Source organism: Hibiscus syriacus, unplaced genomic scaffold (genome assembly GCF_006381635.1).
Source record: "Hibiscus syriacus cultivar Baekdansim isolate YM2019G1 unplaced genomic scaffold, ASM638163v2 tig00001478_pilon, whole genome shotgun sequence".
Taxonomy (NCBI): Eukaryota; Viridiplantae; Streptophyta; class Magnoliopsida; order Malvales; family Malvaceae; genus Hibiscus; species Hibiscus syriacus.
Genome location: NW_024061874.1, coordinates 5,031,204 through 5,103,292, shown reverse-complemented (window position 1 = coordinate 5,103,292; position 72,089 = coordinate 5,031,204). Strand labels below are relative to the sequence as shown.

The window sequence follows — 72,089 nt, the reverse complement described above, 5'->3', positions numbered from 1 at the left end:
ATCTTTGCATAAATCGAGATGGAGCGGGGATAAAGATGAATGGGTTTTTTCGACTCCGAAAACATCGGGTCCTAGCTCTTCACGAGATGCTCCGGCATCGGCTACTGATGATCCAGAACTTAAAGATCTTCTTCAGGATTTCGATGATCCCGTTAACCTAGTCGAGGATGAGCCGGTCCAGTAAGAGAGTCAGATGCCTCCATATTTTTGATCGTTCATGGAGACATTTGACATGAGGTTTGCATCTATAGAGTCCCACTTAAATGCTATGGGGGCTCAACAATTGGAGAATCAATATGAGATGCGAGCTAATTGCGAAGCAATGGATCAATGATTCAATTCTATGGACGAAAGGCTCAATGCACTTACACTCGATATGGCTTCTATACGAGCACATTTTCCTCCTTCCGACCCACCGATGGATGACTAAACTTTTTCTTGCTTGTTTTCATAGGTTGAAGATGAACTTATAACAATTGTTAAAACATTTTTAATGATTTGGATGGTTAGATAAATATTTGATTTGAATTTTTATGTGTTTGGATTTATTTGTTTGATTTTTAGGTTTGTTTGAATGATAATTAGTTTTTGAACTTAAATTGAACTTTCATCTTATAATATGGATCATTTACATCTTAGAACAATTATGACCAATTCCCAATTTACATAGTGTTTATGAATATTGATTATGGTCTAATGGCTATCATTTCTCTTGACTGTGATCTTAGCAGTTAAATCACTATAATTATATTGGTTATTTTCCTTAAAAACTTGTTTAAAATGTTTTTTTCATAGAGCCTTTTCGATTTAACAAAAAAGGGGAGAATAATATAGTAAGGTGAAATAATATAGTACGGGGAGTAATTTTTTCAAAATTGATTTTCAAAAAAAAAATCTTAAAATTACTAAAATGTTTTGTTATATCAAAAAGGGGGAGATTGTTGAAAACAATTTGATGTTTCGATATAACAAATAAAGTGTTAATGAATTTTAAGATTTTATATTCGATTATTCGATTAAATTTTTCAAATATTAAAAAATTACTCTTATTTTTTCAAATGTCAATTTTACTCCTTAGTTAAGTGTAAAATTGTGTTTCAATCTTAAAATATTTTTGAAACAATTTTTACAAAGTATTTCGAACCATAATCGAGCCAAAAATGAGTTTTTAGTATGGAGGTACTGATACACTCTTCGGATGTACCGATACCCCTCAATTTCTAATGAAATAAAGGTGCCGATACATAGCCGAATGTACTGATACCCCTCATGTCAAAATTGGCTCCGAGAAACATCGAATGCCATATGTGTACCGATACCCCTAGGAGGTACTGATACCCCTGGTCAAATAACAGTCGAAATATTTGAATTTTACACGGGAGGTACTGATACCCTTTGAAGATGTATCGATACCCCTACGCTCCCAACATATTTTTTGAATGGAAAACATACAACAACAGCTCTAATTACTTCACCAATGATTCCCACCGTTCAGAATTGATCCAAGGAGTATTTAAACAAGTTCTGAAGCCTATAATCAATAAGAATAGAGAAAGTATCAAACATCAAGTTTGTGAAATTCAAGCCAATTTTCATTCAATATTCATTTTTCTTTCAAGAACACATTTTGTGCTCAATTGTATTAATTCTTGAGTGTTCTTTTCTTGTTCTAGAATTGTGCAAACAATCTACCTAGTAAGGTTTTTCTGTAAAGTTTGTGAATTTGTAATTTTCTCTTTGGGAGAGAGTGTTCTCAAGAATTTGGGGTAAAATTATTGAGGGAGCTGTAATATTACTCTTTGTCCTCAAAAGAAAGACAAATTAGTGAATTTGTGGAAAATCCTTAGTGTGGATAGCTAAGGTAGTGGACGTAGACTTTGGTTGAGAAAGTCGAACCACTCTAAATTGTTGTGCAAATATTTTAAATTTTCAGCAAAAGCTTCCACCAAAATTTTAATTGCCAATTCACCCCCTATTGGCCTATTCATCTGATCGATTAACTCAACAGATGAGCATGATGGGGAGCTTTCATTTTTCTTGGGGCTCCAAATCAAGCAAAGGAAAGATGACATCTTTATCAATCAAGCAAATTACGTTCAAGATATGCTCAAAAAGTTTGGATTGGAGATTGTGAAACCCCAAGCCACTCCTATGAGTTCATCTACAAAGCTTGAGAAAGATGAAGCAGGTAAATGTGTTGATGTTTAACTTTATAGGTCAATGACTGGTTCTTTGCTTTATCTAACCACAAGTAGACTGGACATTAAGTTTAGTGTTTGCTTGTGTGCTAGATTTCAATCATGCCCTAAGGAATCACATCTACAAGCCATTAAGAGAATCATTAGATACCTTAAGGACACTCCTAATATAGGACTTTGGTATCCTAGAGACTCTAGCTTTAGCTTGCATGCTTTCTCGGATGCGGATTATGGAGGATGCAAAATATATAGGAAAAGCACATCCGATACTTGTCAATTCCTATGAAATATGTTGATTTCTTGGTTTTCAAAGAAACAAAATAGTGTTGCGTTATCTACCACTGAAGTGAAATACATTTCATCTGGTAGTTGTTGTGCATAAGTTTTATGGATGAAACAACAACTTTTAGAGATTATGGAATTGAAGTAGGTACCATTCCTATCAAGTATGACAATACTAGTGCTATTTGTCTCACTAAAAATCCAATCCAACACTTTAGAACTAAGCACATTGAAATTAGACATCATTTCATTCGAGATCATGTCACAAAGGGAGATGTAGTTCTATAATTTTTAGATACTTTGCATCAATTAGTAGATATTTTTAGAAAGCCCTTGGATAAAGAAAGATTTGGACACTTAGGAGAGAATTAAGTCTAACAAACCTACCTTGATTTTGTGTTTTAAAATAATTTTAGCACTTTTAATGATTAAGGAAAAATGTATGTAAAAATAACATTTTTGAATGTCTTCTATGCTAATAGTTAGGGGGAGTTTATGATCTTTAGTGAAAATTAATAATATGTTCAAATTAGGCTTGAGTTTTAATTTAATTAATTAAATATAGTTAATTTTCATAATATGAGTTTCCAATACCACTAGGGTTGATTAATTTTGCATGCAAAGTGTTTGAATGCATATTTTTGACCATTTTGTGCATTTGGTATCGATACTGGTCACCCAGTACTGATACTCCTCTTACTAGGTATCGATACTACTAGCATAGTATTGATACTTCTTTAATAGGTATCGATATTGTTCTTAACAGTACCGATACTCCTTGAATGTGTATCGATACCCAAGTATCGATACTACTCGAAAAATGCCTTGAAGTATTGATACCACCCGAGGGGTACCGATACCACCTACCGGTTTAGGCCTTAAAATTCTTAAAATTTCATTATTTTGCCAAAACCCCAAATTTCACTCATACTCGTCGTTCTTACACTCAAAGCACTCAATCTCCATATTTCTCAAAATCCAACGTTTCAAGTCGAAAATCATTCATTCTTAAACTCCTAATCCAACTAAGATCATTAAATTCGTGCAAACAACACTATAACCCACTCAATCTCGAATTTTTCAAGGTAATTTTTCTAAACCACTATTTTATTGATTTTTGAATATAGAACTAGTTCTAGTTAGTTTTAGTTCAAATTAGTGATCAGGCATTTCATAGATTATAGTTTTACACTAGAATCTACAAGTAATTTTATCAAAAAACACATTTTTCTTGAAATTTTCAGAAATTTAGAAATAATAATAAAATGTTTTTGTTTTAGGTAGTGTTTTTTATTTAATTATATTATTTTCATGAAAACTATACATATTATTATTTTTCAATCTTATTTTTCAAAATAGTTTTCAAATTTGCCTATTAGACACTAGTACTAGTGAACCTTGAATATTGAGGACTCATATTGAGTTTTTGGATTAATTGTGTTGCACACATATGTTGTTTAATTGCAGGTATTCCATCCTATTCCAATTTCTTAAATCATGTCTAAATGCCCTAGGTCATCAACTAGTCGATCAAACCAACCACAAAATCCACCTCCTATTCCACCTCAAAATCCAATCCCTAATGAACCCAAAATGACCATCCTTAACTCTTACTTTAACGAACCTAACCTTAGGGGTCTCTACTCTAGGTACGTTAACCATTTCGAGTCATACAATATTAGGTAAGAGCGTATCCCGTCTATTCAAGCCATGGTAGAGATGAACTTCAAATACCTCCCTACTCTCAAATCCTGGAAATTTGATAACCTTTATAAGGTAAAACCAGTTGTTTATCAGCAACTTGTTCGTATTTTCTATTCCAATGCCATGTGTGTACAAAATGAGTCTCAAACCACGATCAAAAGTATTCGCTCCTATCTCTTGGGGTAATACATTAATATAGACTCGGACTATATAACTAGTGAATTTGGACTAGATAACCGAGGGTTAGATAATGAGAGAGATTTAGTATCGTCTCCTTATGAAGTCAAGTCGAGTGCGAGTGTTTTAGAGTATCAAGAATGTTTTCTTCGTATTATTATCTCTTGGTGGTTTAGACAATCCGGAGGAAAATACTTCACGTTTAGAGCACTTGACTTATGGTGGATACATTGTATCTAACATAATAAGAAAATAAATCTCCCTCAAATTATCTTTGGGGAACTTGTAGAAACCGTAAAAAATATTCCTTCAAAACTAGTTGAAACCTTAGTTTATGGTTGTCTACTAAGCAACATGTTCATCAAAGAAGGTCTTAAGGTAGACATTGATGTAGCCATCTCTCTAACCATCAAAATTAACTTCACATATCTTTAAAAATCGGGATGGACTGGAAGAAAAAATCAATGGGTTCGTTCAACGAAGAAAACCCCCGGTGCTAGCTCCTCATAATCTGCTCCTACTCTGACTCCAGCTCCGGTTCAAGAGCTTGAAGACCTCTTACGGGATGTCGACGATCCCATAAACCAGATCGACAACGAGCCAGCCAAACAAGAGAGTCCGATGCCTTCATATTTTTGATCATTCATGGAGACATTCGACTTGAGGTTTGTATCCCTAGAGTCCCAATTCACTGCTATGCATATAGAGAAACAACGGGAAAATCAAGCACTCAATGCTAGGATCGATGATCTTGCACGAGATGTGGCTGCAATACGAGCACATCTATCTCCTCTCGATCCTCTGATGGATGACTGACCTTTTCTTGCAAGTTTTCTTAGGTTGAACTATATTTATGAACATATGCATTGTTTTAAACATTTTGATGGATTTATGTGTTTTGGATATTTGGTTGTTTTGGATATTTGTGTGTTTTGGATGTTTGATTTTGAATGATTAGTATTTTTGAACTTATTTGAATGTTTATTTCATTAGTTCATGCACTTATACATATTAGAAATATTATGACCAATCCCTATTGCATATTGTTTATGAATATTGATTTTATGGACTAATGGCTAATGTTTCTCTTGGCTTGATCTTAGCAGCTATATATATATATCAATTGGCTATCTTGTTTAAAACTTTTTAGAGTCTTTTTGATTTAACAAAAAGGGGGAGAAATCTTATAATAATGGGGAGTAATTTTTCAAAGTGATTTTTCAAAAGAAAATCTTAAAATTTCTAAAATGTTTTGTTATATAAAAATGGGGGAGATTATTGAAAACATTTTGATATTTCGATATATGAAATAAAGTGTTAATTAATTTTAAGATTTTATATTCGATTCAAATTTTATATTTGATTTCAATTATTCAAATATTACAAATATTACTCCAAGTTTTCAAATATCAATTTTTACTCCTTACTAAATGAAAATTTGTGATTTATACTTTAAATATATTTGAAACAAATTTTACAAAGTATTTCGAACCACAATCGAGTCAAAATTGAGATTTCATAAGGGTAGTATCGATGTTGTCTTAACAGTATCGATACCCCCAAACATCGAAGCCAATTTGGGTACCGATACCCTACACGGTACCGATACCCTTATATATAGTAGTACCGATACCATAGCCAATGGTACCGATACTACCCCCTTTGTTTTTTACTACGAGAAATAAAAGAATACAAATTGGGTATCGATACCATGACCAGTATCGATACCACTTTACATAGTAGTATCGATACCACCTGGCCAGTATCGATACCGTTGGTTTACAACGGTCAAAATATTTTAATTTTATAGAGGTAGTATCTATACCCCTATAAAGGAGTATCGATACCCACACGCTCCCAGTATACTTTTTAAGTGGATTTCACACTACAACGACTCTATTAACTCCACTATGATTCCCAACGTTCAGAACTCATCCAAGGAGTATTTAAACAAGTTCTTGAAGCCATTGGTGATTAAGAGAAGCTAGAAAAAAAGTGAAAGCCTTAAACAACAAGTTTAAACAATTCAAGCCAACATCCATTCAATATTCATTTTGTTTTCAAGAACACAATTTGTACTCAATTGTATTCATTTTTAGTTTTCTTTCTTTGTTCAAGTATTGTGCAAACATCTTACATTGTGAGATTTTTCTGTAAGTTTGCAAGTTTGTAATTTTCTCTTTGAGAAGAGAATGTCTCAAGAATTTGGGGCATAATTCTTGAGGGAGTTGTAAGGTTACTCTTTCTCCTAAAAGAAAGGAAAATTAGTGAATTAGTGATAAATCCTTAGTTTGGATAGCTAAGGTAGTGGACGTAGACTTTAGTTGAGAAAGTCGAACCACTCTAAATCGCTATGCAAATCTTTTCAATTTTTTGTCAAAGCTTCCACTAAAATTTTAATTGCCAATTCACCCCCTCTTGGCTAATTCATTCGATCGATTAACTCAACATTCTTTATTTGCCTTATGTACGTTAAATGAGAAAGTAATGTGCATTTATTACACTAAAGTGCCAAATGGTATCTTATCTTTTATAATAAGCATGAATGACACCTTATATATTGTTAATACACCGTTATGTATTTTCATTTGTGACATCCTTTAATGCCAATTAGGCACTGTTATACATTTTCATTTATGGCATCCTTTCATGCCAATTATGCATTGTTATACATTTAGTCCTTCATCCAGAGCATTTAATCTTTCAACTAACTAGCATGATTGACACCTTTCTGCCAAATGCACAACTAGGCTTTTAGTCTTTTACTCAAAGGCATTTATTTCATATCGATCAAATACTAATTCATTACTTTCAAGTCATTATCATTTCATTGAGATGCACACGTAGTGCCAATACGGTCATTCATAAACTTATTATGAATTTTGTGGGTTGCACATATAGTGCCTAAACGGTTGTTCATCAACATATGATGAATTCTGTGGGTTGCACACATAGTGCCTAAACGGTTGTTCATCAACATATGATGAATTCTGTGGGTTGTACACATAGTGCCTAAACGGTTGTTCATCAACATATGATGAATTCTGTGGGTTGCACACATAGAGCCTGAATGACTATTCATCAACATATGATGAATTATGTAGGTTGCACACATAGTGCCTGAACGACTATTCATTAACATATGATGAGTTCCGTGGGTTGCACACATAGTGCCTGAACGGTTTTTCATCAACATATGATGAATTTCGTGGGTTGCACACATAGTGCCTATAGTACACATAGTACTAATATACAATTGTAACGTATACTTTTAACAACACATATTTATAACTCTTACTGTACCTAATAAATGCACTCACCTGGTATGCCTCATTCGTATGCTTTAAGGATGTCCAATAATTTAGCAACTTTTCTTTGCCCTTATTATGGCTTGACTCTGGAGCTTGGTTACGATCTTTTGCTATGGAGGAGAGCCTTACACGGGAAAGAACAAGAAGAAGAGATAATTTAGTGTTTTCCACTTTCTTCCTATTTCCTATACTTTAATACCCCACTACCAATTAGTTTTAAATTCATTTCCCTTAAAGAACCAAAATGCCCTCTTTAATCATCTATTGTTACAAATTAGCTAAAACACTATTCCAAATTATTTTCTCGTCTTTCATAATTTATTCAAATAAATCCTCAAATTTTAAATTTTTCCACTAAGGTCACTGACCTGATATTTTAGGTATTACAATTCTCCCCATAAGAAAATTCATCCTCGAATTTAAATACTTTATTCTTTTACCACAACACTTCAACTAGAGGAATATTTTTGTTACACGATGTCTTGATTTCTCGATTCCTTATCCGTATTGGTTCTTTTTCATAATTCAAATCTGATCGATAATTAATAAACAACAACACATGAAAACATTATAGGTCTTGTCCGTTTTGGGAGGCAAAAGCTAATAGATAAAATTTCATAAGGTTAAAAAAATCTCGGACTCAGTCCAAACCACAATATTTCATTCCAAGGCAATACTTTTAGAAAAACTTTATCACCTTCTTGTTATTCAATCTCTTTTCTCTTAAATAAAGCTTCGTATACAATCATCTTGATGTTCGATTAATAACTGTTATTGCAAGTAAATTATTCTAAAAGAAAATATTTTTCCCATGATCCCTTTTTCATTCATGAATCGAGATTGATTAAAATAATCTAGAAAATACTCGATGTTCAACTTTTCCTCTAATAGTACGTCATATATTTTGCCAAAATTTTTGTGATGGCTATTTTCAAACCAGGCCACCCAATCGACTCTTTAAATCTTGGTACCTCTTGTTCCACCAGAATGCATAATCAAAGGACTTAATGCCTCAAAAAGAATATCCTTCTAAATTCTTAATCATTGGGAATACAAAGTCTCCCACGATAATACGAACATCCATCGAACCTGACCTCAAAAGTCCTTAATCTCTTCATTTCTACTTATAAAATTCTTATCAAGAAATTTTCATCTTTCCTTTATAATTCTCTTATTAGATCTAATAAAAACATTGATTTCATCTTTAATTTATCCCACAGTGCTATTTTCATTCAACACTAATTGCACATCCATGGCTCGTAAAACTAAAAAAGGTTTCTGACCAAGTACCTCTGCAACAATATTGGCCTTTCGTGGAAGATAATCAATAATCACATCATAATTCTTTAAAGGTTATGTCCATCTTTTTTGTCTCAGGTTCAACTCTCTTTAATTCCCAAATACTTTAAGCTTTTGTAATTAGCACAACTATAGCACCGCTCACTATATATATAATGATGTTAAATCTTTTAAGGAAAACTCGACTATTGTCGACTCTAAATCATGCGTAAGGTAATTGCTTTTATGTGTCTTTAACTTTATCGAGGTATATGCTACAACCTTACCTTTTTGCATAAGCACACTTCTTAAGCCGTTGGGATATGCCTCAGTAAAAACCACATAATCCTTATCTTACTCAAGTTGTATAAACATTGGTGTCTCTATTAAAATCCTCTTTAGCATTTCAAAACTCTCTTGACCCTTCTCCTTCTACAAAAGACACATCTTTCTTTAAAAACTTGGTTAGCAGCAAAACTAACGTCGTAAAGTTCTTTACTAACCTTCGATAGTAACCACCAAGCCCCAAAGAAATCCAAACTTCAGGATCATTCTTTGGAAGTTTCCAATTTTCTATAACATGAGTTTCTCTTAGGATCTACTCTTATATTTTATGCCGAAACAACCTCACAAAGAAAGCCATCTTTGTTAACCAGAATTTTATTGGAATAGTTTGGCATATAAGTTTTTCTCTTGAAGTCTCTTATTTAACTGTCCAAATCTATGCATAACCACATAAATTTATTTTTCTTTTCTCTAATAATACAATTACTTCCCAAGATGAAATACTCAGACTGATAAAACTTTGATCAATCAACTCTTATAATTGAGCCCCTTTTTCTCTTGACTCACTTAAATCATTTGATACTAAATCATAGAAACATGTTCAATACCTTAATAAGCATCAACCTTGAATTCCACCTTTTGATCTGGAGGTAACTCAATAATTTTACCTGAAAAGACATCTATAAAATTCCCAATTTTGTGAAATTATAAAATAATTCTACTTTAATTTTTTGAGTATTTATCACATTAGCCATAAAAGCTATATATATATATATATATATATTTCTGACATCATTTTCGTCACAATCAGTATCGATACCACCTTGAGCAATGATTTTACTTTCCCTCCAAAAACTATAATTTACATACCCTCTGCATCTTTCTGAACTAATCGTCTCTGGAGACAAACAACCTATACCCAATATGATCTTAACTCATCAAATGATAATTCCATCAAATTCACCAGGAACATAGCCCCTGAAATCTTTATTAAATGTTTACTACTTGTCCAACTCACACTTGTACCATGACCCACTAGGGTTTACCGCTATCATCTCATTCAAGATTAAGTTGAATATAATACTTTTATTTTAAAATATTTCATTTCCTTCTTGAGGTAATCCATGTAACTTTTCTAGATCCATTTAAAATATTCTCTAGCATTTGAAACATTTTCTATCTCAACTATGAAAGTCTAATTATCTAAATCCTTTAATAATAAGACTTGACAACTTTGTAGCAATATCCTCATAGAAGTTAATGCTAAAATTACAATAGTAACCAAATTTACTCTTTTTCCTTTCATTACAAACTTGACACTCTTCCAAGTTCTCGAGAATTAATCTCGATTTTAAATAATAATTCATTGAAGTATGAAATGGGTAGAAAATCCATTTTCACAAATTACCTTCTATAAGTAACTCTATTAGATCTATAAAACTTAACATTTATTCTTAAACAAACTCATAATCAGTTGATCCACTAATAACTCATCTTTCTATAAACTTTTACGGTGAATGCATTTACTGTTTACTCATTTCCTCTTACTCAAATTAACAATACTTTAAACAATTTAATGCTTCACTTAAATATTTCTCAATTATTTAAGCTTACCTGAAGAAACCTCGAAATCATCACTAAATTCAAAAATCCCCTCTGGATCTTTATCCGATTCAACTTATCTTGGGTCGATTTTGATTTCAACCTTCTTTTCAATATTATCTACTTTCTTACCTTTGTCCTTAGTTTCCAACATCTATTAGGACATAAACAATAATAACATTCAAGTTAATAAGGAGTGACATCAATCACACTCTAATTGACACCATATAAGTAACTTTGACAATCTTAATGGCTTGTAATCCTTTTTCTCAATTCAATTTAAACCCGGTTTCGACTGAGAATCGACTAAACCTATAGTTCTAATACCAATAAATGTATCACCCACTTCCAGTATACATTTCCATATCCAAGTCATAGGTGTCACGTGACTTTTAAGAACATTCACCCATTTGTAAAACCCATAAAATTTTGTTTCGAAATTTAAAACCAAGACATTTTGGTACAATAATAAAACAGTCGTTGAAACATAGTACCCAAGTTATCGCTTTAAATACATTCCAAAGCATTTTTATTAATTTTGATTACATGCCAACAAATTTTCAAAATAAACATGATTATCCTACTATTACTGATGAGAGTCAACCTTAGATTGATGATAGTTGCTACTGCACCCTGTACCCAACTAGTCTTTGCTTTTACCTATGCGTGAAATCAACACACTTTAAGTATTTACATAGTGAGACATAATATTGTAAGGAACTGCAATTTATACATAAGTATCTCCTGACTATTTAATGTTGAATTAAATCTCATACTCCATAAATATCATATAAATCCTTCTTAGTTAAACTAGATTTTTTTTGTACAATCATCGAAATTATTCTTAGTAAGCCCAGCATACATATCATTCTGTATATTTTTCCCAATTATTCTTTATTTGCCCTATGTACGTTAAATGAGAAAGTAATGTACATGTATTATACCAAAGTGCCAAATGGTCCTTTATCTTTTATAATCAGCATGAGTGGCACCTTATATACTGTTAATACATCGTTATGTATTTTTATTTGTGACATCCTTTAATGCCAATTATGCACTGTTATACATTTTCATTTATGACATACTTTCATGCCAATTATGCATTATTATACATTTAGTCCTTCATCCAGAGCATTTAACCTTTCATCTAACTGACATGATTGGCACATTTCTGCCAAATGCACATCTAGGCTTTTAGTCTTGTACTCAAAGGCATTTATTTCATATCAATCAAATACTAATTCACTACTTTCAAGTCACTATCATTTCGTTGAGATGCACATGTAGTGCCAATATGTTCATTCATAAAAATATTATGAATTCCGTGGTTGCACACCTAGTGCCCAAACGGTTGTTCATCACCATATGATGAATTTCGTGGGTTGCAAACAGAGTGCCTAAATGGTTGTTCATCAACATATGATGAATTTCGTGGGTTGTACACATAGTGCCTGAACGGCTATTCATCAATATATGATTAATTTCGTGGGTTGTACACATAGTGATGAACGATTATTCATCAATATATGATGAATTTTGTGGGTTGCACACATAGTTCCTGAATGGTTGCTCATCAACATATGATGAATTCTGTGGGTTACACACATATTGTCTATAGTACACATAGTACTGATATACAATTGTAACATATACTTTTAACAAAACACATTTATAACTCTTACTATACAAAATAAATGCACTCACCTAGTATGCATCGTTCGTATGCTTTAAGGATGTCCATCTATTTAGCAACTTTGTCTTTGCCCTTTTCTGGCTTGACTCTAGAGCTTGGTTACGATCTTTGGCTATGGAGAAGAGCCTTACACAGGAAAGAAGAAGAAAAAGAGATAATTTAGTGTTTTCCCACTTTCCTCCTTTTTCCTATACTTTAATACCCCACTACTAATGAATTTTAAATTCATTTCCCCTTAAAGGACCAAAATGCCCTCTTTAATCATCTATTGTTACAAATTAGTCTAAAATACTATTCCAAATTATTTTATCATCTTTTATAATTTATTCAAATAAATCCTCAAATTTTAAATCTTTCCACTAAGGTCACTGACCTGATATTTGGGGTATTACATGTCTTCTTAGCCATATCTTTCTCATAGTCGGTATCAATGTCACTCTAGAACCCTATATTCCTTTATCCTCCTACATTGATCTTAAATATCTTCATAAATCAGGATGCGAAAAGTTTGGGACGACGTGGATAAGAAAAGGGAAGAAATCCATAGGCTCTACTTTTGCTGCACCTCAACCTCAAGATGATGATCCGACATGAGATGTCAATGATCCGGTGAACTGCGTTCTTATCGATCCCCCTCAAGTCAATGGTAAGGATGTGAGTGTGATTTCGCCTTACTTTCAGAAGTTAATGGAGACAAAGGACATGAGGTTTTCTATCATTAAGTCTCACTTCACAGTTTTGGGGACTAAATTTTATGAGATTGGTGCTAGATAATTTTCTTTAGAGGCGATGTGTGTAGACTCCTGATACGATATTCATGCTAGATTCGACACGGTGATGAATAAGGTCGACGCCATTTCTTGTGACTTTGCTTCCTTCTGTGCTCCTTTTGCAAATCATGATCCTCCTCCATAGGATGCTTGATCGCTTTTCCTTGATTGACTGTTTGTTATTTGCTCATGTTCGATATCGCATTTAGACTTTGTTGGATATTTTTATCTTTCGGTTGTGGATGTTAGTTTTCATGCATTTGTTATGGCTTTGGATTTTTATGCACATGGATGTTTTTATTTGATATGATATTTGGATGCTTGTTATGATTTATAATATTTGATATTGAGACACGATTTTCTTTATGACCATGTTTATTGCTTAAGAATATTATTTATGTTGATTAACCTCTTTTGGAAAATTTGTTCTTCACAACTTGTATTTATATCTTGTTTATACCTTTTGATTTAACAAAAAGAGGATAAATCTTAGTATAAGGGGGTAGTTATTTTCAAGAAAATCTTGAAAATTTTCAAATGTTTTGTTATATCAAAAAGGGAGAGATTTTTGAACAATGCTTTCAGATTTTGATATATCAAAAGTAAATAAGTTTAAATAAATTCTATGATTATTTTTAATTCAGTTTTCAAGCTTATATTCGATTCAACAATTTGAATATAAAAATTCTTTTTAAAGTAAAAAACTCCATCTTTACTCCTTATTCTTTTGAAAATTCAAGTCATATACTAGAAATAATTTTCAAACATTTTTACAAAGGGTTTTGGATCTTAATCAAGTCAAAAATCAAATTTTAACACTAAAGTACCGATATTGCAAGAACAATACTAATATTGTTCATGTGGTATCGATACTAATGTGTAAAAATACATTGTAGTATCGATACTGGTATCAATATTCCCTTTAAGTTTTTGACAAACATCGATTCATTATACTATTTTCGTACCGATACTTTCTAAGTATTGATACTGGTATCGATACTCTAAGTGGAGTATCGATACTCCCCTCTCACCAACGGCTTGATTTTTGTATTTAATGCATGTATTACCGATATTCCAAGCCCAAATACTGGTACTCAAGGTGATTGGACAGCATTTATTGCGGGAAATTTCATCCCAACGGCTCTATTAACTTTCACAACAACCCAAACGACTAGAATTGAATGAAGGGGGTATAAAAACAAGAATCCAAGAAATCATAGAGAAAGCAAAACAATCACATTGAGCCAAAATCAAGTCAACATTCTTTAATATTCTTTTTTATTTCAAAAAACACTTTTGTACTCATTTGTTTCATTTTTAAGTGTTCTTATTTGTTCTTGAATTGTGCAAACACATTCATAGTGAGGTTTTCTAAGTTTGCTATTTATAATTTCTTCTTAGGAATAGTTGTACACTTGAGACTTTGGGGTATACGTCTAAGTGTGTTGTAAGGTTACACATTGTCCTAAAAGGTTTGAACAAATTAGTGAATTTTTTACCCCAAAATTTCAGCAAGTGACCAAAATGTAAAATTTGAAAGTTTAGTGGCTAAAGTAGAAATTTAGGGAAAGTTCAAGGATCGAAGTGGTAATTTTCTCAATAAAAAATTTTATTCCATAAATAAATAGCTCATTCCTAAGAATAGATTCTCTATGAAATTCAAATTTTGATCTAGAAATAGTGTAAAGAGCTATTAAGTGATAAAGTTTGATAGAGTATTTGAATAACCATATCAAATCAAAAGTTTACAAAAATTTGAAGGATGGTAGTATGAAGTTAGTAATATTATTCTGATATTTTTTTATCTCTAGAATTTAACATGGATCAGTGGAATTAAGTATGTTTTTCCATGTTAAAGTGGAATTGTGAATTTAAGTGATTAAATTGAAATTTTGAAAAATTAAAAGGGTAAAGATGAAATTAGTAAATGTGATTTTTTTTATTTATTTAATGTTATTAAAATGGAGAAAAGGGATGGGATGGGGTAAATACTAGGATTCGTAAATTGCAAATTGGACTTTTTGAGCAAATTGAATTTTAAATTCATTTTTGTGGCTTTTAAAGGAGATATTTTGGGATAAATTTCATGAAAAAACTTCTCTTCTTCCTCCATCAGTCGTGTACTCCATAGCCAAAGGTGGGCAAACTTTGTTTTTAATTTTTGAGTTATTATAATTAGAATTAGGACTAAAGCGTGAAATAAGAAATTATTCTTCACTAAATTCTCTTTCTTTTGGTATGAGTTTTTCATGATTTCATGCTTAAAGAGTGAAATGAGTTTTTATGGTGGATGAAGGGGAAGTGACAAATCAATCAAATAAAGTCAGATTTTGATCTTAGGAGTGGAGTAAAAATTATAGGGGGCTTTATTGAATATGTTCGACCATGTAGGATTCTTATGGAAATTTTTTTAATTTAATTTTTAAAATAGAAATGATTATAAATGAAGGGAAATGTGGCATGGATGATTAAATTAAGCTTGAATCAAAGTTTGAGACAATTAGGGGGAATATCAAAAGTTTTGGCCATGAAGAAAAAATTAGGAAAAAATGTCTAAAATTTGTTTTGGGTTTAGATTAGATAGATGGATGATTTCATAAGGTTTGAATTAAGTTTTGGATCAATATTAAGTTTATAGGACCTTTTTGTAAGTTATTAGAAATTAAAGGATTGATAAGTAAATGTTGAAATATTAAGGTACTATGCTAGAAATTATAGTTGAAATGATGTAATGTTGAATTGGGTTGATTTGGAAAGTTGAATAATTCCTAGGGATTAAATTGCAAGTTTTTAGGAAAATTGGCTGTGAAATTGCAAAAGTGTAATATTAATGTACTAATTTGGAAGTATGGAGAATTGGTTGAGTATGATGATTCTTAGGGATTAATGTGAATAGTATGGACCAATTTGAAAAGTTTCAAAATATGGAGATTTAAATAAATAAATGCGTAATTGTGGGTTAAATGTTAAATTGTAAAAAGTTAAGTGATATAAGGTAGAGAATTATTATTTTCAAGGACTATGAAGGTTATTTTGCAAGAGTTGAAAAGAATTGATTAAGTTATAGGAATTAGTATCGAATATTTAATTACCATATTTTTTAGATTGTATACGAATACATGTTTAATAATTTAGTTAGATACTAACATATATTCGAAATTGTTATGTTGGGTAATTATTTTCCGAGTAGATTGTGATCAATATCGAGATCAAAATGAGCTTAAAGGAAAGGAAAAAGTTCGAAAGTAACTTTTGTAAGTACAGTAAGGCAAGCTAGTGAGGCAACAGGAGAGTACAACTTAATTTTTTATTAAAGATAATACAAGGACAACTTGTGATAAGTCAACCTCAACCGATTTTTATGGAAAATATTTTAAAATAGTATTTTGAAATATAAATTTTTATTAATTTATTTTATTCATTGTTTTGGGTACGAACTGTCAAATATAGTATTTATGAGATTTTATTCGAATGTATGATTACTTTATATGCAAAATAACAAATGATTTGGAATAGGCCCATTGTATGAAATTTGAGGGTTAGTGGTACAATTGACATGCCTAGAGGTTGAGTGTTATTGATCGATCACACAGAGGTAGATTTATGTACAACATAGTTACCAGATACATTTATGTATTTGGGATTCATAGGTACAATATTGTTGTGTTCTATAGTACGTGTACATTCACAGGGCACCTATGGTGCAACACAGACACATGCAGTTGTACTACACATAGCATAGAACACTCAATCATGGGCTCGCTTACCATATATTCTAATGATAGTATAGTGGGCAACGATACGAACCGAAATAGAATAGTACAAATTTGATACGTTTTAAAGTAAAGAATTTTGATATTTGTTTAATTTTATGCATAATTTATTTTAGTAATATTTTTATATAATATGGTTTATTTTATATGTTATTTTAATTTATTATTATGTTATCTCACTAAGTGAAAACTTAGCTTGTGAGTGTTTCACGCGTAGGTACAATCGAGCAAATAAAGTAGATAGCACATCAGCATCATTTTCGGGAAGTCAGATCTGTTACCAAAAACAGTAAAGACATCCTATTTTGTTTTTTTTTAAATAGTTAGTGGCATGTATATTAAATCCGTTTTAGTTGCTCTGATATACATATATATATATAGTGATGTTTTAAAATAAATAATATTAAGTATTATTAGTAATATAAATGAATAATATAATATTAAAATATGTTTTAATGTTAATCGGTTGATTTTTTAAAGGGTAAACTATACGAGTGACCACTAAACTATGGTAAAAAAATCATTTTGACCACCGATGTTTCAATTTGATCAAACAAACCATCCAACAATTTGATCAAACAAACCATCCAACTATCTAAATACTTCAATCATGCCACCCACCGTTAAAAATTAACAGAACAAGTGACGTTGAAGTTAAAAACATTTTTGTATAATTACACAATTGGTGAATGTTACTTATATATATTCTTTCAATTTGGTCCTCATTTTAATAAATTAAAATAATAACACTTGTCACCCTCTGATTGGAGGAAAAAAATAAACCAACACTAAAAGAGACTAGAGGGATTTAAACAAAAGACCCCTAGGTTGGAGTAGCAAGCACTAAACGATTAGGCCAAGTCATCCACTTGGTTACTTTTGTACAACAAATAATATATGTTTTGCATCTTAGTAATTTTTCTTTATACAAAAAATAATATAAGTAATATATAAAAATGAAGAATATTTTTTACATTAATAAAAAATACAAATATATAAAACATATTAATAATTTTTGTTAATATTTAATATTATATATATTTATTAATATAATAAAAATATATAATATAAAATATTATATTCATATATTTATTAATATAATACGAATAGTAAATTTTTGTAATATAAAATTTTATTTTTATATTTGTATTTTTTATTTATGTAAAAATATTCTTAATTTTTATTTATTAATTATATTAGTTGTTGTACAAAGAAAAAATTACTAAGATACAAAATATATATTATTTGTTGTACAAAGGTAACTAAGTGCCAATGGTTTGGTACTTGCTACCCCAACCAAGGGGTCTTTGGTTTTAAATCCCTCTAGCTCCCTTTTAGTGTTGGTTTATTTTCTTTGAACCAGAGGGTGACATATGTCATCCTCTGATTGGAGGAAAGTAAATCTATTAAATTTTTAAAAAAATTAGTCCTCTAATTGAATGATGACAGGTGTCATTATTTTAATTTATTAAAATGATGACTAAATTAAAAGAATATGAAAGTAACATGTACCAATTGTGTAATTATACCAAAATATTTTTAACTGTCATGGCACATGTTTCGTTAACTGTTAACGGTGGGTGACTTGATTGAAGCATTTAGATAGTTGGATGGTCTATTTGATCAAATCGAAACATCGGTGGTCAAAATGATTTTTTATCATAGTTTAGTGATCACCCGTGTAGTTTACCCATTTTTAAATTAAGTAGTTTTTAGCCTGCTTTATTTATTATATTAAACATCATTGAACTATCTAGTTGCTTCTTGAAATTATTTTTGAATTGGAAGCCAAAATATTACATTATGATTTTGTACTAAAGGTTAAATTTAGAAATTTTAAAGAAATATTTTTTTACTGAGTTTTGAATAGTAGATGTTTTATATAAACTCATAATTAATTACGTATACGAGTTAAGGGTGTTACACTTATTGGTATCAGATCTACAGGTTTAGTCGATCCTCAGCCTAAACCGAAGTTAAAAAGTTTGTACATGCCACTAGGATGTCCATATTACTAATCTGGTATGATTAAGTGATTTGATGATTGACGTTGATTTATACTAACATAAAATAATCTATGTTTAAATTAGATTACAGAAGCAGAAGGATCATCTCAAACGATCAATTTTGAGCTTCAATATGAAGCTAAGAGTAAGGATAAGAAAGTTGATAATGTTAAAAAGAAGATTGAGATTGTAATCGAACCAAATATACCAAAGAAGACTTTAGTCTATCGGCCTAGAAAAATTAGCGCTGTAAGAGATTTTTCTCATTTTTGCGGGAGGAATGCCCCGCCTCTTAATGAAGAAGAAGCTGAGATATGGTCACAATTTACTAGATTAAAGAATGATTCAGAGCAATTTGCTAGTATGTTTGAATGATATGCAAGCGAATTTGAGATTGAAGATGACCCAGAGATCGTTGAATTTGTTTATGATTCTGAGGTTTTTACAGGTGTATATTTTTTAATTTTTTGATAAATATGTATATAAGTTAAGTATTAAATTGACTAGAAAGAGATATCCGATTAAAAGTAACGTATGAGTTGTCCATTACGAATTTAGAATAATTTGGGTGTAGATTAGTTTTTTTTTTTTTTTGTCAAGCTCTATTATATTGTTGCTTAAAGTTTTTGATTCGGAAAGACTCAAAAGATTTTGAGATTTTAGCAGTTGGGAAAAAGAATAAAGAAACAAGAAATTTTATAGGAATCAATCATAAATGACAAGGTAGCGATTAATCTCTAAGGTTAGAGTGTGAGGGCGAGTCGTATGGGTAAAGACTACTCGATAAAGATCGATGAATTCTTTAATTAAAAGTACATTGGTATTTTCTTAAGTTAATCTTCGATTAAACATTAAGATCCAAGGTGATTAATACGAGTATGTGGAAATTCCCCTCGAGTGGAACATAACTCTGATAATATTTAAGGATTAGAAAAACTGAATTTTACAGTCATACGAGTCATTAGTAACTGTAATCGGTCTAGTTAAAGATGGAGGAAGAGCATGAAGCGTATTTTTGTGTAATGTTTATGACTCTCTGAGAGGAAACAAGGGTAGATTATCAGAAAGTATATGTACAAACTGTGGTTGAGTAGAAACTTTGAAGAATTGTTCTGAATTTAGAATTTCTTAGAACTCATTAGTTATTTGGAATATTCGTAACGAACTTCTTAAAGATTCCCTCCCCACTTACTGAGATATTGGAAAAGATGTATTGTTTATTTAGACTGACAAGTGGCCAGAAAGTGTAAAGATGTGAAATAATGGAATCAGCTAAATTTTATAATCTTGAAGGTAAGTTCGGATAGCCGTTATAAGTTCTATAGAGGGTATTATAAAATGATTTTTATATTGTTGGGTTGATTAGTTAATTTAGTCTCATGTGAAATAAACAGAAACTGATTTCGATGTGTATACGAAGAGATATAACTATTTTCCAATGACAGATCAGAAATTGAGAACAACAAAGTTCTGCTCAAAGCAGGTTCTAAAGGCTAGGTTAGGAAATTTTGCTAGAAATGGTACAAGTGGAAATAGAAAAAAAACGCCTTCTATGATTAGATTTGTATTCAGATTTAATTTTGATGGAAAAAGTTTTAAGAGTGTAGATTAATGTAGGACATTACTTCTTTACAAGCAGCGTAGACTGCCTAAGTGAGAAAAGTGTGATATGTTCTACAATCTACAAGGGTTAAATGTATAATAATTGCACATCTCATGCCGGTATGAGAGGTGTATTGGTGCAAGAAGAAAAAAAAAGGACTTATGTTTCAATGAAGGCTTCAGATTTATAAAGGAAATTTGTTTTATTTATGATTGAAAGCTAACAACCATTGTGCTTATTTGAAGATAGTGGCGCAGTGGAAGTGTAGTAAACGATGATTCAATTACATTGATCATAAAGGAAATGAAAAATTGAAGTGTTGGTCTAATTAAGAAATTAGAATTGAGGCAAAGGAAGTGAATAGGACTTCTTAAGGATTATAAGTGAATTATTAATTATGGTCCTAGAAGGCTAACGTGGAGGCTGACACGTTATGCTGAAAATCTTTTTTTGCATTGAAAATTTATTGATGCTTGATTAGTAACGAAAGTAGATGGCGTGTTAAACACAGACTAGGTCAGAGGTTATTCTGTTAAAGCAAAGGAATAATAAGAAGTACATGTGAAGGATGAAGCAAGGAGACAGCTGAAATTAAACATTTCAAAATGTACATGAGATATTAAGGAATTAAAGAAAGATCTCCTCTCGAGAGGGAAAATTTAAACGCGAAGGGATTTAAGGAATCAGTTTAAATGATCAAATACAACAAAGGATATAACTAAGTTGATTTTATAAGCTTGACATGAAAATAAATTAAAGTATTGAGTGTCTTCGAGACTATGATAATTGATTCTCATTTCTTGATACAAATGGAAGAGGATTCGGATTAGCATTGCCATTAGATTCCCTTGAACATTCAACAAGGATTCAACTTAAGTGATGATGGTTAAGTAAGTTTATATACTTCATCTTAGTTTGAATTGAATTCTTTAAGAATAAGTTCAATAAAAGGCATGATAAGATTGTTTCTTTATATAAAGTACTTATCTCGATAGCATCTGATAAGAGCCAAATATTGCTTAAGGAATTTTCGAAATCATTGTGTTAAGATTTGGAAATTAAATCTTAAGTTAGCATTTTTTGTCATTCTTAAATGGAAGGACAATTTGGATAAAATAGCAGATTTCAGAGAAAGTACATGGTATACGAAGTTGAATTCAAAGTATATGGTGAAAAGTAATAATTTTCAGAGAAGTTTGCATGAAATAATAGTTATTAGACAAATTTGTAAAGTTTCATGTGGGAATAAATGAAAAATGATATGAATTGTCAAGAATTCAAATGTTGAAATATGAGATTTCTGAAATATAAAGGGAAACTGAGAATAAAGTGGAGATTATCTTGAACAGTCATAAGATAGTTACTGATCTATAGAGGTTTTTAGTCAGGCTTGAAAAGGAAAAAGAGATTAAGTATTAAAATAAGAATAATATGTTATTAAAGGATTTGATCTAGTAGCTTATTGATCAACTTTGTCTCTGGACAGGAATAAGATTAGCAAGGTATTATATATATATATTGAAAATTCGAGTGATGCCAGTGGTTAAAGTTTCTTGAAGAAAAAGAAACATAGAGTTAAGAAAGTTACATAGGAGTATGAAGGATATCTGAAAGATGGTACTTTAATATGATGAATTAAGTATATGTTGAAAATTCAAGGACAAATTTTTTTAGGAGAGGGGGAATTTTAATACTCAAAATATTAGCAAGTGACCAAAATGTAAAATTTGAAAGTTTGGTGGCTAAATAAAAATTTAGGAAAAGTTCAAGGACGAAAGTGGTAATTTTCCCAAGCAGATTTTTTTATTCTATAAATAAATAGTTCATCTCTAAGAATGTATTCTCTATGGAATTCAAATTTTGATCCGAAAATATTGTAAAGAGCTATTAAGTGATAAAGTTTAGTAGAGTATTCGAATAGTTGAATCAAATCGAACGTTTACGAAAATTTTAAGGATGAAAGTATGTAGTTAGTAATATTATTATGATATTTTTAATCTAAATAATTTATCATAGATCAGTGGAATAGTGAGTTTAAGTGATTAAATTAAAATTTTGAAAAAAAGGGGAAATATGGAAATTAGTAAATGTGATTTTTTATTTATTTAATGTTATTAAAATGGAGATAAAATGATGGAATGGGGGTAAATACTAGGATTCATTAATGGCAAATTGGACTTTTGGAACAAATTGAATTTTAAATTTATTTTTGTGGCTTTTTAAGGAGATATTTTGGGAGAAATTTCAAGAAAACTCATCTTCTTCCTCCATTAGTTGTGTACTCCATAGAAAAAGGTGAGCAAGCTTTGTTTTCAATTTTTGAGTCGTTTTAATTAGAATAGGACTAATGTGTGAAATAAGAAATTATCTCCTACTAATTTTTCTTTCTTTTGGTATGAGTTTTTCATGATTTCATGCTTAAAGAGTGAAATGGGTGTGGATGAAGGGGAAGTGATAAATCAATGAAATAAAGTTAGGTTTTAATCTTAGGAGTGTTATGGAATCATAAACAAGCTTAAAAGTGGAGTAAAAATCACAGGGGGACTTTATTGAATATGTTCAACCATGTAGGATTCTTATGGAAATTTGTTTAATTTGATTTTTTTTATATAGAAATGATTAGAAATGAATGGAAATGTATCGTAGATGATTAAATTAAGCTTGAATCAAAGTTAGAGACCATTAGGGGAGAATATCAAAAGTTTTGGCCATGAAGGAAAAAAATTAGGAAAAATGTATAAAAATTTCTTTTGGGTTTGGATTAGAAATAAGGATGATTTCATAAGGTTTGAATTAGGTTTTGGATCAATTTGGATCAATGTTAAGCTTAGAGGACCTTTTTGTAAGTTTTGAGAAATTGAAGGATTGTTAAGTAAATGTTGAAAAATTAAGTTACTATGCTGGAAATTATAGTTGAAATGATTAAATGTTGAATTGGGTTGATTTGGAAAGTTGAAAAATTCATTGGGATTAAATTGCAAGCTTTTGGGAAAGTTAGTGGTGAAATTGCAAAAGTACAATATTAACATACTAATTTGGAAGTATGGTGGAATTGATTGAGTATGATGATTGTTAGGGATTAAAGTGAATAGAAGGGACCAATTTGATAAGTTTCAAAATATGGAGGTTTAAATTGAATAAATGCATAATTGAGGATTAAATGTTAAATTGTGAAAAATTAAGTGATTTATGGTTGATAATTATTAGTTTCAAGGACTAGGAAGGTTATTTTTGCAAGAGTTGAATAGAATTGATTAAGTTATAGAAATTAGTATCGAATATTTAATATCGTATTTTTTAGATTGTATACGAATACATGTTTAATAAGTTAGTTAGATACTAACATATGTTCGAAATTGTAATGTCGGGTAATTATTTTTCGAGTAGATTATGGTCATTATCGAGATCAAAACGAGCTTAAAGGAAAGGACAATGTTTGAAAGTGACTTCAGTGAGTACAATAAGGCAAGCTAGTGAGGCAACATGTGAGTGCAACTAAACTTTTTATCAAAGATAATATGATGAAGACTTGCGACCTTGATAAATTTTTATAGAAAAGATTTTAAAATATTTTTTGAAATGTTTTTTTATTAATTTATTTTATTCCATAGCATGTGATTATTTTAGGTACGAATTGCCCAATACATTATTTATGAGATTTTATTCGAATGTATGGTTACTTTATATGTAAAATAGTAAATGATTTTAAATAAGCCCATTGTATGAAACTTGAGAGTTAGTGGTACAATTGACATGCTAAGAGGTAGAGTGTTATTGATCGATCACACAAAGGTACATTTATGTACAACATAGTTACCAAATACATTTATGTATTCGAAATTCATAGATATAGTGTTGTTTTGTTCTACAATACCTGTACATTCACATGGCACCTATTGTGCAATTACAGATACTAAATTTACAACACAGACACAGGCATTTATACTACACTTAGCATAGAATACTCAATCATAGACTTATGTACCATATATTTTCATGATAATACAGTGAGCAATGATACAAATTGAAATAGAACAATACAAATTTGATACATTTTAAAGTAAAGAATTTTGATATTTGTTTTAATTTTATGCATGATTTATTTTAGTAATATTTTTATATAATATGGTTTATTTTATATGTTATTTTAATTTATTATTATGTTGCCTTACCAAGTGAAAACTTAACGTGTAAGTGTTTCACACGTAGGTACAAACGAGTGAACAAAGTAGATAGCGCATCAACATCATTTCAGGGAAGTCATATCCGTTACCAGAAACAGTAAGGATATCTTGTTTTGTTTTAAAAAAAATATAGTTAGTGGCATGTATATTAAATGGTTTTTAGCTGCTCTGATATATATATGTGTGTGTTATAGAATGGATTGTAATATAAAACCTAGTGTTGCTTTAAAATAAATAATATTAAGTAATATTAGTAATATAAATGAATATTATAATATTAAATTATGTTTTAAGTTGATTTTTAAAATAGGCTGTTTTTTAGGCAGCTTTGTTTATTATATTAAAAAACATTGACCTGCTTAGTTGTTTCCTGGAATTAGATTTTAATTGGAAGTCGAAATATTAAGTTGTGATTTTATGCGATTAAGTTATTTTGTACTAAAGGTTAAATTTATAAATTTTAATGAAACAAATTTTTATTGAGTTTTTGAATAGTATATGTTTTATATGATTGATGTGACATCTTTAACTCGTAATAAAGTATATATACAAGATAAGGGTGTTACAGTAGACTCCATTGAAGGAGTTGAACCACTCTAAAATTGTTTGTGTCAAAATTTTCAATTTCTAGCAAAAGACTTCCATCATTCTTTTAATTGCCTATTCAACCCTTCTTGACTATTTCATTGGTTCGATTGACTCAAAAAACTTAGATAACTAAGTTGGGTATCCACCATGAATTCATCAACCAATGGGATTTAAACCCATCCCCCTCGATGAATCTAGAACCAATTTTTGAATGAACCCTTTGGTAAGTGGATCAGCTCGGTTCCTCTCCGACTTCATATACTCTAAAGAGAGTACTCCATTCCTTATTAATTGTCTCACTGAGTCATGTATGAAGCGGATTTGTCTCTTCTTACCATTGTATGCTTGGTTTTGAATCACACATATCACAGCTTGTGAATCATACAACAAAGACACCGGAGGAGTCGATTTTCCCCATAAGGTTTTTTTGACAAGTTTCTAAGCCACTTATATTCTTGCCCAGCTAAGTCGAGAGCAATGAACTTTGACTCCATTGTAGAGCAAGCGATACAAGTCTACTTAGCAGACTTCCACGAGATCACTACGCCACTTAAGGTTAAAAATACCCACTCATAGAGCTCGCTTCATCATTATCAGTAACCCAATTAGCGTCACAATACCCTTCTAATACTGAATGGTAGCCAACAAAGTTGAGTTTCCAACCCATAGTACCTTTAAGATGCTTAAGTAAATGTCTCATGGCAGTCCGATATTCACCACTAGGATTATGGGTATAACTACTCAACCTTCTCACAACATAGGCAATATCTGACCGAGTGTAGTTCATTAAAAACATAAGGCTCCCAATAATTTCAGCATACTCTTGTTGGGAAAAACTACTTCCTTTATTTTTTAAGTAGTCGTATACTAGAGCCATAAAGAGTTCTGATAGGTGTGACATCAAAACTGTCAAATTTCTTTAACAAATTCTCGATATACTGTGTTTGGTTTAAAGAAAATCCCTTATCAGTTTTGGTAACTTTAACTCCTAATATCACATTAACTTCTCCTAAGTTTGTCATCTCAAACTTAGTAGACTATAAATTTTTAGTTTTGTTAATGCAATCAATGTTAGTATTGAATAATAACATGTCATCAACATAATGGCTTATGATGACACAATAAGTCCTGAACACTTTCAAATACACGTATGCATCCACTCCATTAACAATAAAACCAAAAATCAAAATGGTTTCATGAAATTTCTCGTACCACTACTTTGGAGGTTGAATAAGGCCATTAAGTGACTTTTTAAGTCTACACACTTTGCCTTCCGAGCTAGGTGCTTCAAAACTTGGTGGTTGCTCTATATAGATCTCCTCGTCTAGATCTCTATTAAAAAAATACAGTCTTTACATCTATCTAATGTGCATACAACTTATGAATAGATGTTATCATAAACAAGGCACGGATCATTGAGATTTTTGTGACAAGAGAGTACGTATCGAAGAAGTCTATGCCAAATTTTTGAGTAAATTCTTTGACTAATAGTCTTGCCTTATATCTATGTATTGGCCCATTTGGCCTAAGTTTCTTTATGAAAACCTACTTAGAGTCTAAACCCTCTAGGCAAATCTACTATCTCTCACATGTGGTTAGACATTATTGACTCTAGTTCTTCATTTATTGCAGTTCTCTAGAAACTAGCATCGATAGAACTTATAGTTTCATCATATGAATTTGGATCCTCATCTAATAGGAAAGCCTTAGCTACAGGAAAAAATATAGTGTGTACATCACTTAATTTAGAGATAAATAAAGTTAAGAAATCTGTAGAGTATCCTTGGTAGGAATAGAAGAAGTTGAGGCACAATTTTCTATATGAGTTTCAATACCTAATCTAGGTTTCTTTAAAGGTAAGTTATCTTTAAAGAACACAATATCCCTAGATTCAGTTTTTCTACTACAAAACGTTTTGAAAGAAGGTCTAACATGCTTGGCTTCTACACAAATTTCACATTTGTTAAAGCAATTCTCATATAGATTAGGAAGTAAATTCATTTTAATGAGTTTCTTAAGAGAGTGAATGTTCACATGTCCTAATCTAGCATGCCACATATCAATAGTCTCAACAATATAAGCATAAGTGGTGGTCTTATTAGTTTCATTAAACTGGGTTTTGACTACAGATAAACCTCCGTTCAAATAACCTTTCCCTGCATAATCACCATTCTGGGAAAATATGAGTTTATCTCCTTCAAATAATTTAATACCTACCTTATTCAGTAACCCACCACTAATAAAATTTGTACACAGGACAATACATACAGAACATTATTTAAGGCTAAAGTTTTACCGAAAGTCAACTTAAGTAAAACATTTCCTTTGCCTAGCACTTCAGAGCTGCTAGAGTTCCTCATGTACACTTGTTCACCATTCTTCATATTCTCGAACTTGATGAATAGTTCCCATTTGGCGTAGAAATATCAGGAAGCACTGGTGTCAATGATCTATTCAGTTGTGGTTTATTCTTATTCTAGTGGTGTGATATTTGTTGACACTGGTAGGCTTTGTGTCTAACCCATCCGCACATATAGCAATTGAAGGGCTTTGGTAGATCCTTCTCCTTTGTGGGCTTCTTGAAGTTGACAACTTTCTAGGTTTTGACCTTCTTTTTTTTGCCACCTCGTCTTTTGGGCTTATTAAACTTGGACCCAGTGACATGCATCCTTTTTCAAGTCAAATATTTTTCTTCCTTATCGAATAAAATTAAAAATAAATAAAGGAAATTAAATTAAATAGTATAGGAGAAGTAGGGTCGATCTCACAGGCACTAAGGAGACTGATGCATTTCTTCGTCTTTGATTATGGCCTAGGCATGATTTGTGTTGAAAGTAAATAAAACAGGGGAATTTGATAGTTTGAGAATTAAAAATAAAATTGAAAGAAAGATTGTAGAGAAATTAAATAAGAAAAATAATTAAAGAAAATAAAGAAAAGTAAATTAAAGAAAATAAAATCTGAAAATTTAGTCGATTTAGGCAACCTTGAGTAATAGTTCTGACTCAAATTCTTTGGATCATCAAAACGGATTTACCTTTCGTGATTTACGTCGGTTACCACATCAAGCATGAGGAATTCACGTGACTAAGTTATACACTGAATACCCAAGTTAATATTTTGTTTCAGTTTTGGAAATTAATCAAACCATGGCAATTTTGATAATGATCAAGATCCAAGCATATTTGTAACCAACTCGGACAAGATATTTCAATAATCGCTTCCCAGATCTCAATTCCCACTCAATAAGGCAATCTTGTTAAATTGTGTTCCTATGAAGTCGAATGTGCTTTGAGTTGATCTTTCCTCCCACATATATAATCATGACAATAATCAAGACCGAAGTCAATCTTTAGTTTTGAAAATTTGTTTTGATTTTATAAAAATAAGTGCAAAGAATGAGAAAAATTTCTAAGTTATTAAAATGATATTCATTTCTCTCATCATAATTGAGTAATCGTTTTTAAAAATAAAAACTTTAAAAGAAAAATAACAGAGAAAGTAAAAGAATAAATTTAATAAAACTAAAAAGAAAAAAAAAGAGAATTCTGATGATTTGAGTTATTGAATTATGAAAATGACTTACCGGAGATGGGTATTTATAGCCTTCTAAAACCCTAGAAATACTTAAAATAAATCAAATAAATTAAAAAAGATAAATCCTAAAAAAGTTTGAATTTAATTCTAAAAGATAAATCTAATTTCTTGAATTTGAATCGCTTATCCATTCGTAAGTCTTCCAGAAGCTTGTTGAATGGATGTTGACTCACTGCCATATCAACATTTCATGCTCGATTTCATGCCACTATTCAAGTATTGTTTCCAGAACAAAAAGTGCAATTTTTGGCCCTTTTTAGCATATTTTCTAGAAACTATCATCCTACACAAAACACATGTAAAAGCACCCAATTCAGTAGAAAACATGAGCAAACAAGTAGCAATTAAACAAGAAAAGTGGCACAAAATAAACCTTAGTCAAATTTCCATTCACTTATCTAATATTTGTCCTCAAGCATTTCTCAATTAACATGCATATAATATAAGTTTACATTCTCTAACTCATTTCACAATCCAATTGCTCCAACAAATCATAATAAAGAAAAGAATCAAAAAATTAGAAAGCATTTCAAGTAAGTGACTAAGCTAAAAACTAAACAAAATTAGACATTCCAATTAGCAAGCTAATCTCATAATGCACAATTTGATTGCCTCACAAAGGTTTCGCTTGTTCACTCTAAGTGTTTAAGGACAATAAATGCTCAAGCCAAAGCAAAGTTAAAGCACAACCATAAGCTTGAAATTTAATCTAATCTCCACTACTTAAAAATGAATTCAATACAAAATTCAAGAGGCGCCTTTTATTCGGGTTGTAACTTGGATAAGGTTTGGGGTAGGGAAATAGGTCAAAATAAAGGATTATTTTTTTGTCGAAACCAAGAACATTGAAAAAAATCGTTTTAAGCCACAAATCAAAATGAAGCATAAGGAAGAAAAAAAATAATCAAAGGATAATATATTTAAATCAAGGGCTATTTTTTCTTTTTTTACTGTTCAAACTAGAAGGGGCAATTTTTTTTCTTCTTTTTAGTTCAAACACAAATTTCTAGGAGCTAATTTTCACTGTTTTCACTGCATTTTTAAGAAGAAGAATGGTGATTTAAGTGGCGAAAACAAATCCCAAAGTTTTAGAAAATGGTGGAAAAAAGGGTAAAATAATTGTAACACCCCCAACCTGTATCCGACCCGGACACGAATCTGAGGTGTCACATTAACTATTTAAAACATATACATTTATAAAAACTATAGAAAATTTAAACTTTCATTAATATAAAGTTAACCATTTACATCAAAATGTTCAAACATTACCAAAATCGATCAGAGCATACGTACTTTACGACTCTGTTTACATGCCAACATATCTATTACATAACCAAAACAAATTGTGCAAAGTACTTCTGATCTGGTCTTTGAGTGGAGATACGCTACTCTGCATATCCTAAAGTTGATCTTCTTTCTTTTCAATACCTACGTGTAAAAAACACTTATACGCTTAGTCATAGACTTAGTGAGGCATAAACATATAACAATGCATTTCATATAAATATGAACGTGTAATCTAACTATTCAAATACAATTATGATTATCATATCATAAATCAATAACGCCATATATGAATTAGTGTAAACAATAATAACCTGTGAATATACAATCATGTAAATACTCTTTATGCCCATGTACATTACTGATAACTCAATGTATATGAGTACTTTGAGGTTGTGCACACCTATGTTGTTACCACAGCTCGTATAAAAATCCACTGAGTGGCATGTGAAATCTATGTCCCGAAGGACCTATCCATATGTCCCGAAGAACATAGGTACTTGTCTATATGTCCCGAAGGACATAGGTAACCCTCGACTCTTGGCATGCCAACTATACCTATAGCTCTCACATCACATATCATGGGCACTATCATTATGTTTCATATATTCATGTATTCATATCATTTCTCTTATGATCACATATTTCTTCTCTTCTATCACATATCACATATATGTGTAAACACCTATCTCATATCATATCACATATGTTATTTAAGTATATACACATGAATCACATAGCAAGTATCAAATCATATAAACATATATAACTCATACATGTCTATAATGATCATAACATATGCATGTTCATAATTATCGGACAATAAAACTAAGATAGGAAATAGACTTATCACAATTCTTACTTCCATTGAGCTACACCTATAGTCTGCACTTACCTTAGCCTCACTTAATTTCCAAATCCACCTCTATGATTTCTTCTCTTTAGATCGAATACTAACTTTGTGGTTGTTCCAGAACTTGCTTGTGCTCGATCTCTACACAATCATATTTATGCATATCAGCATTCCAAATCTCATGATTCGATCCTTAATTTCTTAAGCTAGAAGAAAGGTCTAATTTCATTTTCCATTTGAAGTAGTATCGGTACCCCTATAGGGTATCGATACTTCCCTAACTGTAGTATCGATACCATTCCAGGTATCGATACTCATTTTGCATTCGATATTTTCTGGTATTGATACCTTCATTATGGTATCGGTGCCTATAGTATCGATACCACCTTCCCAGGTATTAATACCCTTTGAATATCTTTGTTAATTTCAGACTTATGGTATCGATATAGGTTGAAGCAGTACCGATACCCAAAGCCCATATTTCACTTTTAAACATGAAAATTTACTCTTATTAGCTCAAACACTTCATATCTTAACCTCTTTACTACTCTTAACTCAAGTACATATATTTAAACCAATTTTTATTCATTCAACACATCCTTAACCTCAAAATCCCATCCTCTATATGGAAATAAAAAATGACACCAAATTTTCAACATGTTCTAATTTCAATTCTATCATCTCATATCTCTTAATTCAACTATTGACAAGTCAAATTTAGTTTCAAATTCCACTTATCAACTCTTTCCCAAGATTTCATTTATAAACTCATTATCTTTAATTTCTCCTAACTTTTTAATCTTATGGTTTTACTATAACTTAAGCTTTCCTTAAGCTTAAGTATCACCTAAGGATCATAAACCAACCTTAAATTCAGCAAATAATCAACTCACAAGAAAACTCACATTTTCTATATGTCTCACGGCAGAAGAAGAAAAGTGGAGAAGAGTTCTCTGGAAAGCTTCTTTTAACCTTTCATTTCCCATGTGGTGATAATATAACCCCTCTCAAATTCATTATCTTGCTATCAAATGACCATTTTGCCCTTCCATTCTTCATTATTTGATCTTTAATCTTATACAAAATGTATAATATAAGTCCCTAAACTATTCAATTTATCTACTTTAGCTAATAAATTTTGAAGTTTTACAATTTGGTCACTAACCCGATATTGAGGATGTTACAAATCTCCCCCTTAAGAAAATTCGTCATCAAATTTTCACTACACAAAGAGATGGGGGTACTGATTCTTCATTTCCTCCTCACTTTCCCACGTTGCTTCCTCTACCTTGTGATTCCACCACAATACTTTGACCAATAGAATAATCTTGTTCTTTAACTGTTTCACATCGTGAGCTAATATTTGGACCGGTTCTTCCTCATAAGTCAGGTCAGGCTGAACCTCTATCTCTTCTAGTCTCACGATATGGGAGTGATCAGATCTATATCTCTGAAGCATTGAAAGATGGAAAACATTATGAATTTTCTCCATTTCCAGTGGCACAACCAATTGGTATGCCACTGGTCCCACTCTCTTTACAATCTCATAGGGTCTAATAAACAAAGGACTCAGCTTTCCTTTTCGTCCAAACCTCAACACCTTCTTCCATGGAGACACTTTTAAGAATACTTTATCTCTGACTTGAAACTCAATTTCTTTCCTCTTCAAATCCACATATAATTTATGTCTATCAGCAGCCTCTTTCAGATTATCCAAATCACTTGAACTTTCTCTTCCACTTCCTTAATTAAATTGGGACCAAGAACTTCTCTATCTTTAAGCTAATACCAGTTCAAGGGTGTACGACACTTTCTCCCATATAGAGCTTCATAGGGAGCCATTTTGATACTTAACTGGTAGCTATTGTTGTAGGCAAATTCGATAAGTGGAAAGTATTTTTCCCACGATCCTTTAAACTCAATTACACAAGCTCTCAACATATCCTCCAGAATTTGGATAGTCCATTCGGATTGTCCATCGGTCTAAGGATGAAATGACGTGCTAAAATTCATTTAAGTTCTCAACACTCCATGTAAAGACTTCCAAAATTTTGATATGATTCTAGGATCTCGATCAGAAACAATTGAAATTAGTACACCATGTAATATGATAATCTCACTGATGTACAATTCAATATACTTATCCATGGAGAAATCAGTTCTTACTGGAATGAAATGAGCTGATTTAGTCAATCTGTCCACAATTACCCAGATTGAATCTCTTTTGTTCGGAGTCAAAGGAAACCCCGTCACAAAATCCATCGTCACATTCTCCCACTTCTATTGAGGAATAAACATTGGTTGCAATAGTCCTGATGGAACCTGATGTTCAGCTTTGACTTGCTGACAAGTCAAGCACTTGGACACAAATTCCGTAATATTCCTTTTCATTCCTGGCCACCAGTATCGACTCTTGAGATCTATATACATCTTGTTTCAACCCGGGTGCACTGTCAATGGACTACAATGAGCTTGAGTTAAAAGTTCATTCTTCAACTCATCATCATCCGGAATCACTAACCTCCATCGATAGTACAGATTTCCATCAGCTTTAATTTCATAATCATTAAGCTCTTTATTCTTTGCTTGTTATAACCTTTTTAAACACTTTTCATCTCTAGTTTGCAATTCTTTAATTCTATCTAACCATGTTCACCTAAGGGTTAATTCCGCACATATTGCACCATCACCCTTCAATGATTACTTGGCATCTAAAGCTCATAAGGCATCAAACGTCTTTCGACTTAAAGTATCCGCCACCACATTTACTTTCACAGGATGGAAATCGATTACCACATCATAATCTTTTAGAAATTACACCCATCTCCTTTGTCTTAAATTAAACTCTTTCTGGATCATCAAATAATTTAAGCTTTTATAATCAGTATATAAATAACAACGTTCACCAGATAAGTAGTGACGCCAAATCTTAAGAGTAAACACCACTGCAGCCAACTCTAGATCATGCGTTGGATAGTTCTTCTCATGCGGTTTCAATTGTCTCGACGCATAAGCTACCACTTTACCCTCTTGCATCAACACACATCCCAAACCATTATAGGATGTGTCGTTATAAACCACATAATTCTTTCAAGACTCAGGTTGAACTAATACTAGAGCTTCTGTCAAAATATTTTTCAACATATCAAAACTTTCTTGACATTCAGGAGTCCACGCAAATGCCACACCTTTCCTCGTCAACTTAGTCAAAGGTAAAGCTATCATCGAAAAGTTCTTAACAAACTTTCGATAATAACCAGTAAGTCCTAGAAAACTTCGAACTTTATATACATTCTTTGGAACCTCCCATTCTATAATGGCTTTTATTTTATGAGGATCAACATGAATTCCTTCAGCAGAAATTACATGTCCAAGAAATGTTGCCTTATTCAACTAGAACTCACATTTTGATAGTTTGGCATACAACTTCTTATCTTGTAGAGTCTGCAAAAATATTCTCAAGTGTGCACTATGATCTTCATTCGTTTTTGAATATACTAATATGTCATCGATGAACACAACTACAAATTGGTCCATATAAGGTTGAAATATTCTATTCATTAGGTCCATAAAGACAGCTGGTGCATTCGTAACTCCAAAAGGCATCACAATGAACTCATAGTGACCATACCTCGTTCTAAATGCAGTCTTTGGAATATCTTTCTCCTGAACCTTCAACTGATGATATCCATATCGCAAATCAATCTTAGAAAAAATGGAAGCTCCTTTCAATTGATCAAATAAATTATTAATTCTGAGAAGATGATACTTATTCTTTAGAGTCACCTTATTAAGCTTCATGTAGTTGATGAAGAGACGTATTGACCCATCCTTCTTTTTAACGAACAATACTGGAGTTCCCCATGGTGAAACACTCGGTCTAATGAATCCTTTGTCCAACAATTCCTGTAACTGAATCTTTAACTCTTGCATTTCTTTTGGAGCCATCATGTATGGCGTCATTGCAATGGGCACAGTTCCAGGCATTATCTTGATCTAAAATTTCACTTCTCTGTTCAGAGGTAACCCCTATAACTCTATGGGAAAAACATCAAGAAACTCTCTGACTATGGATATTTCTTCTAACCCTTTCTCCTTGGTTCTAGTATCCAGTACATTAACCATGAAACCCTAACATCCCTGTGTTAATAGCTTATTTACTGACATTATCGAGATAACATTTGCTAATGGATTCCATCTTTCACTGAACACTATCACTTCCAATCCATCTGAACTGATTAGCATTACCCTCCTCAGTCTACAATCAACATTTGCATAGTAGTAATATAACCAGTCCATTCTTAGTATCACTTTGAATTCGTCAAAAGGTAATTCCATCATATTAGCAGGGAATTCAATTCCCTGAATTTGTATGGGATACACTCAATTTACCCGAGCACTGTGCCCTAACGGATTTGTCACTATCACATCATTACTAGTAGCTTCTAATTGCATTACCAATTTTCTCACCAATTTATTACTAATATATGAATATGTAGACCCCGTATCAATCAATACCATAACATATTTATCATGCAATAGAAAGGTACTTGCAATTATCTCTAGATCATCCTGATCTTCAATGGTCTTGAGATTATACACTCGAGCAGTGGAGCATACTTCCTGTTGAGTAAAGGACTCTGGCTTACTACTGCCTCTTCCTCTACCTCTTCCTCTCTGAGACATCGAAGTAGATCGCTCCGACTGTACAGGCTCTCCTGTCCCCAATAGACATTCTCTCATAAAATATCTTGTTTCCCCACATCGGAAAAAAACTCCAGATTTAACTCTACATATCCCAATGTGGTATCTTCCACAAGTCTGACCGTGTCTCTATTGGGTTCTTCCATCACCAGACCATACTGATTGAGTCTATCTAGCTCTCGTCTGATTTGATTCTCTAATAGAGGATGCCACCGATTCAAACCTCACTTAAGATCGAAAGCCATAATCTCTACCTCTCTTGGGTTCTTCCATCACCAGACCATACTGATTGAGTCTATCTAGCTCTCGTCTGATTTGATTCTCTAATAGAGGATGCCACCGATTCAAACCTCACTTAAGATCGAAAGCCATAATCTCTACCTCTCTTGGGTGGTGCAGAACTTGATGAAGCCCTAGTTCTTTTATATGGTTGAGCTCTTGGTTCCATAAGCCTTTCATTCTGAGCTCTCTCTAGAGCTTTAGCATGGTTTACTACCTCTTAGAATGAGGACAAGTTCAACAAAATAACATCTCCTTTAACCTTGGGCTCAAACCCTTAACAAACCACTCGTATACATCTTTCTCTGTCGGAATCAATTCAGCCGCAAAACGACTTAACTTGTTGGACTCACTCTCATACTCATATACAGTGCAATTTATTTACTTCAAGTTCAAGAATTTCTGCTTTATTTTCTTGATGAATTGATCTCCTATGTACTTGTGTTTAAACTCTTCAAGAAACAAAGACCATGTTACTTGATCACTAGCCATCCTCAAGGTAACATTCGTCCACCAGATTCTCGCTTGCCCATGAAGCAAGGAGACCACTCCATCTAACTTCTCCGCATCAGAACAGTGGAGTCCCTCTAATATGATCTTTACGTCATTGAGCCAAATGTCCACAGCAACAGTCAACTCCTTTGCTACATTCATTCTCTAAGTTGAAGAGGCAGGAGGTTGGAAACTTGTCAAGATAGCGTCCAACGTTTCCAACGTCCTGAAGAAGACGTCTTGGTCTTGTACAGGCACTCCAAAAGGTGCCCGTTCTTAACCTTGCTTGACAGGGTAGGTGAATTACTACTTTCAGCAAGTCTATCATCTCCTGCTTCATTTCGGGAGCTATCTTGTTCGGACATCTAATAAGATATAACCAATAACTCTATTAGCATAACAACATACTTGTTACTCTTATCAGATCAGAAGTTCTCACTATTATATTGGCATATACACATTTAAAGGCACTTTAGACTCTTGTTTATGCCTAGAATCAGCTAAATCATAGCTCTGATGCCATTAAATGTAACACCCCAACCCGTATCCGACTATTTAAAACATATACATTTATAAAAACTGTATAAAATTTAAACTTTCATTAATATAAAGTTAACCATTTACATCAAAATGTTCAAACATTACCAAAATCGATCAGAGCATACATATTTTACGACTCTGTTTACATACCAACATATCTATTACATAACCAAAACATACTGCGCAAAGTACTTCTGATCTGATCTTCGAGTGGAGATACGTTGCTCTGTAGATCCTAAAGTTGATCCTCTTTCTTTTCAGTACCTACGTGTAAAAATAATTACACACTAAGTCATAGACTTAGTGAGGTATAAACATATAACAATGTATTTCCTATAAATATGAACGTGCAATCTAACTATTCAAATACAATTATGATTATCATATCATAAATCAATAATGCCATGTATGAATCAGTGTAAACAATAATAACCTGTGGATATACAATCATGTAAATACTCTTTATATCTTTTATAAGCCCATTTACATTACTGAAAACTCAATGTATACAAGTACTTTGAGGTTGTGCACAAATATGTTGTCACCACAGCTTGTATAAAAATCCACTGAGTGGCATGTGAAATATGTCCCGAAGGACGTCATCTATGTCCCAAAGAACATAGGTACTTGTCTATATGTCCCGAATGACATAGGTAACCCTCGAGTCTTGGCATGCCAACTATACCTATAGCTCTCATATCATATATCATGGGCACTATCATTATGTTTTATACTCATGTATTCATATCATTTCTCTTATGATCACATATTTCTTCTCTTCTATCACATATCACATATATGTGTAAACATCTATCTCATATCATATCACATATGTTATTTAAGTATATACACATGAATCACATAACATGTATCAAATCATATAAACATATATAACTCATGCATGTCTATAATGATCATAACATATGCATGTTCATAACTATCGGACAATAAAACTAAGATAGGAAATATACTTATCACAAGTCTTATTTCCATTGAGCTACACCTATAGTATGCACTCACCTTAGCCTCACTTAATTTCCAAATCCACCTCTATGTTTTCTTATCTTTGGATCGAATCCTAACTCTGTGGTTGTTCCATAACTTGCTTGTGCTCGATCTCTACACAATCATATTTATACATATCAGCATTCCAAATCTCATGATTCGATCCTTAATTTCTTTAGCTAGAAGAAAGGTCTAATTTCATTTTTCATTTGAAGTAGTATCGGTACCCCCTATAGGGTATCGATACTTCCCTAACTGTAGTATCGATATCAGTCCAGGTATTGATACTCATTTTGCATTTGATATTTTCTGGTATCGATACCTTCCTTATGGTATCGATACCTACCTTCCTAGGTATTGATACTCTTTGAATATCTTTGTTAATTTCAGACTTATGGTGTCAATACTTGTTGAAGTAGTATCAATACTTGTTGAAGTAGTACCGATACCCAAAGCCTAGATTTCACTTTTAAACCTGAAAATTCACTCTTATCAGCTCAAACACTTCATATCTTAACCTCTTTACTGCTCTTAACTCAAGTACACGTTTTTAAACCAATTTCTATTCATTCAACACATCCTTAACCTTAAAATCTCATCTTCCATATGGAAATCAAGAATCATGCCAAATTTTCAACATGTTCTAATTTCAATTCTATCACTTCATATATTTTAATTCAATTATTGACAAGTCAAATTTAGTTTCAAATTACACTTATCAACTCTTTTCCAAGATTTCATTTATAAACTCCTTATCTTTAATCTCTCATAACTTCTTCATCTTATGGTTTTCCTATAACTTAAGCTTTTCTTAAGCTTAAGTATCACCTAAGGATCATAAATCAACCTTAAATTCAGTAAATAATCAACTCACAAGAAAACTCACATTTGATATATGTCTCACGGTAGAAGAAGAAGAGTGGAGAAGAGTTCTCTGGAAAGCTTCTTTTAATCTTTCATTTCCCACGTGGTGATAATATAACCCCTCTCAAATTAATTATCTTGCTATCAAATGACCATTTTTCCATTCCATTCTTCTTTCTTTGATATTTAATCCTATAAAAATTTTACAATATAAGTCCCTGAATAATTCAATTTATCTACTTTAGCTAATAAATTCTAAAGTTTTACAATTTGGTCACTAACCCGTTATTGAGGATGTTACAATAAGGAAAAGGCTAAGGTTAATTTTGATTGAATTTGGGTGGAAACAAAGAAAGTTTTAGGCTCAAATTGTAATGGGTAATTAAAGGGTAGGCTTTTTAATTTGGGAGAAGAAGTTGGTTAATCCTAATACCTATATCATCCAAATACATTAAATCGACATGCTTGTAGCCTCGAAAAGTATTAAATGACAAGTTCTAGCATGCAATACAATGCTTGGCACACTCAAAGAAACAAAGAGCAAGGAACGAAATCAAAATATCATGCTCATTATAGGCTCAAGTCTCACCAAATTGGTTCAATTAAATCAATTACATGCATCACTTAATTAATCAAGCTTATGAAAATATCAAAAATTTTGAAAATCAATTAACTAAACTGAACCATCATGCAAATAATCATCAACTAAAAGAAAAATTAGTAATTCATCAAAAAATCAATCAAATTAATCAACAAATCAAGGAATTAGGCACCCAATTTCAAGCATAAATAAGTAAGGAAAAATTCAATTGTCCCCCCTCAATTACTCCGTTTTATTCCAAAATGATAATTAAAATTAAAGTGCAAAAGTGAGGGAAAAGAGTACTCCCTGATTAATTACGGTTGCATCCGTGGTAGCGTCGAGACGATCCCTGGCATAAATAGGAAATAATCTCAATGAGGTTTGATTCAATGGAGGTGAGGCACCTTTGAACGCCTTGCATTTCTTCTCGTATATCCGGTTGAGTGTGCTCCGCTTGTGCCAATGATGGATCAGTCCTCCTAAAAAATATGCACTCAAGGCGCATCGTGATGGTACCGAGAGGCATGATATGTGGAGCAGTGGGTGTTCCGGTAAGAAGTTCCATGTAATCCAAGCACCTAGCATCCAAAGTATCCATAGGAAATGCGTAAGTCAAATTAGCATCATCAAATGTTAATGGAAATAATCGTTAAGCAATATGTGTAATGTAGGTGCCAATAATTAGGGGTTAATTTGTTCGCGTAACCTTGTCGAATGCGTGCGCAAACCAATACCTTAAATTTACCTTTGTCCCATTTTGCATACACCATAAATAGAACAATTTAACCTTACTCAGGCAGGACTTAGTGTCTTTACGACCCGAGTAATTGTATACTAAAAACCATTAAATATATCAAAGAGTCGGGCCATTAATGTGCCACGCCTTCGTTGTTCGAGAGTCGAATTGTACTTTCGCCAAACCGATAAGCATCCCATAGGCCATATCGATGTCAAAGTCCTGCGGAATCTTACACAAAGCGGTTAAAAATGCATGGTCCATGACATCCTTCATGAACCCCATGGAAAAGTTAAAATCAACCAATGTCATTCGAAAATTTTGACTCATCAAGCGAAAGGTAATAACACAATTTTGAGAAACTTTAAAAGTCATATAAAACTCAAAGACTAGCTCATAGTATTTATTGCATCGGATATGTGAATATGGAATCAATCCTATGGAATCAAAATAGTACATTACATCATCAATCAAATGTAAAATATCTAAAGTAAGTGATAGATATACTTACAAACTTGAAATCGGTGATGACGGATATTGTCGAAGCGCCACTCCTCGGCATCGTCGAATGTGAGATACCCTTACAACAACTCCTCGACTAGAACCAAATAAGTTCGACCACGGCGATTGCGTTTGTCAAAGGAGTTGAACGCATCATCATCAATCTCCTCAAATTCGATCGAATGATCTGGAGAGGGAGGCGTATGATGCTACCGAGAAAAGTGGCGTAATGAAGAGGAAATGCACTCAGGCACGGGCGAGGGCTCCGAGCTCGGTTGTGGTGGAACGTTGGATTGGAATGGAAATTCGTTATGAAAATCTTCAGAATAACCGAACATAGGATGCCACATCATCAACAACTCGATGTTAACATACTCAAAATTGATTTCAGGTTGTTCGGCAGTAACAGAGTCTGCGACAAAAGATGGGGCGTCATTCGGAATCGATTGAGAACGGGATGCTGAGGGTGTCGTATAAAAGGAATGGACCGTCGAGGATGACGGGTAGTGCATCCGTGCATGAGAAGGATCGAAAAAATATTATGGTGGCATAAGATAATCAGTCGAGTCGTACGCGACAATAGCGGAGAAAGATGGTTCGACCACTTGAACAGACTCTGACGTCGGTGATTGCGTGTGCGATAATGATGTGTGACATCCTTCGCGTTGGGTAGTAGGGGCGTGGGGAAATGATGATCGAGCGGGCTGAGAGTCTGAACCACTCGGGACCTCCACCACGGGTGGTGCGATAAAGCGTCGGTAGCCTCCTCCGAGAGTGACTGGTGGTCAAGGAAGGTTTCTTCTTTGATTCCTTGTATGAACCATAGTGAAAGAAAAATATTAGTGGAAAAGATTGAAGAAACTAACATTTTCCATTCAAGAATGAACGACGATCGACGATGAGAATGGAGTTCGATGGTTGTTCTAATTCTTTGAAGGGCAGTGCACGGTTCTTTGTCGAGCACGTGTAAGACATCAGAGTGGGGTGATGAATAGAGTAATGGGGATGACAGCATGCAATCGAAGCAAAGCAAAAGTGACGGTGGCAATGGTGGGTGGTCGGCGTGCGTTTGGAGAAGATGGAAGAGTTTTTGTTTTATTGGGTTTATGTGAAAAGGGAGGGGATGAGTTATGATAGGAAATAATAATTTAATTTTGATTAAAGGATAAAATATTTTTAAAAAAAAAAGTAGATAATGATAGGTGAGAATTTTGGCTAAAAGCAAACAAAACAAAGTGTTTGGAATTTGGGGGAGATTTGGTGGGGGTAGGCGGCAATGAAGAGGGGACCAAATTTTGGGTTTTGCTAACGTGTGTCGACCCCACTTATCTGGCTAACATGCGCCCCTTTCTTTAATGAAACAGTGAGTTTCAATTTTGGTTGTAATTTATCCCAAGATGCCCAATTTAATCTCAAAATTGGCATGCTCTCCTGCTCCAAATTCCTTTGAAATTTATTTACTTTAGGCATGCGCAGAATGCTTGATTTAAGTCGATTATTCGACTGTTAATTTGAACTACTTTCGATGAATAATTTTAAATTGAACACCGGACGATGGGTTACCTACAAAATAAAGAAAAATTCAAGAATTAAATTCAAGAAAAATAAAATAATTAAAATCGAAAACAAAGCAAAACTAAAATCAGAAAAATTAAATTAAAAGAAAGCAAAATATGGGTTGCCTCTCATTAATGCTATTTTTAATGTCGTTAGCTCGACGACATTCTTGTTTAGATCACATGTTATGAGAGTGACGCTCTTTCCATTTCATTTGTTTCCTCCATTGGGTTAATTTTTCCAAGAAAGCCTTCGATCAAATTTTTCCAATTTATCCTTTTAATTCTGAAGGATGTCATGAGCTTTTAGTTGTACTTCTTTTAATCTCAGCTTCGTATCCAAAATTGAACTATTCAAACATTCTCATAATTGTTTAATTTTCACCTTTGGTATTCCGAACTTGTCGTCTACATTTTCTACTTTCCTGTTTGAACCAACAACATTAGTTTTTCAAAATTTTCCAATAGTAGATTCAATGTTACATACTCTATCAGGAAATTTCATCGCTTTAAAAACATAAAAAGTAACGATCTCACCATCGAATTCCATTGTGACAATGCCACAGAGAACGTCAATTTTTGCATTCACCGTGCTCAAAAAGGGTCTTCCGGGGAGAATTTAAGAACTAGTTCTCATGCGATTATTATTCATGTTTATAATAAAGAAATCGACTGGAAAATTTAAATTTTCTATCTTTACCAGGACATTTTCCAAGACTTCTTCAGGATAAATGACTGGCCCATTTGCGAGTTCAAGCGTAACTATTGTTTCCTGTAAAGGCTCGTTAGTAATAATTTTATAAACTGTAAGTGGCATAACATTAATCGAGGCTCCTAAATCAAACATTATTCGCTTAATCGAAAAATTTCCAACTTCACAAGGTATGTCGAACATACCTTGGTCCTTCATTTTCGGTGGAATTTTTCTCGTTAGGATCGCAAAAATGTTTGCGCTTAAACTTACCGACCCAATTGGATTCCTTTTGGAAGTGCAAAATTTCTTCAAATATCGATCATATTGCAGAACTTGTTGAATTACCTAGAGGATAGGTATATTTACTTCAATCTTCTGAAAAAATTCAAAAAATTCCTTCTCTTTTATTTTCTTGTCGCGCGCTACCAGTCTCGAAGGGAAAGGAGGTATGGTTTCATGTGATGCAGAAGGAGTATAATCGATTTTACAAGGTAGAGAAAAAAGTAGGCACAAATAATTTACCTAAAATCTCAGTTCTACTTTGGAGAGTGATGGAACTCACATTTACGTGCAAATCCAGCTGCGTTTGAGAGGGTAATTTTTTAAGTGATTATAATTTTCCCTTATTCAGGGTTAATCGACCCACTTGCTTATCCAGTTCTTGTAAACGTGCTTCAGTCTTTCCTTGGAATTTCATCTAGGAATCGATTAATTCCCTTTGGCATATCAATATTCCTTCCATCATCACCTCTAGTAGCCTCCTTTGCACTTGTTGTTGGAAAGGCTTCAGTTGATAATTTGGCCTTGGATTTTGCGCATTGCTCAAGTTCGGATGGTCTTGCCAGCTCAGATTATATGTATTTCCGTACGGGTTGTCCGGTCTTTGAGGAGGTCCTGGGAATCTTCCTACGACATTGACTTGGGCGTTTTCTTGAAGCATTGGACAACAGTTCGTCGGATGATTCGGCATCGTGCATATCCCACAGCCTTTAGTCATTTCATATTTTCCTGCAACCAATGAACCCACAACTTCAGTTAATTTATCTAACTTATTTTCTAAAGAAAATGTACTTACCTCGTGAACCCGTCGAATGGGTTCACTTGAAAATTGCTGTGAATTTGTTGACATTGTAGAATTAACCCCCTCGCAGTAGTTGGCATCATATTTACTAAGGTTCCTCCAAGGGTAATAATCCTTCATAGAAATATTGTAATAAGGTTTGTTTGCTCAATCTATGTTGTGGGAAACTCGCGAAAAGATTTTTGAACCTTTCCCAATAGTCATAAAGACTTTCTTCTGGCTTTTTTTAGATTGAAAGAATGTTCCTCCTTAGCTTTCTTGCTTTTCCAGCTGGGAAATACCTATCAAGAAAAATGTGACTCATATCAGTCCAAGAATTAACCAAGTTAAGAGGCAAATAAAATAATCATTCCTTAGCCGAATCAGATAAGGAAAAAATAAACGTTCTTAATTTAATTTGATCTTCGATAACTCCCTATGGTTTCATGCTTGAAGAAACCATATGGAATTCCATCAAGTGCTTATGAGGATTTTTCATTTAGAAGACCGCAAAAAATAGGAAGTAAATGAATCAAACTAGTCTCTAATTAAAATGGTGTTCTACATTGTGGAAACCTAATGTAGAGTGGCGTCTAAACAGTAGGGGTTACGGCTAGCTCTCGGATCATTTGTTCTTCTGCCGTCGGAATCGAATATTTGTTATTGGTCTTAAAATTTGCGTCAACTTCATATTCTAAATCTGGATATGAACTGAGTTATTATTCATATTTTCTCTTACTTTTCTCTCAAAGTGTTTGTACGTGGATTCTTCGGGCACTTGTTTCGATTTATGGGTCAAAATGAAGTAGTTCTCTTGTATTCTTCCAGATCATAAATCAAATAAATTCAAAGAAAAAATTAGTTATTGTCGTTAATCCCCGATAACGGTGCCAATTTGACGTGTGTCATTTTTCACGTCAAATAATTCCCTTCCTTATCGAATAAAATAAATAAATAAAGGAAATTAAATTGAATAGTATAGGAGAAGTAGGGTCGATCTCACAGGGACTAAGGAGACTGATGAATTTCTTCGTCTTCGATTGATTTGTATGGAAAGTAAATAAGATAGGGGGAATTTTATAGTTTGAGAATTAAAAATAAAATTGAAAGAAATATTGTAAAGAAATTAAAGAAGAAAATTAAATAAAGAAAATAAATAAAGCTAAATTAAAGAAAATAAAATCTGACAATTCAGTTGATTTAGACAACCTTGGGTAATAGTTCTGACTCAAATTCTTTAGACCATATAAACGGATTTATCCTTCGGGATTTACGTCGATTACCGCATCAAGTATGGTCAATCCACGCGACTAAGTTGTACGCCGAATACCCAAGTCAATCTTCGATTTCGATTTTGGAAATTAATCAAACCAAGGCAATCTTAATAATGATCAAGATCCAAGTGCATTTGCAACCAATTTGGACAAGATATTTCAATAATCACTTCCCCAATCTCAATTCCCACTTAACAAGGCAATCTTGTTAAATTGTGTTCCTAAGAAATTGAATGTACTTTGAGTCGATCCTTCCTCCCACATATATAATTGCAACAATAATCAAGACCAAAGTCAATCTTTAGTTTTGAAAAAAAATTGATTTTATAACAATAAGCGCAAAGAATGAGAGAAAATTTTTGAAGTTATATAAGTGCTATTCAATTCTCTCGTCAGAATTGAGTCATTGCTTTTACCCACAGCTAAAAAGGAAAAATAGCTAAGCATAACAAAAGTCATACTTAGCATTTTAAAAATAAAAACTTTAAAAGAAAAAAACAAAGAAAGTAAAAGAAGAAATTTAATAAAACTAAAAAGAAAGAAAGAACAATAGTATTTTAATGATTTGAGATATTGAATGATGAAAATGGATTAATTGAGATGGGTATTTATAGCCTTCTAAAACCCTAGAAATACTGTAAATAAATAAAATAAATTACAAAAGATAAATCCTAAAAATGTTTGAATTTAATTCTAAAAGATAAATCTAATTTCTTGAATTTAAATTGCTCAGCCATTTACACGTCTTTCAAAATCTTGCTGACTGGATGCTGATTGAACCTTCTAGAAGCTACTTACTCACTACCACGACAGCATTTCATGCCCGATTTTATGCCCATTGTTCCAATATTGATTCCAGAACAAAATTACAGTTTTGGGCCTTTTTAGCACATTTTCCAGAAACTGTCATCATGCACAAAAAACATGTAAAAGCACCTAATTCAGTAGAAAACATGAACAAATAGCTAGCAATTAAACAAGAAAAGTGAAACAAAATAAACCTCAGTCACCCAGAGGTAGACCCAGATTCAACCAGATTAGCCATGAAAGAAAGATTATTAGAAGGAGTCGGACCAGTACTTAGACAGCTTTTCGATGAGGACATTTGCTTGCAAGACTTCACACACTTCATGCCATCGGCTAGAATATCATAAACAAGCTTCTCATGGTCATGGACTTGATCCATGATTGGCTTGTCATCGGACATATGGAACATGAGTCACTCGCCCACCACTTATTTCTTTATTCTAGCATTGTTAACTTCGTACTTCTTCTCCATTATATCTCATATTGCCTTGGCACTTTTCTCCTTAACAAACATGTCAAAGAGTTTATTCGACATGTGACTTATGAGAAAACTACAAGCTGTCTTGTTATCATTCTCGTGATTTTACAAGGACATCTGAGAAGGAACAACAACTAAGGATGAAAGTGTAACACCCATTTCCAGTGTATGTTTCTGTACACAAGTCATGATGTCACATGACTTTTAAAAACATTCACCCATTTGTAAAACCCATAAAATTTTATTTTGAAATTTAAAATCAAAAAAAAACATTTTAATACAATAATAAAAAGGTCATTTAAACATATTACCAAAGTTATTACTTTAAATACATTCCAAAGCATTTTTTTCTTAATTTCAATTACATGCCAGAAATTTTCAAAATAAGTATGATTGTCCTACTATTACTGATGAGAGTCAACCTTAGATTGATGATAGCTGCTACTGCATACCTTACCCGACTAGTTTTTGCTTTTACCTACGCGTGAAATCAACACACATTAAGTATTTACTTAGTAAGACATAATATTGTAAAGAAACTGCAATTATACAAAAGTATCTCATGACTATTTAATGACGAATTAAATCGTATACTCCATAAGGATCAGATAAATCCTTCTCATTTAAACCAAATTTCTTTCATACAATCATCAAAATTATTCTTATTAGGCCCATCATACATATCATTCTGTATATTTTTCCCAATTACTCTTTATTTGCCATATGCATATTAAATGAGAAAGTAATGTACATGTATTGCACCAAAGTGTCAAATGGTCCTTTATCTTTTATAATTATCATGAGCAGCACCTTATATATCGTTAATAAATCTTTAGGTATTTTCATTTGTGGCATCATTTCATGCTAATTATGCACTGTTATATATTTTCATTTATGACATCCTTTCATGCCAATTATGCATTGTTATACATTTTCATTGATGGCATCCTTTCATGCCAATTATGCATTATTCTTCATCTAACTTGCATTAGTGGCACCTTTCTACCAAAAATGTATCGTTAGGCATCCAACTTGCATTAATGGCACCTTTCTGCCAAAAAGCATAGTTAAGCATTTAGTCTTTCATCCAAAGGCATTTAACCTTTCATCTAACTCGCATTATTGGCACCTTTCTGCCAAATGCACAGTTAGGCATTTAGTCTTTCATCCAAAGGCATTTAACCTTTCATCTAACTTGCATTATTGGCACCTTTCTTCCAAATGCATAGTTAGGCATTTAGTCTTTTATCCAAAGGCATTTAACCTTTCAACTAACGTGCATTATTGGCACCTTTCTGCCAAATGCACAGTTAGGCATTTAGTCTTTTATTTTATAATAGATCCTACTCTAATAATTATTCATAATATCAATTCCATACACATTATAAACATATATCAAATACAATAAAACATATATTAAATTAAAACATTAGAGGTTGACTCACTGTGAGTCTCCCTCATCCCATATAACTACAATAGATGCACTCACCTAATATGCCTCCCTAATATGTTGTAGTGATGTCTAACAACTCGGCAACTTTGTCATTGCCCTTATTCTTGCTTGACTAGGGAGCTTAGTTATGATCTACACAAGCATCCATTTAGTACACATACCATACAAATGTTAGTATATTCTCTAACATTTATACTTTAATAATACTCAAAAGTACTATTATTTTCAATTTCTATTACAATTTCAGACTCAATAGTATCGGTACCCCTACCATTATATCGATACTTCTATACTATAATACCAATACTCTCTTTCCAGTATCGATACTATTTCTACATTCTGGAATCCATGATATCGATACCTTTCTCTTAGTATCTATACATTTCTCTTAGTATCGATACTCACATCAGTATCGATTCTACTTGCACCAGTATCGATATTATTCAACATATTTCTATCAATTTAAACCTATAGTATCAGTATTGTTCTATCAATACTGATACCCCTACCCATATTTTCCATTTTTAGCTCGATTTTTACACAAATTTAGTCAAATTCCCTTACTTTTACCTCCAATAATACTATTAAACCCTTTTTTACTTATCTCAACTAACTTTCCTTCATTTAGCTTCTTATAACATCTAAAATCTCCAAAGAACATCTAAAACCAAGAATCATACTACTTTTTCTAACATGTTTGTAATCACATCCAAGGCTTCTAATCTCTTATTTACTTCTTTAACAAGTCAAATATACTAATAAACCCTAAGAAAAACTCACATATCAACATATCATACAAAATTCCATTTTCTTCAATCTCAAATAATTCATCCATCTCCTAGCTTTAATCTTATTTAAACCTTCCTTAATCGTCTATAATACTCAATGTTTCAAGAACAAACCAAAAACGAAAGGAAAAGCTAACTAAATGAAGCCTTACCTTTGGCTATGGAGGAGAGCACTTACACGGGAAGAAGAAGAAGAAAAATAGATAACTTATTTTAGCTTTTACTTTCCCCTTTTTCCCCTTCTTAAATCCTTAATTTAAAAATTGATTTTAAATTCATTTCGCCTTAAAAGACCAAAATGCCCTCTGTATTCTTCCATTCTTACTAATTGGTCTCAAACACTATTTTTTAAATAATTTCTTATCCTTTATCATGTATTCAATTTAATACTCCAATTTTAAATCTTTTCAATAAAGTCACTAACCTGATATTTGGGGTATTATAATTCTCCCCTTAAGAAAATTTTTCCTCAAATTTGAAGACTTTATGCTTTTACCACAACATTTCAACTAGAGGAATTGTTTTTTACATGGTTTCTTGATTTTTCGAGTCCAGATCTGTATTGGTTCTTTTTCATAATTTAAAACTAATTGAATCTCTATTTTCCCCAATATAAGAACATGTGATGGATTTGATCAGTAATTAATAAGCAGCAACACATGAAAACATTATAGGTCTTGTCCATTTCGGGAGGCAAAAGCTAACTGATAAAATCTCATAAGGTTACAAAATTCTCGGACTCATTCCAAACTGCAATACTTCCTTCCAAGGCGATACTTTTAGAAAAACTTTATCACCTTTTTGCTATTCAATATATTTTCTCTTTAGATCAGCATAAGACTTTTGTCAATTGGAAGTTATCTTAAAATTATCTTAGTAACTTTCATTTTATATTCCATTTCTTTCATTAATTCAGGTCCAACTAGATTTCGATCTTTTAACTCAAACCAATTTAATGGTGTTCAACCTTTTCTCCCATATAAAGCTTCGTATACAACCATCTTGATGCTCGACTAATAACTGTTATTGCAAGAAAATTCTTCTAAAAGCAAATATTTTTCCCATGATCCCTTTTCCATTTATTAATCGAGATTGATTGAAACAATCTAGAAGATACATGATGTTCAGCTTTTCCTCTAATAGTACGTCAGACATTTTGCTAAAATTTTCGTGATGGCTCTTTTCAAACCAGGCCACCCAACCGACTCTTTAAATCTTGGTACCTCTTGTTCCACCTAAATTCCTAGTCAACAGACTTAATGCCTCAAAAAATATCTTTCTAAATTCTTAATCATTGGGAATACAAAGTCTCGCGCGATAATATGAACATCTGTCGTATATTAGCACAACTATAACACCGCTCACCATACATATAATGGTGTCAAATCTTTTAAGGCAAACTCGACTGCTGCCGACTCCAAATCATGCATACGGTAATTCCTCTTGTGAGTCTTTAACTTTATCAAGGCATATGCCACAACCTTACATTTTTGCGTAAGCACACTTCCTAAGTCGTTGGGATATGCATTAGTAAAAAACCACATAATCCTTGCCCAACTCAAGTTGTATAAACACTGGTGTCTTTATTAAAATACTCTTTGGCATTTCAAAACTCTCTTGACCCATTTTCGTTCTACAAAAGACACATCTTTCTTTAAAAACTTAGTTAGCAACAAAGCTAACGTTGAAAAGTTCTTCACTCACCTTCGATAGTAACCAACAAGCCCCAAAGAAATCTGAACTTCTGGATCATTATTTGGGAGTTTCCAATTTACTACAACATGAGTTTCTCTTAGGATCTACTATTATACCTTATGTCGAAACAATCTGGCCAAAGAAAACCATCTCTTCTACCCAGAATTTCATATTGGAATAGTTTGGCATACAAGTTCTTCTCTCGAATAGTCTTATTTAACTATCAAAATCTATGCATAACCACATAGATTTATCTTTCTTTTCGCTAATAACACAAATACTTCCCAAGATAAAATACTCGGGCTGATAAAACTTTGATCAATCAACTCTTATAATTGAGCCCCTAATTCTCTTGACTCACTTAAATCATTTGATACTAAATCATAGAAACATGTTCAATACATTAATAACCATCAACCTTGAATTTCACCTCTCGATTTGGAGGTAACTCAATAAATTTACCTGAAAAGATATTTATAATTTCCCAATTTTGTGAAATTATCAAAAAAAATCTACTTTAATTATTTGAGTATCTATCACATTAGCCATAAAAGTTATATATATCTTTCTGAAATTATTTTCTTCACAATCATTATCGATATCACCTTGAGCGATGATTATACTTTCTCTCCAAAAACTATAATTTTCATACCCTCTGCATCTTTCTGAACTAATCGTCTTTGGAGACTAACAACCTATATCAATATGATCTTAACTCATCAAGTGATAATTCCATCAAATTCACCAGGAACATATCCCCTGAAATCTTTATTAAATGATTACTACATGTCCAACTCACACTTGTACCATGACCCACTAGGGTTTACCCCTATCATCTCACTCGAGATTAAGTTGAATAGAATACTTTTATTTTAAAATCTTTCATTTCCTTCTTGAGGTAATCCGTGTAACTTTTCTGGATCCATTTAAAATATTCTCGAGCAGTTGAAACATTTTTTATCTCAACTATAAAAGTCTAATTATCCAAATCATTTAATAAGAAGACTTGAAAACTTTGTAGCAATAGCCTCATAGCAGTTAATGCTAAAAATTACACTAGTAACCAAATTTACTCTTTTTCCTATCATTACGAACTTGACACTTTTCCAAGTTCTTGAGAGTTAATCTCAATTTTGAAGTATAAAATGGGTAGAAAATCTATTTTCACAAATCACCTTCTAAAAGTAACTCTATTAGGTCCATAAAACTTAACATTTATTCTTAAACAAACTCATAACCAATTGATCCACTAATAACTCTTTTTTCTATAAGCTTTTAGTGGTCAATGCATTTACCGCTTACTCATTTCCTCTTACTCAAATTAACAATACTTTAAACAATTTAATGTTTCACTTAAATATTTCTCAATTATTTAATCTTACCTGATGAAACCTCGAAATCATCACTAAATTCATAAATCTCCTTTGGATCCTTATCCGATTCAACTTCTCTTGCATCGATTTTTTTATCTCGACCTTTTTTCAATATTATCTACTTTCATACCTTTGAACTTAATTTCCAACATCTATTAGGACATATATAATAATAACACTCAAGTTAATAAAGAGTGACATCAATCACACTCTAATTGACACCATATCAGTAACTTTGACAATCTTAATGGCATGTAATCCTTTTTCTCAATTCAATTTAAACCGATTTCGGTCGAGAATCGGCTAAACATGTGGTTCTTATACCAATAAATGTAACACCCATTTCCAGTATACGTTTTCGTACACAAGTCATAGGTGTCACATAACTTTTAAAAACATTCACCCATTTGTAAAACCCATAAAATTTTATTTCGAAATTTAAAACCAAAAAAACACATTTTAGTACAACAATAAAAAAGTCGTTGAAACATATTACCAAAGTTATTACTTTAAATACATTCCAAAGCATTTTTCTTAATTTCGATTACATGCCAGCAAATTTTCAAAATAAACATGATGGTCCTACTATTACTGATGAGAGTCAACCTTAGATTGATGATAGCTGCTACTGCACCCCGTACCCGACTAGTCTTTGCTTTTACCTACGCATGAAATTAACACACGTTAAGTATTTACTTAGTGAGACATAATATTGTAAAGAAACTGCAATTATACAAAGTATCTCATGACTATTTAATGACGAATTAAATCGCATACTCCATAAGGATCATATAAATCCGTCTCAGTTAAACCAGATTTCTTTCATACGATCATCGAAATTATTCTTAGTAGGCCAGGCATACATATCCTTCTGTATATTTTTCCCAATTATTCTTTATTTGCCCTATGTACGTTAAATGAGAAAGTGATGTACATGTATTACACCAAAGTGTCAAATGGTCTTTTATCTTTTATAATTATCATGAGTGGTACCTTATATATCGTTAATACACCTTTATATATTTTCATTTGTGGCATCCTTTCATGCTAATTATGCACTGTTATACATTTTCATTTATGGCATCCTTTCATGCCAATTATGCATTGTTCTTCATCTAACTTGCATTAGTGGCAACTTTCTGCCAAAAATGTACCGTTAGGCATCTAACTTGCATTAATGACACCTTTATGCCAAAAAGCATGGTTAGGCGTTTAGTCTTTCATCCAAAGGCATTTAACATTTCATATAACTCACATTATTGGCACCTTTCTGCCAAATGCACAGTTAGGCATTTAGTCTTTCATCCAAAGGCATTTAACCTTTCATCTAACTTGCATTTAACCTTTCATCTAACTTGTATTATTGTCACCTTTCTGCAAAATGAACAGTTAGGCATTTAGTCTTTCATCCAAAGGCATTTAACATTTCGTCTAACTTGCATTATTGGCACCTTTCTTCCAAAAGCACAGTTAGGCATGTAGTCTTTCATCCAAAGGCATTTAACCTTTCATCTAACTTACATTTAACCTTTCATCTAACTTGTATTATTGTCACCTTTCTGTCAAATGAACAGTTAGGCATTTAGTCTTTCATCCAAAGGCATTTAACATTTCGTCTAACTTGCATTATTGGCACCTTTCTTCCAAAAGCACAATTAGGCATTTAGTCTTTCATCCAAAGGCATTTAGTCTTTCATCCAAAGGCATTTAGTCTTTCATCCAAAGGCATTTAACCTTTCATCTAACGTGCATTATTGGCATCTTTTTTTCAAATGCACAGTTAGGCATTTAGTCTTTTATTTTAAAGCAGCTCATACTCTAATAATTATTCATAATATCAATTCCATACACATTATAAACATATATCAAATATGATAAAACATATATTAAATTAAAACATTAGAGGTTGACTCATTGTGAGTCTCCCTCATCCCATATAATTACAATAGATGCACTCACCTAATATGTCTCCCTAATGTTGTAGTGATGTCCAACTACTCGACAACTTTGTCCTTGCCCTTATTCTTGCTTGACTCGGGAGCTTGGTTATGATCTACACAAGCATCCATTTAGTACACATACCATACAAATGTTAGTATATTCTCTAACATTTATACTTTAATAATACTCAAAAGTACTATTATTTTCAATTTCTAGTACAATTTCATTCTATCTTACAAATTTAGACTTAATGGTATCGGTACCCCTGCTATGGTATCGATACTTCTATATTATAGTACCGATACTCCCTTTCCAGAATCGATACCATTTTTACATTCTGGAATCTATGGTATCGATATCTTTCTCTTAGTATCGATAGGGTGATTAAAACCTTTGACGGAGTTTACTTGAACAATCATGTTCAAGAGGGTTCCGAGGATAAAACAAACATCATCATCACATTATCTACATCTTCAAATCATCTCCATCACATCAATTTTTAGATATGGAGTAAATTTATCTGTTACTTCATTTTGTTCTTTATTTTATTTTAATTCTATCTTTCATTAAATTGATATCTTTCAATTGACCTTGCTTTCATATCACTAGGAGAATAGAGCCTCTGTGAAATGAATCTTACATCATATTCAATCAATACGTAATTATTTTTCAACTGTTGATTGAAAATGAGAATTTGTAGAAAAGACTTCTCATAACATTAAATTTATTTTTCGATAAGTAACTATATGTAGACTTAGATAATAGTAGGTAGAGTTATTGTTATACATACACTTAAAATTGTAGAGATCTTATAATCATAAATTTTTACATTTTTAATATTATAATGGATTATTTTATTTTAAAATATTTAGAAAATGAATAATTAAGTGACCTCAATATAAAAAGTTATTATTTTCTTTAAATAACTTAAATTCAAATAATTATATTTAGAGAGTGTGTCGTTAATAGATTAATTTTAGTCATACCATTAATTTAGAAAGAATGCCGGGTCTTGTGAACTGAGCCATCGAGTAGACTTGAATAGTATAGAGAACCACAGTCCCGAGTTCGCTAACCCAACTCAGCCCAATAAACAAGTCGTCCTAACAAACCCAAATGCAGGAAACTTCTCAACCAAGGGAAACAAGCCGATGCAATGATAAACCGGCACTGCAATAAAAGAGGAGAAAGGATGACAGCAAGAGAAAACTCTTTTGAAACCCAAATACCCTTCTTTTTAATCATTTATAAGCATCGTTTTCATATAAATACATAATCCTTGAGATTTATTTTCTTTTCTAAATCCATCTTTCTAAGGTATTTTCTTTTCCTAATTTCTGCAGGCTTAGGGGTTTTTATGTTTACTAATTGTACGGTGGAATTTGGAGATTGAAAAGTTGGAATCTTTTTAATGTGTAAAATCTTTTTTTCTGTAGGAATATATATCTGAGAAGATTTGGGAAAATCAAATGGGAGTGAAGGCTGAGCACTGATGTCACTGTTCTGGATTGTGATTCGTCGACTAGCTGAAATCGAAGAAAGAATGGTATTTTTCTCTTTTATTTTGTTCCTTATTATTGATTTTGATTTGATTATCTGAGATGATTTAAGAAATTGAAGTTGTTATCTGAGCTCAAAAGTTAATTCAAAGTTAGCCATGCCAATGTTTTATATATATTGAAGTATTATGCATTAGAGACATGATAGATTGCCAATGTTTTATAGCCCAAAAGTTAATTCAAAAGTTTTTATGTTATCGAATATGTTTCTACCGATAGGCGACCTCTAAGAAAGTAATTACAAGGGAAGAGTGGGAAAAGAGATTGAATGATATTAAGATCAGGAAAGAAGACATGAATAAGTTGGTGATGAATTTCCTTGTCACTGAAGGTTATGTTGAAGCTGCCGAAAAATTCCGGATGGAATCCGGAACTGAGCGTATCCTACAAAGAAGAACAAATTCTTGCTCTTGTGTACTCTATATTGTTAGTGTACAAAAAAGTATATGTTTTATTTTCCTTATCGTGGAACAGCAGATATTGATCTTGCAACGATCTCGGATCGCATGGCTGTTAAGAAGGCTGTACAATGTGGAAACGTTGAGGATGCCATCGAGAAAGTTAATGATTTGAACCCTGAGGTAGGATCTTGGATTACAGTGTGATGATGTTAAACTATTCATTTACGTTCTCAAATGAATATGGGATCTGTTTTATATTATTGATTCGTCGTTACAATAATTCTTTCCTTCCACTAGTCTCCATGGAAATCTAAATTTCGCTTCCTGATATCTTGTTATAGCTGTAGCTAGATCAACCATCATGAAGTCCATTATTAGGATCTTGCTGTACTTCTAAAGGGAGTTGTGTTTACCTTAATTGTCAGCCATTCATATGTTTAGCTATCTCAATTCGAAATACCTAAACCTGTATTTGGTGGTGGTTAGGCAATTCTGGGAAATCTTTCAAAAGGGTAGATGATTCATGTGAGATATGAATATTCTTCCAATACATACTGCCGAAGAAAACCGTGGCATACTGTTCTTGTCAATCTGTGTTCACTTCTTGAAATTCATTTCTTTGCAGATATTGGATACAAACCCGCAACTCTTTTTCCATCTCCAACAGCAGAGATTGATAGAATTGATTCGGGATGGAAAAATAGAAGAAGCCTTGGAGTTTGCTCAGGAGGAGCTTGCACCTAGGGGAGAAGAAAATGTAACTATGCTTCATTAATGCATGAGAATTTCATATGCAAGCTTATTTTTCTGATACTTGGCTTGATATGAACAATTTTTATTCTGCAGCAAAGCTTTCTAGAAGAGCTGGAGAGGACTGTTTCACTCCTGGCTTTTGAAGATGTTTCAAACTGTCCAGTTGGAGAGCTTTTGGACATATCACAGCGCCTTAAGGCGGCAAGCGAGGTGAACGCAGCCATACTTACTAGCCAGAGTCACGAAAAAGGTCTGTTTGCTGTCTTTTGTATTCGTTTTTTATTTACTTTGGGGAGCTGATGACTGATTCTTTGTAAGTTAGTATAATAGTCTTTAAAGAGGTTTCGACCTTCATGCCCTGGACTCACAACATTGCTATAGTAAGTTAATTGATGCCAACCTTTTCTAATCTACTGTTTATTGCTCTTTTAGTTGTAAAGTGGCGACATTAATATAGCTACAATGTATTTGTTCTTCAAGTCATTAAGTTGAATACGGTGTCTAGTACGTATATTGTAGACCCAAATTGCTCATGGTAATCTTTTCTGTGATCAACTATTGTATGTGCTTTGGTTAACAAAGTATTTAAGTCGTTACTTGCTTGTCCCAGGTTGAGATTTGCTTAACCTGCTTGCCCTGTTTACAGACCCGAAGCTTCCAAGCTTGCTAAAGATGCTGATCTGGGCTCAGAATCAACTGGATGAGAAAGCCGCTTATCCTCGCATAAATAATTTTTCGAACGCCACTTTCGAAGACCCCTTGGATTGAAAAGTTTGAAAGATTATGGGGGAAAAAGTCAAGTTGCTTGGGATTGATCAGAGATAGAGCTTGAATTGAATCAAATGATATATATGCTTGTAACCTCAATACTCTAGCTAGGAATTTGTTGATTGTCATTTGTTATGATGTATTGATGCTTATTTCCATTGTAGAATAATTTAAGTCACCTTTTGCCGTTGTACTATCCGTTGATCGTGGGTTATGTTTACCGGAATTAACATGTTTGAGGTTCGAATCCTGGTATCAGTATCGGATTTGAGCATATCACCGAGAAATGGGATTTAGAAAGATGAATACTTCAAGCCCAAATAGAATATTTTAACCCCAAATTTTGAATATTTATAGCATAAACAATGCTATGACCGTATGAGCAACATTCAAGGTCATCGAGAACTACGGGGACAGACATGCCAAAAAAACCATTAGATCAAATGTCTGAAAAATGTTCATGAACAAGAAAGTCCCTAGATTTGAACTCCCATTATTGTATTATACGTACATTCCATGCTGAATCCCTAGTCGATGCTTATACACCCAACAATTCTCATTGTGTTAAACGCCAATGCCATGGTTTTTTTTGCCTATATCTAGCTCTAATGTTCTACATTATTCTTCCCGTCATTTACACATAGCTTAGGAAACTCGCTCGAGCTCAAGCTCTATCTCCCCCTCCCGCACTAGTCCAATATGGGTTCACTTGCTTCCGAACCACGACTGGCGTTGACACCAACACCGCCATCCTCATCTCATTTTAACTCGTCTCGCTATCGAGTTATCACGGTGTTTTGTCCCAAGGAAGCAAGGCCTAATACTAACGTTTTTAACTGTATACAGTGTTATGATCCTTCTGACAATACTTGGAACCATGTCAGCTTCATTCCCGACCTACTCGAAAACCATGTCTTGAAAGATTTTGCATTGGTTTCTCTAAGGGAATCGGTTTACATTATCGGTGGGAGGCTGTGGAACAAAAAAAAGCCCCGAAATTCAAGTGAATCTGATGTTGGTGTCGAAGTATCGGCTTTGGTGCTTCGATACAACATTTTGTTAGACCAATGGTCCAAGTGTGCACCGTTGAGGACTCCACGGTACGATTTCGCATGTTGTGTTTGTGATAACAAAATATATGTGGCAGGGGGAAAGTCCGGTTTGCACAGTCCCCGAGGAATGTCATCGGCGGAGGTCTACGATCCGGCTCATGGACAATGGACTACATTGCCTAGCATGAGCACCCTGAGATACAAATGCGTCGGCGTGACATGGCAAGGGAAAATCTATGTGGTGGGCGGTTTCGCCGAAAAAGGTGATTCGGAACCGAACATGCTGACATTCTCGCCCCAACGTAGCTCGGCAGAGGTGTTCGACACACGAGCGGAGAAATGGGACATCGAGGCCGGGATGTGGCAACTGGACGTGCCGCCGAACCAAATCGTAGCTGTCGAAGGCAAGTTGTTCAGTTCCGGAGATTGCCTCATCCCTTGGAAAGGACACATCGAGGCCTACGAAGGGAAACTCAACATGTGGGATGAAGTCGACGGGTCTCGTTTTAATCCACCCATCTCCACCATGGAACGACTTTACTTAACAATGGCACCCATTGGGACACAATTGTATTTCTTTGCAGGGTATAAAAAGGCTGAGGAACCATTAAAAACACTTTCGATGGTTTATGTATTTGATACATCTGCCACCATTGATGCCTGGAAAAGCTTAGAGCCGATGGAGGAAGAAGGTGAGAAAGAGCTTTGCAGCCATTGCTGTGTCGTCCAACTCTGGTAAAGGTGCCAACTAATGACTCATGTGATGTTAAATCATTTTGATTTACTTGAATCTTTATCAAATACCAGGTTTCTAGAGCAAATTTGGACGAGCTCAAGTATCTGACTTGTAATGTACAATAAGGTATTTTGTTAACCGATAATAAATACCTACTTAGTTATGTATTAGTGATATATCTCATACCAAATAAGCAAAAAAAAAAAAGATAGTATATGATGTACAGTTACTTTAATCTTTTTTTTTTTGAAGTACTTTAATTTTTAATATTTCATTTTCAATCAAAACAATCCACTACAGATTTTCATTTTTCTTCTAATTTATTCATTTATCAAACATATTATACTATAAACTTTTTGGATCAGAACTACTAAGCTCTCGTGCAAGCTTTCCTTAGGGTAAGCGATCTTGGTATAAACGACCTCCTAGGCTCACACAGGGTTTAGGCATTCAAGCATCGATCCCAAGTAGTTGATACACTGTATTTCTAAAAACAAAATATTCACAGACGATTTGAGTCATAAGGGTCACGTATCACACTTTTAGTCAAGTTGTGAGGTTGGATTCTAGCTTTCTCTAAACCTGTAAAAATCCTACATCTAAATATCCTTAGTAATGAGAATTAAGAGACGATACTAACAAAATAGTTATGTTTAGTTGTCGTTAATTATGACAATGATCAAAATAAAAATGAATCAAACATTTAAGTCAATGCAAGTTTTAAAAGTTTGATGATCAAAATAAAAAGTGTTTTAAAAGTTCGGAGACTACTAATAAAGTTCATCGTAATAACAATAAAAAGTAAAGAAACCAAATGACATGAAAATGAAATAGATAGATTAAGTTTTGAATTTCAACATAACATATGGACGAAAACAATCTAAATTTCATAAAATTTGAATATGTTAAAATTCGCAACCTATAATAACTGAACTAAACCTAGGATTCTAAGACGGCGGACCATATGAAATGAATATAAGTTTTCGAGGCTTTTGTCACATGGAATGATAAAAGGCCCAAATGGTCAAAGAAACTTATCCATATAACCATAGGCCTCAAAGCTCAAAAAGAAAAGAAAGAAGCAAAAAGCCCAATCCCAAGTCATCAATAATGTCGAACCACCAAACAAAGCTTTTACTCCCCCAAAAGAAGAGAAAGTAAAAGTGTGCCTAAAATTCAGGCTTCCTTTTGATGATCAAAATATAATATTAAGGGTGAATTTTGAAATTGTGCAAATATAATGATCAAAATGCAAGTTCTGATATAGTACATAGACCTATACACCAATTCTCCCAAACCATGGACCCATGACATGAAGTCCCCACCCCATCACAAAGACTCTCCCGATGCAACACCGTACCCTTGCTTATAACATACCACACGTGCGATGCTACAAATACACGCGTCAGAAACCTATTACATCGTTTGGCCCTCCTACTGACACTAAAAGTCGACAGCCAACACCCAAAAGAATCGATCTGGGCCGTTAAAATTTGAAACAATCTCGAGAATTTTGGATGTCCCCAATGCTGGTAAGATCCTATAAATACAAGATTTCTCACGTACGTATTAATATATGATTAAAGAAATATATTATTAGTTTTATTATTATTTTTTTAAATAAAATTAATAAAAATTATCAAAAAATTATTATTTATATCGGTTTTATTATTATTGGATGTTTTATCGGTGTTGTTAACATATCAGGTAAAATGCTATCGGTTTTATTTTTTTCTGTTGATTTTGTTATTATTTAATACTTTATCGGAAATGTTAAAAAATAATTTTTTAGATAGAAATAATAATATTTTAGATATTTTTTTATCGATTTTATTAAAAATAAATAAAAATCGATAGTACATTTCCTTAGCTAAATATTAAGGTTATCGTACGGTAAAACTTCTCATATAAAGGCCAACACTCTTAGCCTGATGTGTCGGGTTAAAATAAGTGTGTGACAGGTTTATCTGTTTCAAACTTCAAATTTATAATTATATTAGAATTGATTATATAAATTAAGATAAATTATAAATTCATCACTTAATTCTTTTTATTCCTATTTTGATCATGAAAAGTTAATTTTTTTTAATTTGTTCGTGAAATGAAAATTATAAATACTATCATTAAGTATTTAATGAATGAGTGACTAAAATAAGAACAATCCAAAAATTTAGTGAATAAATAAAAAATAAATTTTAGTGAATGAAATAGTAGTTAAAAAAACGTTGAAGGATGAAATTTGTAAATTACATTTATAATCAATTAACTAATCATTGTTAACACTTATTTTAAGGAGTATTTTATAATTCCCAATCTTGTTAAGCCACGTGGAATAGGAGGGTAAAGGTGGCACATGGGAGGATGGCAAATGCAGGGACAAGGGGGGTTTTGACTGCCAAGTTTCAAAGGATTGCAGGGCACATATCCCAAACACGGTGCACATGGGAGTGTTTACATGAAAATTTGGGTGCCAAAATGGGGTCTCATGGGTTTACTGGGCTACCTATTTAGGGTGCGGCCCTCCCACCTACGGTGCAGATGGTTTTAGCTATTGGCTAATGACAACTATGCATTTTTACATGGGTACTAAAATTCGCATCGACTGGTGGAAATTCATAATTAACATAAAGTTGATTATTAACAGCGTTGAGAGTAATCAAACATCATTATTTGAAAGTATCGGATAAATATTTTAAAACTTAATTTGATTGAAATTAAAATTTGTATTTGAATTTTTAAACTGTAACCGAATAAAACCTTATATTACATTTTTCTTTAAGGAAACAACCTATAACGGTTAATATTAATCAAATTATCTCTTTTACTCTTGAGTTCCAGGTCAGCCTCCATGTAAAAGATACCCCCAGGGCCACATGGGCCACATGCTCCCCTCTTTTGTTCTCTCGCAAAGTCCCACAAACTTAACCAGTTTAAGTAGTCCAAGAAGCTTTGATAATGGTGTAAAAGAACCCCTCAACCACTGCTTTCTTTACATCTCTCGAGAAGGTTAGCTAAGTGATGAGAGTTTGAGTAAAGGCTAAAGAGCTAAAACTGTTTTCTTTTTCAGCTTGCTGTAGAAATGGCAAAAGAAGAAAGCTACTTCTTTAGTTGGCCACCGGTCGGAGCTCCATTGAATGTACCAAGAGAGGAAGAACATTGGAAACATTTCGACAACTATGTCAATGCCGTGTCTTTTGGCTTTGTTGCTACCGCCATTCTCATCTCCATGTTCTTAGTAATGGCCATCTTCGAACGCTTTCTTAGACCCAACTCTTCTTCTTCCCCCCACCATGGTGACCTTGAATCTCAACTTGGTTTCAATGGCAAGCTCAGCCACCCATCACCAAAAGTGAGTTACCCTTTTTGTTTCCTCTTCTGGGTTTTCTTCAATTTTGTTCAAAACTCTTTTGTTTTCGTTTGAAATTTAATGTTTAGCATGATTTATATCTGATCTGACATAAGCTTCTCTCTGCATCATACATTTTGAATAGCAGTAAAGATCCTTACTTTTGGCCTTAAAATTTGTTTGCTTTCTCAAGTATATATCTTCACATTCTTTTCTTTAAGTAAAATAGATGTTTTTGGACATTTCCCCCCTCTTCCTGCAAGCTTTGTCTAAGCTCAATGTTAAAGCTTATCCTCATTGCATAAAGTATCTCAGTTGCTTAAATGTTCTTCCTTTCATGCAATTGCCAAGCTTGTATCTTTTAGTCAAATATCAGCTTTTGGAACAGTCAATTGTCTGTTGTTGCATTTATGATATTCAGGAAATGGCCCCATCTATGAAGGGTCCCCGGAAGTTTAATGGTTGGCACCTTGAAGAGTATAACAAATATATATAGTTGTTTATGTTTAGACCCACCAGTTTACATGTTGGTCACCCATTTTACCATTGCCGAGCCCCGGATTGGGAACAAATGGATAGGCCTTGGTGGACAAGCTTCAGTCAGGTTTTTCATCCCTTGGTGTCTAGTAGCCTAATGGGTCCATACTATATACCGAGTCGACTTTGGTCGAACTCTAGACATTGTTTAAAGGGCATCGAGCTCCACATGTTGGTCTGCATTCTTATACTTGACCTATGAATAAAGAGATTATGTGTGATGCTCATGCACTTTCATATTTATGGGGGATGTTAAAGCAGTTTAGATGGAACTGTCATAGTTTGGGTTAATCATTTACAACGGTATCCTATGAGTGGTCCTGCATTATGCTACAAATCCTTAGTCTACTTGATGTTTTACGGTGGCTTTTAGTGCTTAAGATAGAGCATGCATTGCTCATTATTTGTTTGGACTTTAGATGCAGGTACAAAACCTTATAAATTGTTCGGTATAGTCGACGAGTCTGGTTGGTGATAGGTTATATCGTTTCACAAGATACACGATGTTCACATCCTGGCATCTTTGAGACATGATATTGTAGATAATGTTCTGAGTAGCACCTTTCGGGGGATTGTTTAGTTGAGGGTTGGAATTTGATTCTTAGATGCATTCATGGTCGAATCTTTTAGGATACCACCGATATATCAACAAACAAGATTCATTCTTGTTGACATGTGTTATTTATCAGGCTTAATGACAATTCCGGAAATGCATCCTATGCTATACTGTAGAATAACTTAATGCACAACCCTCTCTACTAAGTTTAGAATAATAGATTAAGAAAAAGTTTTTCAGTATGTTATAAACTACCGATGAACATGAGTAGTAAAGGTCGGCTTTACTTTCCTTGTTGCTTAGTAGATTGGTCTCGTTTACATTCTTATAATCTTGTGTTTGATGCTGTCTGATACAAATCGATTAGTGGTTCGAGCTTGTTCGTTTTTTCTTGCTGAGGCTACATTAGGTTCGTATAACGTCAGCTAGGTGGGTTGTTGATCGTTTTGTGATTGCAAGGTCGTACTAGTAAGGTCCATGCTTCTTTAATAAAGGAAGCTTGTCTAGGAACTGTTCAATAGGTAGGGTCTTATTTGGTGGCCTTAATGACTGTTTCTGCAATTACTACTGCCCTCATTTAGGTAAGAAAATTCATCTAAAGGTTCTCTATTTTGTGATTTCTGCAGATGGCAGTATACACCAGTGGAGTTTCGGTGTTAATGCCAGGGGACGAGATTCCTACTTTCATCGCGCACCCAGCTCCCGTTCCCTGTCCCCGTGAGCACCCTTCATTGCCTCAACAGCAACAGAATCCATTGAACAACCCTGCCTCAAACTCCGCCATAACCATTAACGCAAGTCATTGAGAGAGAAAAAGAGCTTAATTTGAGAAACCACTCTCTACATGCGACACCAAACAACGACCGCGGTTATACCCTCCGGTAGAGAATGTCTACTTGGATCAGAGTTTTCCTTTTTGCTTCTCGGCCATTGAATCTATACAATGTGTGTGTGTGTGTATATATATATATATATATATATATATATATAGTTTTTGGTGGACTGTCTGCCTGCCTGGCCTTGGCAATTACATAGAATTGCTGCGGTCAATGCCCCACCATTTCATGTTTACCATCACATTAGTATATATTAACTTTTTAAAAACAACTTCTATTTGACAAAATGAGTAGTCATTGATAATTGTATTTAATCTACAATGTAACACCTATGGCTGGTATATGTTTCATTATACGAGTCAATGATGTTACATCAAACTTAATAGACATTTGCTGAAATTAAATGTTACTAATAAGTCAAAGTTAGGATGTTTTACTGATACTGTCGGTAGGTTTGATTTTGCATAAGACGCTGACAAGTTCCTCACTTCACGGCCTCTACTTTATTCGGACCTACACATGAAAATCATCACGCGCTAAGTAAAACTTAGTGAGGCAAAAATATAACTAAAACATAAAATCCATAAAATATAAACAATAAACTGTAACTTAAATAAAAACATTAAAACTTTAAAACGGGCTTTCCAAATTGTATTTTTCCTCATCAGAAACCTAAAAATCATGTTCTCGTAATTTCATCAAAATCACAATAATCAACATCATCAATAATATACTTTACATATACTTTCCTACACATCTAAGAATTTTCATATTTTTCATTTTTATATTCTTTTTCCTTTCAGCCAGTTTCATAACATTGCTTATTTCATTTTAATAGTCCAGTGTATATTTAAGAGAATGCAATATACATTAGTCAAACGAGTGAGCGCAATAATCACTTCAGTGCTATCATCATAATCAGAATATATAAGTACACACAGTGTTATCATATCATAATTGTAATGTGCACACAAAGTGCAATCAGATCAGAATATATATACTAATGCACCCACCAGTACACCACAGTATATCAGAATCAGAACATATAAGCACACACAGTGTTATCATATCATAATCCTAATGTGCACACAAAGTGCAATCAGATCAGAATATATATACTAGTGCACCCACTAGTACACCACAGTATATCAGAATCAGAACATATAAGCACACACAGTGCTATCATATCAGAATCGTAATGTCCACACAAAGTACAATCACATCAGAATATATATACTAGTGTACTTTCAGGTAACACCCCATTATATCATAATCACTCCACCTCATGTACCTACGACTCTCAATGCAACATATAATGGGTTTTACTTTGATTCGTAACCATTTAATAAATATCATGCCAAACGAGAATTATTTTCAAATCATAACCGCAGAATATAACGTGGGATGTTCATACCCAAAATCATTCATGAAACTTGATAAAATATTATAGAAATATTTCATACTGAAAAATTATAAATCATACTGGAAAATAAAATGAGGTTGACTTATCGCAAGTTGTCCTCAATCAGAATAATTAAATAATTAAACTACGTTCACATTAATACTTTATATACAAATAAAAACATAAACCCCACCAAACTTTAAGCTTAAGTTTTTGCTTCCAATTCACTTCTTCACGAATTTATCACAATTTCATATTTCGATAGTTTGCGCTACCTTCAAGAAGTATTATTTTGTACTAATCTACATATTTAAAAATTATTTTGTTTATACCAATGAAAACTAGACTCAAATACAAATGTAACCATATAAGTCACTTTTTTCTAGTTCAACTCATACAATTTATAGCAAATTTTCAAATTTGATTGATAGAAGTTGTCTTGGACAAAATCTGTTGTCCTGTTTTCTGACCTATCACTGATTAAAAATTCTTATCTTTTTTTATACTTCTGGAAATAAGTTTCCATTTGTTCTAAACGAAACTAGACTGATATACAAATCCAATGGTACAATATTCATCCCCCAATTATTTTGTATAATTTCTGATGAATTTCTAAACTTAATGTTCATAAAATAATTTCTAGGCAGATTTCACCAACTAGTGTCCTTAACTTATTCACTAATTCTATTAGCTTACTAAATGAACATATAAGCTTAAATTATACTTCATATAACAATTGGAGTCACTTCTTAACATAAATCTAATATTGGATCATCGCAATTCAATGTTTATTTGAAACATAAATACGAATTAAATGCACTCACCTAGTCTTCTTAGCTTGCAACCTTCCTTAGAATTTCACATTTCATCCTTAAGTTTCTCCTTAGATTTAAAAATATTTTATCTTAATTTCAAGCACTCAATCTAAATGAACATCATTACCAAACATATACAAATTCAAACCAAAAGTTAGAATCTTACTAACATAGGCATACTTTGGAAAATAAATTCCTAACAAATTTCTCGATGCTCATTCGATATAATTTCCATGTCACAACATAAATGTTGACCTAAATACTTCTAATTGTCCACTCAAGTTCCTTTTTATCCCAACTTCACATAACGTTTTCACTTAAGCTCCCAACCTTTCTATATTTGTGATTTAAGCTTCAACTTTTACAAACTTTCTAAAATAGTCCAATTTCACATCCTAACTTCAATTACAACACTCAAACATTAATTTCTAGCATAGTACATCAACTATTGGAAAATTACACAACAATCCAAACTTTTCCAAATTGCCGATTTGGTCCCCCTAACTTTTCAAAAATTAAAAAATGGTCCCCAAATTTTTATATGGCTCGTAGAATACTTCCTACATCATTTCCAGCCCCTAAATAAATTTTCTATAATTTTTCTCATCCTCTACAGTCAAGGTCAAATGCTTTGTATTTTTAAAATTAGAGTTTTCATGATTTTACTCGATTTTTATTATATTCAAGCATGAAATCAACTTCAATTCAACCTTATAAAATCTATACAATCAAAGCCACAACTTAATTTCATCAAAACATATCTTTCTCCTAAAGCTAGAGTTTGGCCGAAACTTTATTTGTTCATATAACCATGTACAAGTGATTTTAATCATCAATCATGCTTGGAAATTATTCTAAAACCCTAATGTGAACATAATCCCTAAAATTTGTGATCTTTGAACACAAACCAAATTAGCAAGAGATAATGGTACCAAATAATAGCGTTTTTCGAATAAACAATTTTGTATTTCACGACATGATCAAAAAACCAAAGGAAAGTGCTCAAAAATAATAAAAAATCTCTTACCTTGGTATGAAGGAGCACGAAATTTTGGCTGAAAAATGGCTTGGTTTCATGAAATTTTGGTTAATTTCATGTTAATTTAGCCTTTTATTTAAGCTTAAATGAATAAAAAATTCATTTAATGAGAAATGTTAATTTTACCCTTAATGAAACTTGATATTTACCTTAATACCAAGCCACGTAAACCTTATTATCTTCCAAAGTCAAATATGGACAAAATATTTTTTCCCTTTACAACTTTGCCCATACCATTTTCCAAAAATTTCAATCTTGTCATTTTTCATCCAACAACCCAAATTGAACATAGAAATAAATTATCAAATCCAATGCTCCATATTATTTTCCATCATTCTAAAATGTGGAAATAATATTTTTAATCCTAATTTATCATCCTTCAAATTTTCTATAAATTTCTATTCGATCTGATTTACCGAATTTTTACAAGACTTCAACACTTTCTAGTTTTTAACACAATTTTCAGATCAAGAATATGATTTCAATAAAACCCCACTTTCAAGAGTAAACTATCCATTTATTGAATAAAATTTATTTTTTAGGAAAATTACAACTTAGATCCCTAAATTTTTCCAATGTTCTAGTCATTGAATTTTTCAAAAATTACATTTTAGTCACTAAAATTCCATTGTTTGGTCAAATCTAAAAAATTAAACTTTTTTGAGTCAAATTTGTAATATCCCAAAATCCAGGTTAGAGACTAAAATGGAAGTTTTTTGAAATTAGGTGATCAAATTATAAAAATTTGAAAGTTTAAGGACTTAGTTGAGAATTTTATTTAAGAGGATTGCTTGGTAGATATGAAAAGATTGAAGGGCAAAGTGGTCATTTGACCACCATGATAATTTTTTAAGGGATATATATATGTTACATGTTGGGTTAGTAAAAGGGAAATAGAAGAGTTCCAGAATTCTCTTCATCTTCTTCTTTCTTCCAAACGTGGAACCAAGCTTTATAAGGTGAGTTCTCTTGTTAGTTAATTATTCATTGAATTTAAGTTGAGTTTATGATTCTTAAGTGCTAATTAAGCCTAAAGAAGGCTTAAGTTAGCTTTAAAACAAAGAATGAAAGAGTTATGAGAGATTAAAGTTAAAGAGTTTTTAAATGAAATCTTGAAGAAGAGTTGATAAGTTAAATTGGAGGCTAAAAATGACTTGTCAATGGTTAAATTTATGACATACAAAGTGATAATTTTAAATTTAGAACAAGTAGAAAATTTGGTATGATTCTTGAATTCCATGTAGAGGAGAGGATTTTGAGATTAGGGATGTGATAAAGGAGTATTAATGAGTTTAAGCATGTGTATGTAAGTTAAAAATATGAAAGGGGATGAAATATGAAGCATTTGAATCGAAATGAAGTGATTTTCGTGCTTAAAAGTGATTTCTGGGCAAAGGGGTATCGGTACCTATTCAATAGGTACTGATAATTCGAGAGTAAATAGGGAAGATCTTCAAAGAGTATCGGTACTTGGGGCAGGTGGTATCGGTACCCTAGCATGGGGCTATCGGTACCGATTTAAGGGTATCGATACCATCAAAATTTAAACTTAATTTAGGTATCAATACATAGGAAGGGTATCAGTACCCTATAGTAGAGGTATCAGTATTGTGTCTGTAGTACCAATACCCCTGAAGTTGGAAAAGTGATATTAGCTTTTTAGTTAATTCAAGTTAGTATGAATTATTGTTGAGCATTTCAAATTCTGATATTCATTAGATTATATTCGTGTAGATACTGAGCACAAACAAGTTTTGGAACGGTTACGGAGTTAGGATCGATCCAAAGAGAGAGAATTATAAGTGAATTTGGGATTAAACAAGATTAAGGTGAGTGCATATTAGTGATGTATGATGAATGGAAATAACACTCGCGATCAGTTTATTTCCTATAGTAGTATACATGAATCATGAATATGAGTATATGATTGATATGAGGATATGTGATTATATATTTTACATGATTGTGTGAACATATGTTAATGTATGGAATCTATGTGACATGATAAATGACAATAGAGACATAAGGAATTGTATAAAGGGGTGATATGTTATTTAATAGACTAAATGGAATTATGATCTAAAATATATAGGGTTCTTATGTGATATAAAGTATAGTACAAAGGATATAAGAAATCATATGAGAAGTTTATGAATTAAGCAATACAAATAAGTTATAAGAATTCTTTGATAAATTTACGCATATCTTCACTCAAAGATCAGATCAGAAGTAAATTCACAATGGGTATTTTGTTAGGTCAAAAGTGTTGGCATGTACAAAAGTGTAATTTATGCATGCTCTGATAAATTTTGAACTCAATTATGTAAATATGACTTTTGTGTTAATAAAAGTTTAAAATTTCGTACAGTTTTATGAATGTACATGTTTTGAAAAGTTAATGTTACACCTCAGACTCGAATCCGGGTCGAGTACGGGTTGGGGTGTTACATTTAATGGTATCAGAGCTAAGGTTTAGTTGATTCTCAGTATAAACCGGAGTCTAAAGTGTATTAAAATGTGTACATGCAGAAAGGATATTACGAACTTCTGATATGATAAGAGTAATAAGTATGTTGTTATGTTAATAGAACTATTTGGTTATATCTTATTAGATGTTCGGACAAGATAGCTCCCGAAGTGAAGCAGGAGATGATAAAATAGCTGAGAACAGTAATTCACTGGACCTGGCCAGGTAAGGTGAAGGACATGCACCTTCTGGAGTACCTGTACAAGACCAAGATGTCTTCTTCAGGACGTTGGACGCTATCTTGACGCGTTTCCAACCTCCTGTCTCCTTAACTCAGAGGATTAATGTTGTTAAGGAGTTAAAAGGACTAGGAGCTCCTGAGTTTAAAGGCGAAGTCGAAGAAGGTCTTGTTGTTGCGGACATTTGGCTCAATGATGTAAAGATCATGCTAGATGGACTCCACTGCTCTAACGCGGAGAAGCTAGATGGAGTGGTTTCCTTCCTCCATGGGCAAGCGATAATCTGGTGGACGAATGTCACTTTGAGGATGACCAATGATCGGGTGACATAGTCTTTGTTTCTTGAAGAATTTAAACATAAGTACATATGAGATCAATTCATCAAAAAAATGAAGCAAGAATTCTTGAACCTGAAGTAAATAAACCGTACAGTGTATGAGTGTGAGTTCAACAAATTAAGCCACTTTGCAGCAGAATTGGTGCCTACAGAAAAATATGCATGTGAGTGGTTTATTGAGGGCTTGCGCCCAAAGCTTAAGGAAATGTTAATCGTTTTGAACATGTCCTCATTTCAAGAGGTAATAAATCGTGTTAAAGCTCTAGAGAGAGCTCAGAATGAACGATTTGGGGAGCAAAGAGCCCAACTATTTAAAAGAATTGGGACTTCATCAAGTTCTGCTCCACCCAAGAGAGATAAAGATTCTAAATTTTGATCCCAAGCAAGGTTTGAATCGATGACATCCTCCACTAGAGGATCAAATCCGATAAGAGCTAGACATACTTAATTAGTAGGGTTTGGTGATGGAAGAGCACAACAAAGACACTGTCAAACTTGTGGAAGATATCATGGTGGTACATATAAAGTTAAATCTGGAGAATGTTTCCGATGTGGGGAAACATGACATTTCATGAGAGATTGTCCATTAGGAACAGGAGAGCCTGTACAGGAGGAACGATCTATTTCGATTTCACGGATAAGAAGAGGTAGAGGAAGAGGCAGAAGTCAACCAGAATCCTCTACTCAACAGGAAGTACACTCCACTGCTCGAGTGTATAATCTCAAGACTAATGAGGATTGAGATGACCCATAAATAATAGCAAGTATCTTTCAATTGTGTGATAAGAGTGTTTTAGTACTGATTGATTCTGGTTCATTTTATTCTTACATTAGTAGTAAGCTAGTGAGGGAATTAAACATTCAGTTAGAAACTACTAGCAATGAGGTAATAGTATCTAATCCGTTAGGGCATAGTGCTCGAGTTAATGGACTGTTTGAATTTGAATTAGGTAAATGGTATTATGTATGAGTAAGAATAAAGGTTTGATAAGTTGAGTAAATAGAGGATGAGTTATTTTGACTGAAAAGAATATATATGAAAAGAGTATGAGAACCTGAATAAAATATATGATTTATGTTACAAGGAGATATTGATTTGTGAGGGAGTAAAGGGATAAAGAAATTAAAGAATTAAGTATGACAAAGGTTATATGGAAGTGTAGGCTATAAGTTCGACATAAAAGTAAGAAAAGTGTGCAAGGTAATGTGAAAGATTGTTTGATCCCGTAAAACTA

At 32.7% G+C, this 72,089-nt stretch overlaps 3 protein-coding genes across 4 annotated transcripts; all 3 read left to right on the top strand.

The window, feature by feature from the left end:
* Positions 1-55,165: 55,165 nt before the first annotated feature.
* Positions 55,166-57,688, top strand: LOC120127752 (protein GID8 homolog). Of its 2 annotated transcripts, none has more exons than XM_039145592.1 (7): positions 55,166-55,328; positions 55,448-55,557; positions 55,790-55,949; positions 56,045-56,151; positions 56,597-56,728; positions 56,818-56,974; positions 57,371-57,688. In XM_039145592.1, the coding sequence occupies exons 2-7, from the start codon at positions 55,504-55,506 to the stop codon at positions 57,490-57,492; spliced, it is 732 nt and encodes a 243-aa protein (XP_039001523.1). In that variant the 5' UTR covers positions 55,166-55,328; positions 55,448-55,503; the 3' UTR covers positions 57,493-57,688. The 2 variants fall into 2 exon arrangements, with proteins under 2 accessions (XP_039001523.1, XP_039001528.1); XM_039145597.1 differs by lacking the exon at positions 57,371-57,688 and adding an exon at positions 57,335-57,354 and having other exon boundaries at positions 55,167-55,328.
* A 503-nt stretch (positions 57,689-58,191) lies between these two features.
* LOC120126795 (kelch-like protein 8) lies at positions 58,192-59,283 on the top strand. Its single transcript, XM_039144889.1, has one exon. The coding sequence runs from the start codon at positions 58,192-58,194 to the stop codon at positions 59,281-59,283; it is 1,092 nt and encodes a 363-aa protein (XP_039000820.1).
* A 3,025-nt stretch (positions 59,284-62,308) lies between these two features.
* LOC120127063 lies at positions 62,309-64,664 on the top strand. Its single transcript, XM_039145072.1, has 2 exons — positions 62,309-62,629; positions 64,346-64,664. Exons 1-2 carry the CDS (start codon positions 62,360-62,362, stop codon positions 64,523-64,525), a joined length of 450 nt encoding a protein of 149 aa, XP_039001003.1. The 5' UTR covers positions 62,309-62,359; the 3' UTR covers positions 64,526-64,664.
* The last annotated feature ends 7,425 nt before the right edge of the window (positions 64,665-72,089 follow it).

Coding starts and splice junctions, on each gene's coding strand:
- LOC120126795 (XM_039144889.1), top strand. CDS start 58,192: ATGGGTTCACTTGCTTCCGAACCACGACTGGCGTTGACACCAACACCG.
- LOC120127063 (XM_039145072.1), top strand. CDS start 62,360: ATGGCAAAAGAAGAAAGCTACTTCTTTAGTTGGCCACCGGTCGGAGCT. Junction 62,630..64,345: donor TCAGCCACCCATCACCAAAA/GTGAGTTACCCT, acceptor TGATTTCTGCAG/ATGGCAGTATACACCAGTGG.
- LOC120127752 (XM_039145592.1), top strand. CDS start 55,504: ATGTCACTGTTCTGGATTGTGATTCGTCGACTAGCTGAAATCGAAGAA. Junction 56,152..56,596: donor TTAATGATTTGAACCCTGAG/GTAGGATCTTGG, acceptor ATTTCTTTGCAG/ATATTGGATACAAACCCGCA. Junction 56,975..57,370: donor TAGCCAGAGTCACGAAAAAG/GTCTGTTTGCTG, acceptor CCCTGTTTACAG/ACCCGAAGCTTCCAAGCTTG.